General features: G+C 43.1%; 9 protein-coding genes, 1 long non-coding RNA gene and 1 pseudogene across 14 annotated transcripts in view; 4 read left to right on the plus strand and 7 right to left on the minus strand.

The window, feature by feature from the left end:
- Positions 1-248, minus strand: part of LOC8067185 (non-specific lipid-transfer protein 3) — a 1048-nt gene extending 800 nt beyond the window's left edge. Inside the window, exon 1 of the mRNA XM_002442732.2 lies at positions 1-248. This exon is cut by the window's left edge and continues 216 nt beyond it. Coding sequence (XP_002442777.1) covers positions 1-155 — 155 coding nt within the window. The 5' untranslated portion in view covers positions 156-248.
- On the minus strand, positions 7123-9703 carry LOC8067187 (pentatricopeptide repeat-containing protein At4g18840). Of its 2 annotated transcripts, XM_021445877.1 has the most exons (3): positions 7940-9703; positions 7680-7824; positions 7123-7419 (listed from the first exon to the last, which is right to left on the minus strand). In XM_021445877.1, exon 1 carries the CDS (start codon positions 9649-9651, stop codon positions 8059-8061), a length of 1593 nt encoding a protein of 530 aa, XP_021301552.1. In that variant the 5' UTR covers positions 9652-9703; the 3' UTR covers positions 7123-7419; positions 7680-7824; positions 7940-8058. The 2 variants fall into 2 exon arrangements, with proteins under 2 accessions (XP_021301552.1, XP_002442779.2); XM_002442734.2 differs by lacking the exon at positions 7123-7419 and having other exon boundaries at positions 7442-7824.
- On the plus strand, positions 17274-24413 carry LOC8067188 (protein HESO1). Of its 4 annotated transcripts, none has more exons than XM_021445741.1 (10): positions 17274-18076; positions 19918-20103; positions 20485-20550; positions 20810-20992; positions 21105-21207; positions 21294-21485; positions 21590-22107; positions 22428-22646; positions 22751-22906; positions 23814-24413. In XM_021445741.1, the coding sequence occupies exons 1-8, from the start codon at positions 17849-17851 to the stop codon at positions 22488-22490; spliced, it is 1539 nt and encodes a 512-aa protein (XP_021301416.1). In that variant the 5' UTR covers positions 17274-17848; the 3' UTR covers positions 22491-22646; positions 22751-22906; positions 23814-24413. The 4 variants fall into 4 exon arrangements, with proteins under 4 accessions (XP_021301416.1, XP_021301414.1, XP_021301415.1 ...); XM_021445739.1 differs by having other exon boundaries at positions 17275-18076; positions 20458-20550; positions 22724-22906; XM_021445740.1 differs by having other exon boundaries at positions 17275-18076; positions 20458-20550; positions 22751-22910.
- Positions 30788-33647, minus strand: LOC8074865 (putative disease resistance protein RGA3). The gene has a single exon (XM_002442735.2). It carries the CDS (start codon positions 33437-33439, stop codon positions 30788-30790), a length of 2652 nt encoding a protein of 883 aa, XP_002442780.1. The 5' UTR covers positions 33440-33647.
- Positions 40967-43354, plus strand: LOC8067189 (subtilisin-like protease SBT1.2). The gene has a single exon (XM_002441768.2). It carries the CDS (start codon positions 40989-40991, stop codon positions 43173-43175), a length of 2187 nt encoding a protein of 728 aa, XP_002441813.1. The 5' UTR covers positions 40967-40988; the 3' UTR covers positions 43176-43354.
- LOC110429804 lies at positions 48690-49720 on the minus strand. The gene has a single exon (XM_021446432.1). The coding sequence runs from the start codon at positions 49446-49448 to the stop codon at positions 49059-49061; it is 390 nt and encodes a 129-aa protein (XP_021302107.1). The 5' UTR covers positions 49449-49720; the 3' UTR covers positions 48690-49058.
- Positions 53974-56484, minus strand: LOC8074866. The gene is made up of 2 exons (XM_002442736.2): positions 56193-56484; positions 53974-55586 (listed from the first exon to the last, which is right to left on the minus strand). Exon 2 carries the CDS (start codon positions 55546-55548, stop codon positions 54163-54165), a length of 1386 nt encoding a protein of 461 aa, XP_002442781.1. The 5' UTR covers positions 55549-55586; positions 56193-56484; the 3' UTR covers positions 53974-54162.
- LOC8067190 (probable E3 ubiquitin-protein ligase ATL45) lies at positions 58521-59015 on the minus strand. Its single transcript, XM_002442737.2, has one exon. The coding sequence runs from the start codon at positions 59013-59015 to the stop codon at positions 58521-58523; it is 495 nt and encodes a 164-aa protein (XP_002442782.2).
- On the minus strand, positions 60364-60898 carry LOC8066943 (annotated as a pseudogene).
- LOC8066944 (E3 ubiquitin-protein ligase EL5) lies at positions 61406-61873 on the plus strand. Its single transcript, XM_002441769.2, has one exon. It carries the CDS (start codon positions 61406-61408, stop codon positions 61871-61873), a length of 468 nt encoding a protein of 155 aa, XP_002441814.2.
- LOC110429852 overlaps positions 69591-70613 on the plus strand; it is a 1991-nt gene continuing 968 nt past the window's right edge. The window contains exon 1 of the long non-coding RNA XR_002447039.1: positions 69591-69649. This is a non-coding gene — a long non-coding RNA (uncharacterized LOC110429852). The remainder of the gene's footprint in view (positions 69650-70613) is intronic.

The raw sequence follows: 70613 nt of genomic DNA on the forward strand, positions 1-70613 counted from the left end.
GTGGTGCCCATCGCGTACCCGAGGCACGGCGCCACCGAGGATGTCACGTCGCTGCAGCTCACCGCCGCCGATGCCGGCTCCGAGGACGCCAGCAGCAGCGCCGCCAGGACCGCCACCGTCGTCGCGACCACCAGGGCGAGGCGTGGAGCAGCCATTGCAGGACAGAAGAGCAGTGGGGGGTGGTGAGCTGTTGATGGTGTAGTGGTGTTAAGTGAAGCTGTGATGGATGGAGCAATGGTGGTGCCAGGGGTAGGGTATAAATAGGGAGCTTTTTACCTATATGTCATTATGAAAGATTGACCAAACCAGGAAGCCACTAAAAAGTGGTTTCGCACCGCTGTGCCCAACTTCATCTTCGGCTATACCTGTATGCCATTCCGTCCATTTTGAAGTCTAACGGCAGTTAAGTGGTCTGACATTTGACTTGAATGCCCCTGGGCCAATTGGTCTAGACAACAAAATCTTCTTGTCCCCAGTGCCACTGACTACCAATTCACTGACTACCAATTTCTACGGTGAGCGCCAAAAGGGCTGGACAGAACTGCAAAAGTGGCATCTTTCAGAAGTTCTAAATTCCCATATTACTTGAAAAATTCTTTCATGGTTTTTAGCATCATCCAACAGTAAATCCCGTAGATGAACAGATTGAAGAACCCGATTAAAGCCATGCCACAAGCGAAAGAAATGGAACATGTTTCACAACAATCTATGAACTATGAAAATAAGGAACATAAAAAAAAACCGCCAATGTTTATCTCAGCTACCTCTCATTCATTAGGTAACATAAACAAATACATAGGCTTCCGTTCCATTAATGGTCCTTTGTTCCAAGAACACCACGCCATACATACTACGGGCGAACGCGACGAGGACCTGGAACTGGACGAGCTTCTGTCCGAGCACCGGATGGACGAGGCGCTCCAGCTCCTGGAGCTGCGAGGCCAAGCGCTGCAGACGATGCAGGAGCAGGCCGACGACGACGACGACGGAGCGATCGCGTTCGCGTCGAGCGTGCGCGCGCTGTCCGCCACGAAGGCGAGGGTCGCCGCCCGCTTGGCCTCCCTGGCGGAGAACCCGCGGACGCCGCGGCCCGAGCTCCTAAAGGCGCTCTCGGGCCTCTGCAGGCTCGGCGACTCGGAGCAGGCGAACCACCTGCTCTTCCAGGTGCACCGCGCGAGCGTCGTCCGCGCGTGGAGGAGCTGCGCGCGTCGCGAGGCCACCACCAGAGCATCGCCGGCGCCGGCGGCAACTACATCAAGGACCTGGCGCCAGCGGACGCCGATGCTGGCGGAGCCACCGAGAGCGCCGGGCCGGCCCTGGCGACCCCGCTTCCTCCTCGTCCCCTCTCCGCCTCATGCTGCTGCTGCGGAGGCGGCGCGAGGGAGCCGGTGAGGAGCTGCGTGAAGGTCGTCGCGGCCCCGGAGGAGGAGTTGGCGCCTCCGCCTCCGCCGTCGTCGCTGTCAGAGGAGGGGAAGAGCGCTGAGGCGAGCGTGAGCGGGCCCGGGCTGGCGTCACCGGCGCCCGTAAAGAGCGACTCCGCCGCCGAGCGCGGTGGCAGCGCCAGGCGCCGGCGTTGACTTTGGTTTTGGAAGAGGCCGAGCGCGGCCTCGAACGCGGGCTGGAGGACCGCGTGAGGGGCGATGGACTGGAAGGGCAAGAAGGACATTTTCCTACCAAGGACCCACGTGCCAGACCACTTAAACGTCACAAAACAAACGGAATGGGGACGGAATGGCATACGGGTATAGTTGAAGATGAAGTTGGGCACAGCGGTGCGAAACAATTTTTTAGTGGCTTCCTGGTTTGGTCAATATTTTATAATGGCATACAGGTAAAAAGCTCATAAATAGGACCTTGGTAACTCATCACTTATTCACTTTTTTTTTTGGAATTCATCACGTAATTATTTTTTTTTGAGACTGGAACTTCACCCGTTTTTCATTAATTAAGAGGGAATTCAATCACGTATTCACTTGGAGAGTGTACGTGTGTGTGTGTGTTAGCTGGAAATCTGATGATGTGGGGCGCGCGGCCCGGCTGGGGAGCTGATGAGTGAGGCTTTTTGATATTGTATCATTTTCATTTTTATTTAACACATAGTGTTCAATCATAAAGTAATTAGATCTAAAAGATTCGTTTCACGATTTATAGATGATAATCTGTACAATTAGTTTTTGTTTTTATCTATAATTAATGCTTCGTGTATGTGCCGTAAGATTCGATATGATAAAAAAATTTGAAAAGTTTTTAGATTTTTGGGTGAATAAACAAGGCCCGAGTGAGTGCAGGTGAAGTGTTACTGCAGTGGTGGTTGAGCACGCACCAACCAGGGGGATCGTACGTTTGATGAGATGTGAGATGAGATGCGATGCGACGAGGAGATGAATGCATGCACGTGAACCTGCTTCTCGTTTGTATTCGGACTTTTGGTACGTACAAACAAAGCCTGTGCAAACGTTCATCATTGTGCTGCTTGTGCATATTGATATACACGACATATGCACGCTGCATATACCCTGTGTACTGTGGTGCCCGTGACTGCCGCCGGGCACATAACATAGGAGTAGTATGAAGTCTTCAAAGTCACGACTGAAAGTCTTTTTTTTGCTAATATGTTGTAAAAAAACATTTCTAAATAATTATTAGTAGATTCGGTAGATGATCTTAATTAATAAGTGAACAAGCTAATGGTTTTAATTTGTGCTGTGGACACAGCTACATAGTACGATGGGATGGACAGTGTTTCCCACCAGCCTTACCGAGTTTACCGTGCAACGAATACGCGCCCGTGACACACACACGCTGCATATGCATGAGCCTTGGGCTATATATACCAGTACGCGTACGTACGTACGTAAACGTACGGTCGTATATTGTACTCGCGCGCCTACATATATCATTCTCGGAATCGTAACATCCTCCCTCGCTCGGTCTGTCACGATCATGAACGTAAGACGTGTTCATCAACTTTGGAACTGGTGCACATAGTACTGCTAGGCTAGCTGAACGTACGTCCCAGCAAACACGTACGGATAGATAGATGATCCAGGACTATTAGCAATTAACTGCCTTCAATTCTTATGTCGCCGGCCGATCGTACTGCAGCGCATGCATGCAAATGCAATAGTAGTAGATAGATAGAATTGCAGTTGTTGATAGAGCTAAGCAAAAGCACGCAATTAAGTTCACCTTTAGCTTTTCTTTGCATTGAACGTGTAACATGCATGTTCACATCTTGATGATGGTAGCCTGAAAATTCTGGTGAGGTAGTTGCCACCTAGCCAAGCATTGCATGAACCAACTACTACTGTACGTCCTCTCCGTTCTACAAAGAGAAAGGAGTACATTTTTAACATTCTAAACTTGTCTATAAACCTGTTCTCTCTCTCTCTCTCTCTCTCTCTCTCTTCCACACCACCCAATCCCTTGACCTCCCTCCCTCCCACAACCACTTTTAGCGTCTTGCATTTGATGGCATAGGTTACGAGGACTCATAGCATTTTCAACATTTTGTTCTAAACTTAGGATACATTCTAACAGGAAATCAGCTCTAAGTATTTCTCTTCTTCAACAGTTACCATATATATCATCTTAAATAATATATAGGATGGACAATATATAGTCCACCATCAATATATCCATCCACCCACATAACCCCTCTCTCTCTCTCTCTCCCCCACACCACCCAATCCCTTGACCAACCTTCATCCCCACAACCGCATTAGCATATTGCATTGATTGCCTCGGTTACATTCTAAATCCTTATATAGGATACATTCTAATAAAAAAACGTCTCTTCATATTTATTTTTTCTTCAATGGCTACTGCGTGTCAAATACTCCATACAACATCTTGAATTTGTAAAGAAGAGAGGATAATTTAGGATACCACTAAATATCTGATATTGAATAAGAGGGCCACTGAAGGATGATTTTTGTAACATAAATCTTTATTTAAGCTCTAGGGAGACAAATAACAGGAACTCTTCTAGATATCCTTAGTTACCGAGAGCAGTGAGGTTATTTCTCTTTATAATTATTATATTTATTGAAATAAGCTACAAATCGTGTCTTTGCGTGGGACAGGGATAACATTAAAGATATTAAAAAGTTTTGTCATTCCATCATATATATATATATATATATATATATATATATATATATATATATATATATATATATATATATATATATCCCCACTTTCTTGGTGTGGTGGTACACAAGGGAGGATACCATGTTACCTACTAGTACTAGGTTTAATTAATTTAAATTCTGGCACGTGCTAACGGCGTTTAAGAGCATCCCCAAAGAGTCTTTTTAGAATTTACTCCATAGATTATCATTTAGAAAGTCATTTAAGTGGAACATCGTTTTCTATATATTTGCATCCTTCAACAGTTTTTACTATATCTTGCGCGCATTTAGAGACTCATTCTTGCTTTAATTTTCATCTTTGGCTAGTGAGAAATCTAGAGTAGAGGATGTCTATATTGAAGATCTAGTTAATTGAAGAGGTTTGGAGAGTTTTTTTTACCAAAATCTCTATTCCTACAAAGTATAAAAGATATAAAAATTCTTTTGGAGTTGTTCTAACCAGTTTTGTATGTGTGGGTCATCTTGAAATTAAAAAAAATACAGGCTTCGAAACTAGGGTGTCATTTGAGAGGCAGCATACAAAACAATTATAATAAAAAATCATTTATTTTCAGCCATTATTTCTTTTTACATTTTTGAGAAATATTAATTCTTGTACTGTACATTTTATGGGAATTAATTATTTTTACATTTTGTTTTGAGCAACATTAATTATTTTTACATTGAATTTGGTATAAACAGTGTCGAGTTGAGCGATGAAGGCCTCAGTTGGGCTGTTGTTGTCCATGGAGTTATTGGAGTAGTGGGCCTAGCTGGTCCTACTTTTTTTTTCCTGTGTGTGTTGCTGCTTACCCGTTACCACGTTTACTATTGGGCCTCCATTAAACTAATTCCGGAATGATCCATCAGCTTCGCGCCGTGCACACGTGTGTATACATGTACACGGCAGCGCTATTTTATATCCTACTGTTAAGTTGACCAGAAAAAAAATACTTCCCTCCGTTTGTGTTTACTTGTCACCAACTTTTTACTGTAGCAAATTTGACTATCTATTTTTTTTCTTCTAAAAAATCTTAGATACTTCAATATATATAACACTAATGAAGTATATTCAATAAAGAATCATATATGTGAAAACTTGATGTATCTAAAAATCTTTTGCAGAAAAAAACATATAGTCAAAATTGCTACAGTAAAAGTTTGGTGACAAGTAAACGCAAACGGAGGTAGTACTAAGCAGTACTCAGTTTCACGAGTACGAACGATATTGAATTTTGTTTAGGCCGTGTTTAGTTCCTACAGCGAAAAAAATCACGACACTGTAGCATTTTTGTTTGTTTGTGGTAATTATTGTCCAACTATGGACTAACTAGGCTCAAAAGATTCGACTCATAAATTTCAACAAAACTGTACAGTTAGTTTTTATTTTCCTCTATATTTAATACTCCATGCATACGTCTAAAGATGCATGCGTCTAAAGATTCGATGTGATGGGGAATCTTGAAAAATTTTGGATTTTGAGGTGGAAGTAAACAAGGCCTTAGTATAACAGTTCGGTGTAGAATAGCACTATACACTCTAAGAGTAAAATACTATTCTACACCAAACTATGTGTGAATTATGGTAAAAGATCTGTACTTCTACACCAAACTAGAGTGGCCGGCCGGGGTGCTTCTGATCGATGATGAGTGAGCTAAGTAGGGTTTATATAGGGAGAAGTGGAAGGCCTTTAATTTTTCCATATCTTTTCCTTAACTTCGGATCGAAAGAAAAGAACGCATCCTTAATATCATGCATGTCATCATCATTTCTTTAGCAACAAAACCCTTAATCTCATGCGTAACGTCGGCATATGATTAGAGAGCGTTTTATTTGTAACTTGTGATCTCCCTTTTTACCGGCCTCTGCCTTGGACTGAGGATGGAAATCTGCCATGGCGGCCAAGGTCGATTCATCTGATCAGCACGCAGTAGATATGTGAGTTGGGAGAGAGTAGTACTGTAGTGGTGGTGGGTTTCGTGTGGGATTCTGCTTATGCTGAGTGAGGTTATTAAGGCAGTGATTGCTGATTAGTGAGGCGCGCCATAAGTTAACAACGAAAACCTACTTAGGACCTTGGATCCACAGAGCTAATATTTAGTTGCTAAAGATAAAAATATTCAGATGCTAATAATTAGCTTGTTTGGATCCAAACGGGCCGGTCTAGCTAATTATATTAGACAACTACCTCACTACTTGATCAAAACTAGCTAATAATTAACTATAGCTAATATTAGCTATGAGCTATTAGCTAGCTAACTATTAGCAGCTAATGAATCCAAATAGGGATTTAATTTATCACTAAGCCCCAATTTTCTGTGAAACCTTTGGATGATTCAAGTAGTGTGAGATTAGAGGGAGCGTTTCAGAACTAAAGTTGGTGGCCATGGCTTAGGATCTGAGTGGTTTTTTTTCCTTGCCTTTTTTCTAAAATAAAAGAAAAACAGGCAGGAGTTCTGCCCTGGATTAAGGATGGATCCAGTTTCAGTTTCAGTCAGGTTACGCGAGACTGTGAGAGTTAGTCCATGGTGCATGGTAACAGCTTGATGCTAAACTCATCCACGTTTCATTTCATCTCTGCTGATCATCATCATTCATCCACTAACTAGCTAGCTACCACGATAAATAAACTGAAGAAGAATATTGCACCAACATTTTATTGCGGGTTTTCATCATGGCCTGGATGATCTGCAAATTTCAGGGCCATGCTTCTCCATTGCTTCAGATTCGACGGTGCTACAAGCCGGAGTGCAACCTCCGATCCGTCAGTCAGTGTAGGACATGCACGTCCATACATGTCCTGTCCATCAGCAAGAGAATGCCACAGGCCGCGGTAGCAAAAGCCAGTGGCTGGACGCTGCTTGTTTTGGTTGAGTTGGTGCCTGACATTTCAGACCTCCCTAGCTAGCTTAAATACATGGAAGGGTACCACGTACACCACACATGCATATAGTATAGTATATGCACGAACTAGTAGCACGTATCTTCATAGCTTTCGGAGTATGTTCTCAGGACAAACCTTTCTGTACATGGCTCCAACAAGCAGATGTTTCTTTCGCTCGTCCTCTCTTTGCGTGCAGATGTGCAGTAACAATACGCATCTATCTATTACTTTCATACAAAAATGCAGCCTACTTCACTGAATTATTGAGCACTTTTCTTTTCTTTTTTTTTTACAACGATGAACTGTGATTTTCGATCAGTATGGGAACCGTCGACGGCCAATGACTTCTGTTGCTTGACTTGTTTGTTGCACTTTCAAGTTCCAAGCGAGGCTACTCTTGATCTGATAGCAAGCAGAACAGAGGGATAAAAATGTATATGACATTGTGGTGTCTGGTGGGAGCAGAATTTGCCCTGTTTTGAGCACTTTCATTTCAGAGATAGACACAGAGTTTGCTCTACAGACTACAGAGAATAATCCAACGATAACTAAGTACACATTGAGTGCAAGAGATTGCATCACTAGAGCTAATGTATAGGGTAGCCTTTGGGCAATCTGTTGCAGCCGAATTTGTTGAGGATAATCCAAAAAGAAACACTTACCACATTGTCTTGTAAAACAGTGCTGCCAGATCAATAAAGTTTCAGGACTTCAGACAATCCTTTGGGAATAGAAACGATCTGTCATCAATCACTACCTTTTGAATCACAGATAGGAGTATGAAACAAGTATGCACTCCATAGTGGCCTACAACATAAAAGAAAGTTTGCTTTAGAACATTTTCTCAAACTCGAGTTTGCTTTTGAACATAAAAAGTATTATTCTGATCTGCAACAAAGTTGAGTAAGGAATGGAGAATTACCAACAACACGGCCAATGGAGCTACGATCCCTCAGCGATAAGACCCAGCACACAAGAGGGGCTCCTGCAGTTCAGACCGTTCATTGCTCCATGCAGTTTGTGACAACTGTATTTGGTTCTCTATTTTACATGAACTTGACTGTGCGCAGCATGCTTTGAACCGCTGCATCCAATCACCTTTGTTCTCAGATGTTCAACATCATCCCACCGTTCTGCTTCTGCATACGCATTTGATACTGTGATAACATCCCCATCATCCATTGGCATCAACTCATGCATTCTATGAACAGCTCTGTCAGCAATGTCAAAATGCCCATGCACTCTGCATGCAGCCATAACCATCTTCCACAGCACAGAGTTTGCCTTGACGGGCATATCATTGATCATTTGATAAGCCTCGTGAACTTTACCATAGCGGCAGAGCATGTTGATTATACAGCCATAGTGCTTCATGCTTGGCACAATTTTGTAGTCTTCGATCATGCTCTTGAAATACACTCTCCCCTCATTCAATAGGCCGCTGTGGCTGCAAGCAGTCAAAACACCCAAAAACGTGACATGATCAGGCTCAATATTCATAAGATCAAACAGCTTAAGGGCATCATGCGAGTGGCCATGGACTGACAACCCAACAATCATCGTGTTCCAGCATGTAACATCCTTGATTGACATGCTGTCGAAGACTTGTCTGGCGAGCTTCAAGTTACCACATTTTGCATACATATCAACCAGAGCGTTGCCAACATACCCATCAGCTTCAATTCCTTTGCTCTTAAGGTAATCATGGATTCCCCTCCCCAGCTCTAGCTCACCCACCTCCGCACAAGCCCCAAGAGCCGACACGACTGTTAGCTCCGTGGGTTCGATGTCATTCTTCCACATATCTCGGAAAACGTCTAGTGCTCGGCTATACATCCCGAGCTTTGCATATCCACTAATCAATGAGTTCCAAGATATGACATCCCTCTCAGGCATGTCTCTGAAAATTCTCGCTGCCTCGACCAAATCCCCGAGCCTCACATTTCGCATGATCTCAGAGTTCCACCATGATATGTTCCTTTCTGGAGTTGCCTGAGAGACACGCTCTGCACCCTGCAAGTCTCCAGAGACACCATGAGCCACGACAAGTGCATTCCAGGAGACGGCATTCTTCACAGGCATTTCATCGAACGCCTTCCTCGCCTCCCCCAGACGACCGAACTGGCCGTACATGGACACGAGCGCGTTCTGCACGTACCGATCCTGCCCGCATCCCAGCTTCAAGACGCGGCAATGCAGCTCGGCGCCCTTGGCAGCAAACACGGCGGCGCGAGCGCGACGGCTGAGCCTGAACGCGCGGGCACAGGATTTGAGGAGGGCCGGGAAGGCGGGGAGCGGGGTGGGGATGGAGAGGGAGGAGACGTGGTTGAAGAGTGTCAGCGAGGCGGACGGAGCCGGCGACGAGGAGAAGGCGGAGATCACGGGGCAGAAGAGGGACGGGGAGAGCACGCACGGAGGCGCGGCGAGGAGGAGGGAGAGGGATGACGGGGAGGCGGGCGGGAGGTGAGAGAGGAGACCGGCGAGGCAGGCAGGGTGGTGGAGGAGGTCGAGCTTGGCGAGCAGTGCGTGGAGTTGGTGGCCAGTGGCGGCGGCGGAGCTCCGGCGGGGGAGGCGCCGGAGGAGGCGGAGGACGGCGGCCGGAGTGTACGGGTCGGGTGGCGCCGGTGATCGCATGGGCTGGCTGTTCGCATTGCTGGTGGGCTGATGGGCCGCAGGGTCCACTACAGCTCTGCTTGTCCCGACAAGTGGGCCCAGAAGATTTTGCTAGGAGTACATTAGGTGCTGTGTGCTTCCATGCCATTTTACATGCTGCCATGCTCCCATTTCAAAAAAGACCATCAAAATGTGCATGTTTTTTTTTAAAAAAAAGTACGGATACATGATGAAAAAAATGCATGCTCATGCAAAATTTGAGATCTACCGGAATGAGGTCTAGTTGAAGAACTTAAGTTTATGTGTAGTTCTAATTTCGTTGAATTTTCTTGTAATTTCGTAGGTAGGGCCAGAAACTGAGCTGCCCATGTGTGTTGGCTGCTTTGGTTATGAGTGTATTGAGGGAAAGCGCTTAAAAGCTCTATCCCAGATGATGTTAAGCCGCCAAATTAAAAAAAATAGATATAACAGAGTTTTATTTGAGGAGGAAAAAACAGAAAACTAGCCTGAAATAGAAACATATCGCGGGACTGAATGAACATTTCGCTCTAACCCAATTGCAGGTTCATTATCTTATTTTCTCCTAGCACAAAACTTTGTTGAACCTAAAACTTTGCATGAACATGTACCTTTGCATCATGTACCCAATACATTTTTGGTTGATTTTTCATGCTCATTTTGATGATTTTTTTAAAAATAGGAGCATGGGTGCATAGGATACAAACTCCTGTCAGCATACAACGGTGAGCGGGGGCAGTAAGCTCTTGCTACTAGCAAGATAAAATGTGAAGGGTAAAGAAAAAGTAGGTAATAGCAGCATACAACAATCCAATACCAGCATAAGCACATGCAGCAACAACAAGGCATGCAACACCACCACCACCACCACCAGTATCCGGACCAGACAGTGTTGGTGGCAGCCATCCTCTAGGCCCACCACGGTGAGCGGGGGGACCACCATGGCCACACTCAATAACATTGATAGTATGTCGTCGGCTCATTCCAAGCCTACCATGACAATGGTGGTTGGCGAGGCGAGGGCAGCCCAAAGGCGACATTGGTGTGGTGAGGCCCAGTGGCGGAGCCTCTTGGAGGTGAAACTAGACAGTTGCCCCCCTGTCTCCGATGGAAAATGATGAGTAGTATGTGCAGTTCACAGGAAAAGGAGAAAAGGAATACCTACAGTCTACAATAAGAGAAGAAAAGACAGAGAGCAAGGAAAGTGATGCCTGAGAACATATGGCTCATGGGAATGTGTGCTTTGTGTGTTTAGATTCTTGCTTATTTTTAGCTGAAGTTTAATAGCTACAGTAGTCTATTTTGAAATTAGCCCCTCCTTGATTTTCATTCACCCTCCGCCGCTGGTGAGGCCATCACCGGTGGAGGTCATGTAGGTCAGAGGTGAGATCTATGGGGGTGAAGGCGAAACACGGAGAGAGATGGGTGATTTAGTGGAAAAAGAGAAGGAATATTTTCTAGCATTTTTTTCATGTGGACCCCACTTGTTGACAAGTGCACTATAAAGAATCTACAACAACTTACTAGCGGCTGGCACATGGCTCAGTAGCTCACAACTCTATAATCCACACATAGGTAAGATACATTGTCTACCCTTATATACCTATATTAATTGAAGAGAAGCTCAACTTTTAAATTAAAAAAAATCAAATGCACTATGTAAGTGTGCACGTGTGTGCAATCGTGTTATTGAGCACAAAGATATGAGTACTAGAAAACTCCATTGGTGGATGGCAATGCGACTTCTGTAACCAACTTAAAAGCACATCAGTACCGAGTTCAAATGTGATCGATGATGACAATTAGAGGTGTTGAGGGTTCTAGGATTTATGAGGTATGGACAGAGGAAGAGCAAGAGCAAAATATAGGGGTTTCATTTATTTGCCATATGGATATATATAATTATATTTATATTGTAGAGGTATATATACAGTGAAAATTCGATCATAATTATTATTTTTAAGTTTTGATTTGCCCCCCTTCCCCCATCCTCCCTCTTCTCCATGCTAAAGATAGCATCATCCTCTAGTCACCAAGTAGCTTAGGCAAAGAGAGGGGGTGGGGTTGTAACAAGGGGTGTCATTGAGAAGATCATTAGCGAGGATGTGGTAGCAGAAATATGAACAACAAGCGGCGTGGATGTTTGAGGAGTCTAAGAAAACCTAGTTGTTGGTACAGAATAGAGATATGGTGATGTGGCAGGGTAACTGAGAAAACGCAGGAATATCCAAGGTGAGAGAGGGTGGAAGGGGGCATTCAATAAGTGATGTGTTTCCCAGATTTGCTCTTATAAATTTGTACGAATTTCTCTCCTATTGTGAGCTATGTTGTAGTTATTTTTCACCCACTGTACATCTTTATTATTTGGTGTTCAGAACAAATAAAATTACTAATGGCAACATTTTTAGCAAAGATAATAATGCCAAGACATAGTTTCTGCTTGCTATGTTGATGCAATAATTTATAGGAGTCTTAATTCTTTAACATAATTGACCAGTCTTAAAATGACATATCCTATGGTTTTAAGTACCAGCCTTCCAAAACAAGTGGGAAACTAAAAAGATAGGTAAATAAATCTTTTATATATACAATTGGAAAACTAAGAAGCTAACAAATATATCATATATACATTGGCACAACTGATATATCATTTATAAACACCTATATACATGGAAAACTTATTACAACCACAAGTGTGCTCTTGTTTTTTCAAACCTCGAAGAAGCTTCAATATATTATGGTAGATATCCTTAGTTTTGATACATGTTCTGGCATTTAAATATGGTATCCTTATTTTTAATACATGTTATGACATTTAAACATGGTGCAAGTCTTTGTCATCTACCTATATTGTAAGATTACCTAATCATAATATATTAATATATTATTATACACAACAAACTTGTAAAAGAATAAAAGGTAGCAAAAGGAAATTTATATGTCTAACAATTTTATCCATATTAACAATAGCTAACCTCATGTAGTCATGTGTCTACAACTCTAGCTTCTATGATGGAATGACAAACCCCCCCCCCCCAAAAAAAGATTCTTGGGGCTAGATGCAGCAAACATGCCCTATGCACCCTCATCTTCTTGTCATACTATCATCCAAGGTTGAACTAGACTTGATTATGGGCCACACAACATGACCAATCTGTTTTGACCCGCCCAAAAGAAACCTAACCCGGTAGTGCATCAGGTCAAGTTGGGGTCATAATATTTGACTCAAGATTGGATCCAACCTAAAAACCTAAAGCAAAGTAGAAAAACCTGAGAAATAGCTTGACATGACCCTACCTGTCGTGCATCAGGTCTAGCTTGGGCCAAAAATTTTGAAAACCAACATTTTTTCAACCTGACCCGACTTTGAAGGGAAATTGGGCAAGACACAAAGTATAGCTTGTGTATCAATGATTTTATTATCTTTTCATTTAACCAATATGCTTTTCTTTAATGGCTACACAAGACATTGATTTTACCAACCGTGTTCATCAAATAACACATATCATATTCTAGACTCTCCATGTAGTTGGTGGTTGGTGGCAACAGTGCAGGGCTCTAGTTTTTAATGATGAGTGGGTGTAGAAGATGACCCAACACAAATAAAAAATAATGGGAGTTTATCAATGTGAATGAAAAAAAAGAAATTACAACTTGTTGTTTGGAAAATAACACAGAGAGGAGAGATACATTTGACATAGGATTTTTGACTCATAGTGGATCATTAACGATGAAGAGAGTTAGAAATAATCAATTCATTTTCTTTTAAATAAATTAATATTTGATGATATGGACCCTCATTCTACCCTAGGGCTTGATGGCATGCATGTGGTATTTTACAAAGAGTATTGGGACTAGGTAAAAGAGGTGATGTTATAAATATTCAAACTACATATATACAAATGTACCCAACTTGGGGAGACTTAAATAAGATCAAATCTCTCTAATTCCAAACTTAAGGGAGACCAGTACTATAAAACGATATAGGCCAATATACTTACTCAATGTGGATCACAAGTGGTTTACTAAAGTATTATTCGCAAACTCGCACTAGTAGTAGAGAAGATCAACACATACATTCAAAGGGAGTGCTCATATACATGAACTTTCATACCTTTGGGGTGCATAAATTATTCCCATTTCATGTGTTTTTCTCTATGAAAAAACACTGATTCATGTGACATTACTATGTGATTCCCATGAAATTCCTGCATTCCAAAGGGACCGAGTGAAAAATGCTATTATTTAAAGTTGGATTTTGATAAATCTTACGATAAGATAGAGTGGAAATTTATATGGGAGATCTAGAGAGTAAAAACTTTGCTAGGGAATGAATGGAGAGTTTGGATGAGACAACTTATTTAAGGAAGAAGAGTGGGTATCACCAGTGGCGTTCATGGAAATTCTTTTTAAGGGATTGAGACATGGTGATCCACTCTCTCCATTGATGTTCTACCTTGTGCGAGATGCTCTATAAACTGTTGTGGGATGCTAGGGATTGTGTACATATTATTAGAGGACTAATTCCCCATCATATAGATGGATGTATTACACTTATATCCTGCATATGATGCATTCATTTTTTATTGAAAATGATGGAAGGTATTGCTAACATCAAATTTCTGTAATGTTGTTTTGAGACTATATTTGGCCTAGAAATCAACTATCAAATGAATGAGGTGTTTATAGTAGGAATTAATGAACTCGAGTAGGAAAAATTATAGATGTTTTTAACCATAAAACAAGGCACTTATGAAATACCTAGGCATTCTAGTTGATGTGTATTATACGAATATGGAGAAGTTTGGGTATGTCTACCAAAAAATAGAGAAGAGAGACCAACATAGCATAGTTGTATGCTATCCTATATGGACGAAAAATAATTTTGTGCGAATCATGCCTAAGTTCAATCCCTAACTATGTGATGGGTATGTTCATTTTTATGAGTGCACAAATGGAAACTTCTAGAGAAACCTTTTTATAACATGGGCAAGGAATAAAAAAGGCATCATATAGTGAAATGACGTATTTCATACACCAAAAGAGAGATGGGTTGACTTGCTTTTACTTACACCAGAGTGATGAATAAGCGTCTTCTAGCGAAATGGACATACAAATTGGAATAGGGAGACAATAGTCCATATTGTGAGTTGCTCATAAACAAGTATTTTGGAGAAAAAGTTTCTTTAGTTCTAACGACTAACGTACAATAGAGGTGGTTCATAGTTTTGATTTGGGCTACAAGAAGCTAAAAATGAGTTTCTAAGATGATTAAATCACATAGTTCATAATGGGAAAAGACAAGATTTTGGCTAGATGTTTGGTAACTAGTAGGATTGGACTATGGTAAAAGTAATGAGGGGAGATAAGATGAAGTTAAGTTTTAGGAGGAATATTGGCACAATTGAATGCTCAGAATGGGATGAGAGCAGATCTAATAGACTCAGTTATACTTAGTGATGAGGCAAATACACTATCTTGGGCGCTTGATAAATCTAGAGAAGTGTAAGCTATGTGGACTAAGAGAAACATGCGATCATATTATTATTAAGTGTATTGTTGCACATTTTGTTTGGTGGTGTTATATAGAAGTGCTTCTGGAATACTATGCCAATGTTCACACAAAGATTTTCTAGTTGGATATCATGTATGCTCAAAATAAAAGGAAGAGAGAGATTTTGATTTACTTGCTGGAGTGTATATGTTGGAGTCTCTGGTTATTAAAAATGGTAAAGTAATAGAAATGTAGTTGTGACTTCACCTCACCATTCATTGTTCTCTCTGATTTTTATGTAGACATGGAACATTCTCCTAAAGGCACAATATCGATGATGGGTGTGTTCCATGTAGTTTTATGTAGACATGGAACATTCTCTAGCACCTTCAACAAGCGATGATCCTGCGCCTTCAGGAGAATGTTCAATGTAGTTTTAATGTAGAGGGAGTTTCCGTATGGTTGTGATAACATTTGCTTCATAAGTTTGTGTGACAAACCCTATAAGCTAGTGTCCCAACCTAAATTGCTTTCTATATAAAGTTGGGCTGATCTGTCTATGGTCTAAAAAAAATAAAGGATATGAGAACTGGAAAACCTCATCAATGGATTTCATGGGACTTTGTGAGCAAATGATTGGATAACCCATGACACCACGTAGATTCAAATATGATGGCGATGATGGAGGTGGTCAGGGTTAGGGTGCTTAAGGGGTTTTCCATGTACGGTTCTAATCGCTAATACCAAACTTTGAAGTTGCAACTAAGAAATTAACGGCGGTGGTCTAGGAAGCAATATAAATGGGTGGTGCCAATTGTCAAGAGACCATTATACAACAAATGCATGGTGATAAAAATATTTGTGGCAACCTAGTGGTGCAGGAACAAGAGGTGGCAATGGTTTGCTTGGATGTTGCCGGAGTTACTAGCTTGTTGGTGGACGAAGAGGAGATTGAGATGCGATAGGGCAGCCATGATATTACTAGAGTAGCCAAAGGCATCAGTAGTAGCATGCTATGCTTAGCTTGCATCGTTACAAAATATATATATGATGTTGTTAGTTTGGATAGCTACCTTGCAATCGTAATATATTTTTGAGTGTTCACAACTAATAAATGACTAATGGCAATAGTCTTAACAAAGTGAATAATACCGACAACATGATTTTTCGAGTGCATATTACTTATTACACATGATTTTAGGTTTCGTAAGCTAAATATTGCAGAGGATAAGCTTATTATCTTTCATACAAAGAAAAGAAACTTCAATATATCTCCTTATTAGTCATGATATAAATCCACGATGTGCATCATTTCATAAGATATAAAACGGTGTGGAAGTCTTTGCCATATACCACTATCGCAATTATGACCAATAATTATCCCATGACAATTTGTAGAAAAAGGATAGCATAAGAAAATTTAGATGGTATATTTCCTATATATATATATATTTTAAATTAAAGATGTTTTGGCTTTTCTCCTAGATACATATATTTGTTTTATTACTATGTATTTAGACACAGTGTATGTCTAAGTATATAGCAAAAGATACATATCTAGAAATATTAAAATATCTTATAGTTTAGAACAGAAGGAGCAGTAGACTTAGCCATATCTACATACTATTGCTAACCTTGTGTGTCTAGAGGCTACAACTCGGCTCTAAGATATTTTACAATAAGCTCGCATGTAATCTAGAATTTTTTAGATAGTGATTTTGAAGAGACGACGAACTCCAAAAGATTCTTTAGAGCAAAATTTACAGGACCAAACCGTTAATCTTCTGGCCACATGAACTAATCCGGCTGTGTGAAGGGGAGAAATATTGACACACCGTGTATTTTTTTTTTGAGTCACCGTGTTAGTTCTTTCGAAAATTATGATTTTTAGCGTCACAATTTTGACCATCGGCTGTAACGTCTCTCAATGGGTTAGGTAGTGGGGTACATACGACATATTTTACCAACTCTGTAAACATCGTCAAAATTAAATAACTAGTAGCATCATCATCATTACTCTGATGCGTTTCAAGGATGCCGCCAAATTTAGGCGGCGAAATGCCATTTTGAATTTCAATTTCAAATTCCCCGTGGGCGCAGCCGCGGCCTGCACACCAGGATACCCTCCCAAGCCGCCGCCGCCGCCGCCGCCTCCTCCTCATCTTCTTCCTCCTCGTGTTCGTCTTGTTCCCCTCCGGCCGCGCAGGTTGATTTGAGCGGCCGGCGTCGAACCGAATCCCATCCCAGGAGGACCATCAAAAGCCGCCGCGCGCAGACATCCATCCATCATCCCATCCCGCCCGTGGTCGCCATTGCTCGCCGCACAGGGCAGACGTGTGCACACCGCACACGCCAACTCACTCGCCAAGAACAGAAGAGGGAACAGGAAACTGACGAGCTGACGAGAGGGCGAGAGCGACAAAAAAAACTGACCCTTTCTCTCACGTTAAAATCCCCCCCGCTCCCCGTCTGCGCTCTCCACACCCCCCAGCAATCCCTACCCTAATCCCTCCCCCGCCGCCGGCGCCCAGATCGCATCTGCGCCCTCGCCGATCGCCTCCCGTAACCCCCACACAGCGCAAGCTCCTCGCGCCGTTCGTCGATCGCCGGCTGAAGCGCCCGCCGCCTGTAAGCGGTTGGCCGCCGGGAGGAAGAGAGGCTCTCCGCTCTCGTAGCGTGTTTCGGATCGGGCTCCCGCGATCGACCATGGTGGACGTCGCTGAGTGCTCGGCGGCGCCCGTGCCCGTGCCCGAGGACGAGGTCGAGCCGGCGCACCCGGACCCCTCGTCGATCCCGCCCGACGCCTGGCGGCGCTTCGAGAGCGCCGCGCTTGGTGTGGTGAACAAGATCCAGCCCACCGTCGCCTCCGAGAACTTCCGCTCCGCCGTCATCGACTACCTCAAGCGCCTCCTTGGATCCCGCGCAGGGGTTCAGGTACTCTACTTGCTCTGCTCTGGATCTACCTTCCCTGCGGCTACAGTTTTGTTTTGCAGTCCTAGTGTTCTAGTATAGCTTAGAGCTCTCGGGCTTTACGCATCAGTGTCTAGATGTTTGCTCAGTCTCTGCTGCGATATGAGCAGCCATATCTGGGTGCTTTGGGAGGAATTTAGTCACTACTGTCTCAGTGCCCTTGTTCATGTTTTAGGTCATGGAATTGAATAGTTAGGGTTAACATGCTGGCTGTGTGTTCCTGCTGTAGAGTTGGTTGTTGCCATTCTTGCCATTTCATTTTTATGTGTTTTTTGGCGCGAAACCGGTATATATAAGAGCTTGTGTTTTTAAATTCTTGTCGTTTGTTGCGTGTCAAGGTGCGTGATTATGAGTATAAATGTGTAACGGTATGGATATACTTTGTCGGTTGCGCACTTGAGTCTCTATGTGATTTGGTGAGTAGGACTACAGGACCTTTTATGGCATACAAAACCTAGATGTTTCATCAGTCTCTGCTATGCTGAAAGCTTGTCATATCCTTCAGATCACTCCAATGGCTGTTTGGGTGCTTTAGGAGGAATGAGTGCTTTAGGATGAATCAGTCATTACTGTCTCAGTGTCCCTGTTCATGTTTTAGGTCATGGAATTGAAGTTAGGGTAAACATGTTGGGTGTGTTCCTGCTGTGGAGTTGGTTGTTGCGATGCTTGCTATTTAATAATTGCTGGCATGTGATTTTTGGTGCGAAACTGGTAATATAGCGAGCTCTTGTTTTTAAACCCTTTTCATTTGTTGCTGGGGTCCTTTAGGTGTCAAGTGATTATTGGTGATGAGAGTATAAATGTGTAACGGTATGGATATACTTTGTCGGTTGTGCACTTGAGTATCCACGTGATTTGGCGGGCATGACCTTTAATGGGAGGGTGAACTATGTGTTGGCATGTGTTTTTGAGTACCGCATTAAACGCAGCAAAATTGTTGATAGTGTATTGGAGGTCTGGGCATGCCATTTATCTTAGTGTCTGTTTTAGTGACGTGTCCCTTCAAACATTGCTCATGTTATTTGGAAGGAGCAGCTTTGGCCTTTTGTTATGCCTCTGTCAAGGTGTCAGGACATCTTAAACTGATTTATTCTAGCAACCTGACTCTATCTAAGATACATTATTTGAATATATAACATGTATATCATTAATTGTACATTCTTAAGATGTGCTCTAGAAGCATCATAAATTATGGTACAAATGAATGATCTTTGTGTTTGTACATGTACAAATATTGAATATGTAACTGAGTAAAACATGGAACTTTGTGATTGAGTGGCGTTTCTGCATTTATATACTTAATTACTCATAGATAGTTGCTAGGATTGATTGTATCGTGAAAGGATTATATGTAAATAGCCATGATAGTTTTACCAAATTTATGCTACAATTGTTGTAGTGTGATGATTGTACCAAACTATGATCCTATTCCTATCTATGAGTGAATCGGTAGATAAATCTAGGAGTATATGGTGTAAGGGTTTAAAATTTTACTCATGTTTTTGACTTGGCTGTCGTTGTTAAGGTTGTTTTGGATTGCTGTTCATATGAGTGGACACATAGATCTGGCAGACATGTGTCACAATTTGAGAGGTAAATTGGCTACAAGGCTTACAGGGATAAATTCAGTTGTTTAATAATAAGCCACTAAGGCATGTTTTAGTGGATTACTTGTTTGCTTCCTCTGCATGTGCCTGAGTGAGATATCGCAATTTTACCAAGGTTTGGTGCTGTCTTAATGCTATATTAATGCCATTTCAGAGGGATTGTACTGCAAACTTAACCTTTACGTTTGTAAAACATAGGTCTTCCCATTTGGGTCTGTTCCACTGAAAACATATCTTCCTGATGGAGATATCGACTTGACTGCATTCAGCCCTGCGATTTCTGATGAGAATCTAGCAAATCAAGTCTATGCTATTCTAAGTTCAGAACAGCATAGGAAGGATTCTGAATTTGATGTCAAGGATGTCCAGTATATCCATGCTGAGGTATTTCAATTTACCATATTGCTCTGTGTTTCGAATGCATATATATGCAATTTGAGGTCAAACATTGATATATCATCTTTTGGATTTTTCACTTTACTGGAGGTGTTTGTTTCATATGACCACTTGTCTAATTAACATACTTCGAAATCCCTGCACTCGTACATATGAACATCGATTTATGTGCATTATGTAAAAAAAATGGAATTTCCCATTTCTCTATACTTGAATGCAACTCTTTGTCTTGTTTAATTATGACATCGGTGGAGCATATGAATGTGCCGCTATTTCTATAGGTGAGAATGTTATTTCATGTATTGTTATCCTATGATAAATCTTCCTTATGGGCTATGGCAGGTTAAACTGGTAAAATGTCTTGTACAGAATATTGTTGTAGATATATCTGTGAATCAAATTGGTGGACTCTCTACGCTCTGTTTTCTGGAGAAGGTAATATTTCAATGTTGTTTGGTTCTTGCTGTTGTCTTTCCTTAAACCTCAGATCTGGTACTTGTATAATCCTCCTTTCCAAATTATAAGACGCTTTAACTTTTATATTATAGACGCTTTAACTTTCCAAATTATAAACTACATATCTAGAAAAGCCAAAACATCTTATAATTTGAAATGGAGGGGACAGTTAATAACATAAAAAGCATTTTACAAGGACTACTGCCTTCTTCGGAGTTGCTTATGCCTTCATTTACAGGTCGATGAAAATTTTGGAAAAAAACACCTGCTCAAACGAAGCATAGTGCTTATTAAAGACTGGTGTTACTACGAAAGTCGCATCCTTGGTGCTCAGAATGGATTGCTATCTACGTATGCCTTGGAGGTTTTAGTTCTGTACGTTTTCCTTATCTTCCACAGGTCCTTGGGTGGTCCCTTAGCTGTAAGTTTTGGCCTGAACTTTGCTGTTGCATCTATCAGTTTTTTGTGACCTTATCAAAGTTCTTCAAGATAGAGTACTTCCCAGGGGTGAATGACTATCTGCCCTTCTGCAGGTCCTCTATAGGTTTCTCGATTTCTATAGTAAATTTGATTGGGATAGCAAGGGAATCAGCTTGTTTGGTCCTGTTTCCTTATCTTCACTACCTAATCTAGTTAGTAAGTAAATGAACTCTCAATAATGCAGTATGTTGGCTTGATGCAACGTAAATTTATTGATCATTGACATGACTTTTATTCAACAGCTGACCCTCATCTACCAGCTATTGATGATGATTTTTTTGTTCCACGGGAAAAGATTCTTAGAAAATATGCAGAAGATTTTAGTGCCCCTCCTAGAAACTCTGAGAGAGACGCACAAGTATTTTCTCGGAAGTTTCTAAATATTGTTGATCCACTGAAACAGAGTAATAATCTTGGACGCAGTGTCAACAAAGGTATTGTTCTGCCTCTTGATGTGAATTGTGGTAGTAGGGACTAATCAGGTACTATGGTGATTTCCTAAAAAGATTCAAGCTTAATTGTATTATTCCATGTGCAGGGAACTTTTACCGAATACGTAGCGCATTTGATTTTGGTGCTCGTAAGCTTGGGAAGATTCTTCAAATGCCTGTCTGTTATACTGTCAATGAAGTGAATCAGTTCTTCTCGAACACATTAAAGAGAAATCATACTGGGTTCAGACCAGACGACGGCAGTTCACCTTTATACAGCAATCCCTATGGTGATCTGTCTTATCAGTTTAATAACATCTTGAATGATCTCACTGGAGATTTCGAGATAAACTTCCGTAATCTTCAGTATGCGCAAGGGTTCCAGCAAGTTAATCCAGCAAACTCATTTTACTATGGAAGGCTTGCTCCACCACCCCTGCAATATCAGAACACGCACCCTTCAGATAGTCAGGGAAGAAAAAATCCACATGCATATGCTAGCATGAATGGAGCAATCCCTTGTCCTCCTTACCCATCTGGTTGTCTTGCGTGGAGGCCATTTATTCAACCAGATGATCCTATGGCTATGAGGGCCCGTGGAATAGGCACCTACTTTCCTGACCCAGTATGTTCCCTCCATGGACATTCTAGATATGCTTGTAGAACTTAAAGTAACATTTCTGAATAATCTGTATCTGTCACTTGCCATGTGTTCTTTTTGTTTCAAATGATGTACATGTGCGCACATATTAATGTTCTTCTAATCTGTTTATCATTTTATTAGAGTTACTATCCTTTTTCATATGCAATAATCTTGAAGATGTCTCCATTATGCTTATGAGTTTACTACATAGTAGAATTACTTTAGGTTGGTTAGGCATCAAATTTGTATTTGGACAGCTTTGTCTTGTATTCGTGATAATTTTGTCTTGTTGGATGCTGTAGAGATTGTGCAAGGATAGACCACCCGCTGGGCGTGGGGAGAGAGAAAAAAATCAGTTCACCTAAAATAATTATCATCACTATGTCAGAACAGATATGCCTGCAGTATGGGATCTGGTCAGGAATTTGGGCATGAGCTACCACAGATACATATTACTGGTGCAACTGATCATGGAATGCCGGCCATCTCCATCTCCCAACTCTCCAAGAGATCAATTGAAGGTACGAGTTCATTCTCCATCTTTCCAGGTTCGAAGGGATAATTTTCATGGCAATGGTTTCATGCTCCCGCAAGACAGTAAACTTGAGTCTGGTACTTTTGACAGTAAACTTGAGGCTGGGACCTCTGGGGCGTTGCCTTTGGAAGTTACCTCCAAGGACCATGCTAGCAGATCAGAATCTGCTTCCAGCAATCAAGTTTTTGGACCTGTGAGTATTGTTTCTATTCTCTGAAACACTACGACAGGTTCCAACCGAATGAGGTAGGTATGGCATATTATTTTCATTGCCAGCACTAACAATAATTGTATGACAGAAGTGATGTTTAATTTAGTGGACATTTCCATGCATGTTACAACAATTAGATGTTTTACTCTCCGTTAGTTTAGTGTTTCTGCAAAGTTATTTAGATGGTTGTGATGTTCACTGTTGGGCATTAAGGCCAGTCTCAATGTGATTTCATCAGAGTTTCATGGGCATTAAATATGCTGATGTGGCACTGTATTAATGAAGTGAGAGATGACAAGAGTTTCATAGGAGCAGAGAGAGTTTCATCCCCATGAAACTCTTCCGCACTGTTTCCAAAATCAGATGTGTTGCAAAGTGGGACATGAAACTCCCCATTGAGACTGGCCTAATACATGGAGTAAATTGTATCGTAACCCCCTAAAACTTTTGAGTATATCTTACTGGGGTCCTTGGTCTTGACTCTTGAGAACCACAAATGCATACCCACTAACCTTATATAATTGAGGACAGGGGAGGTTCAATCCTTTGTGATTGATAATTACTAACAATGGGAGACCATTCAAGTTGCCGTTGGTCACACTATTATTACCATGTAAATCAACAAAGAATTGATGTCCTTGGATTTCGATGTCTTTTCAAATTTGTTAATGCAGATTTTACTAACTTACCATTTTAAGCTTACTGATGTATATACGTCTAGATATGTTTGGGGCTATTAATGTGCATATTCTCAAACCTATGGGATATGGACCTACCCACACTTATTTTTGATTTACTCTAGCCACACTTGTTTTCAAGGCAGAAAACATGCTAGTTCAGCTTAAAAATGCACTCCTTTTCCCTCGTACCATCCATCTTGTAGGTTTTGTACTCAGTTTACAGAGTTTACAATGTCTGACCCCGCACTGTACAATTTTACAGGATTGCGGAATCATATCTCCTCAAGGACAACATGGACTTCCCACCATATCCAGTTGAATGTTGGTGGTGATACACTGTATGAACTGGGAGGTAACAGGCAACGCCGCACTAAACCACTAAGAGAAAAATACCAATGAATGGTGTGTGCTTACTGCAGCAATGGCATGGAGTTGCTTCGTCGAATTAGACACCATGTTGTACATCCTGCCACTTCCTTCCTGTACTCCAGTTGTCAGATTCACCAGGTCGCTGCAATCAGCCTATGCTTCTTTCATGTGCGAAAGGAGAAAAAAAGGGGGCCAACAAGAAAAGGAAGAAAGGAAGAAAGATGGGGTGCTTGGACTTGATGTGTAGATACTTTTTACTGGTCATGGCAGGGAAGAGATATGTTGGAGCGCTTGTTGGTTGTGTTGTTTTGAGCTAGGGATGAGGGGAGCTGGAGCTTGCTATGCCCATGTGTAAAATGTAATGAGAATAGTGTTGTAACCTCTGCTTGCATTTGGATGGAGGTCTTGTGTTGAAAAGCCCTGCTGTTTGAAGTAACTTTAGGTGTTTTAAAAATGGCTAGGTAGACAGAATATATTGGATTAATAGTGAAAATTGAAGTATTTAGTCTTTGCCATAAGAAAAATGGCTAGGTGGAGAGAATGTTCACATTCCAGTAATCTATGGAATCTGTTTCAATTTTATGCTAGGTAATGGTGTCTTAAGTGAGAAAAAATTGTTGCTCAAATCATCTAAACGCATATATGTGATAACTATATGTATCAGAAGATAGAGAAGTAGTATGCTAGCTAATCTATAAAATTGTTGTTCCCTAGCAGAAAAGAAAGAAAAAAAAGGTTTTCTTCACAAACACAAACAAGGATTCTGTTTGTCTTGTGAACCTAACAATATGTAAGGCAAAGTCCGTACTTCAGTGCACTGCACTGCAAGATTACAGGTCTGTGCTGCTGAGTTGTTTTATCTTTGTTTCCACTCGGTGAAATGCGTGTATTAGGGAAGGTCTATGTCCTTTCGATCAGTCTTGACCTGGTTTGCTTAGCAGCAAAACAGACATACAATCCACAGTAGTTTAGGGCAATATTTTCATTTCATGTCATTTTCAAGACCCCAATAATTATGTTTATTCATTCTCTATATGAGATATCACATTATAGCAAACAATAATTATTTCTACTCAGATTGAAGCCATGCTAACCCGTGGTATGTATGTACTTCAATTATGCTCACTTCTGTAATTTTGATGTGGGACTGAGTCATGTTCAATGGTTCATTTGGTTTACATACCGCAGTGGAAGAAAAATAATCAACCAGACCAATATACATTGTTGGCGTAAATAGTAGTTTGTAAGAGGGCTTATATGTAATATTGAGAAGAAAAGGATAAACAGACTCTAGTCTAGGAGTGAGCCAGCCAGAAAACTTCCCTCAAATTTCAATATGCTATCCAGAGCTAGGGTTAGGTTTACCTCAGGTGGTGGCACGGGCGAGTTGCTGTGACGGTGCGCCGGCAGGGGCTGCGCGGCCAGGCGAAGTGGAGGTGTGGTCGCGCGGGCCTGGCTCGGTGTGTGCAGGCGTGAACAGGAGCGATGCGCGGGCATAAGGACGTGCGTGCGGACCAGGTGGCACGTGTGTACGGGCGCGAGCTGCAAGTGCAGGCTGGGGCGCGAGGCTTGTGCTCGGCTGCTCGTGCAGGTGTGGGCGGCAGGCTTGTGCTCAGGCTATGCGTGGCTGTGGTCAAGAGCAGAGAAAGAGGAGGCTAACAGGCTCCTGGTGTCTGCTTTGTTTAGATAATGAATAGTTCATATCCGGCTTCATCTACAAAGGTAGACTCTGCTGGAGAGGAAGAAGGCGTTGCTCTGCTGCAGCTTAAGATGAGGGAGAAGGAGCTTGCGAGAGAACTAGGCTTGCGGGAGAACTGCTGCTGTGTTGGTGTGCTGCTGCTCAAGAGAACTGCTGCTGCGTTGGTGCGCTGCTGCTCAAGATAGAGAGAGAAGGGGCTTGCACTGAGAAGAGGAAGGAGATGCTGGTGCTCTGTACTATTGTGTGAGGAAGAAGGTGTCACTGCTTGTTCAGATAATGGATCCTGAAGGGGAAGCAAGGAAGAAAGCAGAAGGAGAAGCGAATATGGCATCAGACAACGATAGTAGTGGTGGAGGTGATCCTCTAATTACCAAGAGTGAGATGAAGAGTGAGATGAGGTTTATGATTTTGGAGCTCCTGGAGATGGGCATGATTGGTTCCAAGCCACACGAGTTGAAGTTGGAACTGATGCCAAATGATGTGAAGCTAGAGGAAAGTAAAAATTATTTGAGTTGAGCTAGAAGAGTAAAGGTGCTTCTAGGAGCAAAAAGGGCAGAGCACTATCTAGCGGAGGATTGTGTTGAGCCGGCTAACAAGCTTAGCCCCGAGTGGAAAGTTCAGTGTACGACTAACTCTACCATAGTGGCGCGGTTATTGGCATTTATGTCACCATCTGTTAGTAAAATGGTGGAAGCTATGCCTACTGCAACACAGATATGGAAAACCCTGAGTAACATGTATTCCAGGCGAGGGAATGTGATGGTGATTATGGAGATTCAAAACAAGGTTGATGTAGTGAAATAAGCGGGACGGTCAGTGGAGCAATATGATAGTGAGTTGCAGTACTTGTGGGAAGAGCTAGACCACTATGCTCCAATTCATATGAGGGATCCATAGGATACCTAGGATGTCCAGAAGTGGGTAGAGGACAGGAGGGTGACTCATTTCTTAAGAAACTTGGATCTTGAGTTTGAGAGCAGGAGGGTTGCCTTTTGTCACTAGGATAGTCTTCCTACTATGGAGGAAGCTGTGTTAGCCATGGTTATTAAGGAGAGCAGACTACGCATGATGAGTGGTAATAACCCTGTAAAGTCAGCCTACACCTTAGTGGCAGAGAGAAAGTGCTACAATTGTGGAGAGGAGGGACACTTGAGTTATAATTGTCCCCTTCCAAAAAGCTATGGTGGTAGAAGTAGAACTCGTGGAGGTCATGGTGATCAAGGAGGTCATGGTGGTCGTGGTGGAGGATGTGTAGAAGTATGTGGCAGAGGCCATGGTGGTCCTCAGGCCAATGTTGCTACCTCGGAGAGTGGTTCTCATGTCACTATTGCTACCATAGGGGGATATTCCATCTGTCACATTGACCGAGGAGCAAGTCAAGCAGTGAGAACAATGGCAGAAGATGAAAGGACCAGAGAGTTCTAAAACCACTTCAGATGGTCCTGTGATTGCCAGAGGTGATTGTTGGGAGAACCCACCATGTTTAGCGAAGAATAGGGAAATAGTTGCAAAAGAGCCAATGGTGTACCGAAGGAGGCGGTTTAGAAGTCAGGGGGAGCAAGTTGGTACATCACAGCCACAATAGTCTGTTTCATCAGTCTCAAACCTCTCCTCAAACCTCTCTCCATTGAGCTCCTCGACCCAATCTGGGCCAAGTGGTAATGCCTCTTCTACTCCTGAGCATGTAGAGTTACCTCTTGCATATCGTAGAGATACTAGATCTAATTTTGGAAACCTCCTGCTCGCTATGGATTTGAGCATCCTAGTACAGATCATGACATTGCTAAGTTTCTCTCATACTCCCATCTCTCACCTGCATATAGAGTATTTGTTGCATCATTACAAACAGTGCCTATTCCAAGGGACTGGAAGTGTGCAAAGTAGGACCCTAAGTGGAACACAGCAATAGCAGAAGAGATGAATGCTCTTCAAAAGAATAATACATAGGAATTGGTCCCACTCCCAAAGGGGAAGAGAGCGGTGGGCTGTAAGTGGGTCTTCACTGTGAAGCAAAACCCAAAAGGAGAGGTGGATAGGTACAAGGCAATATTGGTTGCAAAAAGATATAGTCAAACGTATGGCATTGACTATGATGAGACCTTTGCTCCTGTGGCAAAGATGGGTACAGTTAGGACCTTGATCTCTTGCGCAGTTAACTTTGGTTGGCCACTTCATCAAATGGATGTAAAGAATGCATTCCTTCATGGTGACCTACAAGAGGAGGTCTATATGGAAATCCCACCAGGGATTGCAAATAGTCAAACTATGGGGAAGGTGTGTAGGCTTAGAAAGTCATTGTATGGATTAAAGCAGTCACCTCGGGCATGGTTTGACAGGTTTAGAAGGGCAGTTTGTGGTATGAAATACACTCAATGCAATGGTGACCATACGGTCTTCTATAAGCATAGAGGGGCGTTTATCACAATTATGGCAGTATATGTGGATGACATAGTGATTACTGGAGATGATGCAGAGGAGATTAAGTGTCTGAAAGAAAATCTTGGAAGGGCCTTTGAGGTGAAGAATTTAGGACCACATCGGTATTTCCTCGGAGTTGAGATCGCTAGGTCACCTAAAGGGATTGTTCTCTCTCAAAGGAAATATGTCCTTGATTTGTTGGCATAAACTGGAATGCTTGGATGTAGACCGTGCAATACTTCCATTAATAAAAATCATCAAATTAGCGCCCAGGCTGGAGATTCTGTCAACAGAGAAACATATCAAAGGTTGGTTGGGAGATTGATATACTTGTGTCATACAAGACCTAATATTTCTTATGCTGTGAGTGTGGTAAACAAGTATATGCATGACCCAAGAACAGAACATATGGAAATAGTCTACAGAATATGAACATGCACTTAGATCTGGAGGGATATTGTGATGTAGATTGGGTAAGTAGCACAGATGATAGAAGGTCTACTTCTAGTTATTGTGTGTTTGTGGGGGTAATCTTGTCTCATGGTGTAGCAAGAAGCAAGCGGTTGTGGCTCGATCTACAACAGAGGCCGAACATAGGGCAATGGCATGAGTTTGTGTGAGATGTTGTGGTTAAAAGGTTTGTTGAAAGAGCTACGAGTGTTGAGAAATGAGATCATGATACTTCACTGTGACAATGTAGCTGCAATCAATATTGCAAATAATCTTGTCCAGTTTGATCACACTAAACATGTTGAGATTGATAGATTCTTCATTAAGGAGAAGCTGGATAGTGGGATTCTAAAGTTGGGTTATGTAAAATCATGTAGTCAATTAGTGGATTGTTTCACAAAAGGTTTAGGACCTAATGAGAGTGAGTTGACTTGTAATAAGATGGGCATGTTAGATATCTTTAGCCCATCTTAAGGGGGAGTGTTGGTGTAAATAGTAGTTTGTAAGAGGGCTTATATGTAATATTGAGAAGAAAAGGATAAAGAGACTCTGGTCTAGGAGTGAGCCAGCCAGAAAACTTTCCCCAAATTTCAATATACATGTTTCCTCCTATATCACCTTTTCGATAGTATGGACAGTAAAAAAAACTTGCTTCATTTGAAATAAAAGAGTCAGATGTCAAATATTGCCAAATTCAATTTCTTAAAAGGTAATTCTTTATAGAAGCACCGGGCTCACAAGTCCCAAATGAAACATACGTGGACCCTTTGTGGCATTATGTATGTTATGTAGGCCAATTTGTAGTGCTTCTTTCTTTAAGGTGTCATTTTTCTCTTTGTTCCCATGATTATGCAATTTTTTCAGAAATAACATGAAACAATGTAACTTGGGGTAACTTATATAAAGAAGACATATAAGTGACACAAAATTCTAGTAGGAATGTGCATGCTTTTAGTAGTGGTGAAATATCTAAATTGACTCCATTCATGTCAAGATGATATGGGGCATTCTTGCATATTTATTGCTCCTTGTTAGGCAATATTGCATGAAGGATTCAGACGATAGAAATGCCATGGGAATTCAAAGTTAAGTGCGCAACGACAATGATTTTACGTGGAAAAAACTCCTCAACATGAGGAGTAAAAAACCACGGGACCAACATAGGCCTATTTCCATATCTTGCATTGTTAGTAATGGTAGGTACATCCGCACATATGTACAATGGAATTCTTTTGTGATCACACTTGGAAAATGGAAAGCATACTTGCATGACGACCATATAGCATAAAAGACGTCCGCAGGAGAATTAAATACCAAAACCATATAATCCTTCTGTTTTCAGACCCAATGAACACTGTCATCAGTCATCACCAAGTCGCACTGCCCTGAAGGCCTGAACCTGCCAACTGAGAAAATTCCTTGAACCACCGCAGTAACTGGAAACTTATATCACTCTCATTTGACTGCAGCTGCCAGACTGATCTGATGAATCTCTTCTCACTTGCCATTTTTCTTTGGTTGATTTATTTTGTGGCTGCTGATTGAACAGTTATGCCAAGCTCTTTTTGCTCCCCTAAGCCTGAGATTGGAAAGTAGCCAAACACTGATGCCTCAATGAGAAATGCAGGTGTGAATTATGTCTTGAAAGCTACTAGAGCATTAAATAAAGAAAGCTGTTTCTGCAGAAGAGACCAAAGTAAATGATAAATATTCCGTTGGGTAAAAAGAAGCAAACAAAGATAGAAATGACAGTAATATATAGTTATCAGAACTCATAGCGGAAAAAGGAAAAGTAAAACTGTATTTACTAATTTTCTGGAATGAAATGCTGGATAAGTTAAGCAGTTGCTAAAGCTATGTATTTATTCTGAATTCATAGGAAAATCTTACTATTATGAACATTGTTGAAACATTGAGCATGTTCTTGTACAACAAAAAGCTTAAGCTATAGTTTATTTTCTGTCTCGATCCAGTAAGCTTGCAGGATCAAAAAATCAACTCACAAATATAGTCATGTCGCACATCAAATTCCAACTGAAGAGAAAAGCACTTTTATGGTGATTCGGAGCATATATCCTTACATTAATCTAAGTGGAAGGACCGAAGCCACAAGTTGGAAAAGCAATCATTTATAGATGCATAAATGTGAGGACATTTAACTGCACGAGAAGTAGATTATTTAATTTGTCGTACTTACCGACTTTTCTTCCAGAAGAGGAGGACACCAGCCACAGCCATGATGTAGTTTGCAAATGTGCAAGTACGTAGATGCAGAATGATATGGACAAGTAAAATGGGAATTACCATAAATTCCTTATCTTGTGCCATTCCCGTATTTTGTATAACGTATTATCTTCTAAGAATTGTAGCTTGATCCCAGGATGATCACGGGTGTAATTTTTGCACGCCGTGTTTAGCTCCTCAATACATCTTTTATGGAAACAGTCCTCTCTGGAAATGAACTCCTGGAGTGAACTAGGCAGACCATTCTCAGGCAGCGACCTGAGAGAACTACAACAAGAGATTTCCAAAGTCTTGAGGTTGCCGAGTTTATGCAGACCAGCAGGGAGGCACAGCAGACTGGGAAAATAATCCAATTTGAGGTACTGGAGAGAGGTGAGGAGCACAAGGACATCCTCTTGCTGCTCGGTGAAGCTCTTGACCCCTTCGCTTCCAGAAAGGATTAGCCTGCTGAGGGAGGATGAGAGGATGCTGCAGGTGGGCACAGCAAGGGCTCCAGTTAAGTCATCTGTCACTAAGTGACTCAGGATTGGGGAATGTTGAATGAAGAGGCTCACAAGAGGGTATCCTGACACGAGAGGAGAGCATTCGGTAATTTGCAACTTTTCCAGTGAAGACAACAAATGACCATGGTCCCCTGGAACCCAGCTCTCCAGTCCTGTCAAGCCAATTAGTGTTAGGCTTTTTAGTGTCTTGGCAAAATATCCTGGACCAAGTTCCTTTAAGCTGCGCATATAACACAGTTCGATGTCACGAAGCCTCTCCAAGTGCACCAATGATGGAAACAGTTCCCAATTGACGCCTTTTAGATAAAGAAGCTGTAGAGCTTTGGGAGAGTGCTGCTTACTACCCAACCATGTTGGACCAGAGTGACTTCCATGGCCAACAATGCGCAAGCTTTGAAGATTTCTTGGAGTTCGAAGCCCTTCAAGAACTAGTCCTTCTCCATCGCACAGGAATCCTGGCACGCTCCTACTCCAGACCAGTTCTAACTTTTGCAACCATTGTTTTTCTATCAGTTTTGCTTCAGCTGCTTCTTCTTTTGTGTTTATTCTCTCAAGGGCATAAATTCCAAGCTCTCTTAGCTTATTTAATTTTCCTAGTTCCTTTAGTTCAAACCCAGTGCTTTCATTTCTGACTTCAAATTTGTTTAATTCTTGCAATAAGTGTAGCTTTCCCACATTACAAATGTCAGGGTGAAAATCATGGTGCCAGACATCAAAATGGCTTAGTTTTGTGAGGTTGCTCACGTCTCTGGGTAAATGAGATTTAAACCCATTCCATTCTTGCAGATCAAGAATCCTCAAATGATAAAACCTAGAAAGCATGCTTGGTAGATGAATCTCAAGTTGAGGTTCCAACCCAAGCCATAGGTCACGTTTACACCCAAGCCTTAAGTAACGTAGATGGCATAGTGTTGGAAACTCCATGCGAGACTGCATATTTTCCAAGTTCACAACACGAAGACTGCTTGCTTTTTTAATCAAATATCCCAAAAAATCAGTGAAGTTTTCATCCAATTTCCCAAACACCATCAAAGTTTGTAAGTTATCAATCTTCAATCTTCTCCCAAATACTAGTTCTCTTAGCCCACTTATAAAATCGGCAATTTTTCCATCATCTACAGAATCTAAGATGATAGATAAGTGACGTACAGATGGCCAAATTTCTGCTGGTGGGACCACATTAGAGGAATTTAAGCTAAGACATTCACGTGATGCAACCTTGAGTCCTAAATCATGTAGGAGGTCATGGATACTATACTCAGTATCTGTACTGCTTATAGTATCTTTTTTGATAAATCCATGGTTAATCAAATCATCCAAATAGGTCTGCCCGATTTCTTCGAGGCTTCTATTTTGAGGACCAGGCTGTAGAATACCTAGACCTGTCCACCAGTGAATGAGCTGTTGGCTAGTAAACCTGTAGTCTTCCGGAAACAAGGCACAGTAGGAAAAACAATGCTGCAGGTGAAAAGGAAGAAAATCATAGCTGAGCTTCAATGCAGGCATAATGTCAGTATCACCAGTTTGTAGTTCCCATTCTTTACTATCTAGGACTCTTTTCCAGTGATTTTGATCCAGGTTATTCCTCAGTAGTCTACCTACAGTTTTTGCTGCTAGAGGGGAGCCTTTAAGTTTTTTCATTATCTCTTCTCCAATGTCGTCTAATTCTTTGTGATCATCTTTTGACTTATTATCATCACCGAATACACATGACTGGAAAAACTCACGAAATGCCACTTGATCCAAACCTTCCAACTCTATTGTGCTATCAGTTGTTTTTACTTTAACAATTTGCGCTACTGATGGAGACCGAGTTGTGACCAGTATCATGTTACCCTTCGTTTGCCCTTTTCTAAATGGTGCCAGCAGCCTGTCCCATCCATCATTATTAACAGTATCCCACATATCATCAAGGACAAGCAAAAATCTTTTAGATGTCAATATTTGTTCAATCTGTTTCTCTGGTGTTCCCGTTAACCCCTTACTGAGTTCATGTAAAGACTTAGATTCCAAAATATCCTTCAACAATCTGGGCACACTAAAATCAGTTGATACACATGCCCATATCCTCACGTCAAAGTATGTTTCAGCTTCTTTATTATAAATATGTTGTGCAAGGGTTGTTTTCCCCATACCCCCTAGACCAACAATTGGGAGAACAGTAAGGTCATAGTGAGAGGACCAGTCTCCGGTGATGATGTCCATAATTTTGGCTTTCTCGACATGCCGCCCACAGAAAATAGTAGGTTCTGAAGTATCTGAGGTGCTTTTGAGTCTGGTCTTAACATCACTTTTGGGGAGAATGGGTATATCATTGCCCTCTTCCTTCAAGTTAGCAGCACGTAGTTCTGCAGCAATGACATGGACTATGCTACGGTTGGAATGCAGCAACTCTAGGTTAAGAATGACAGAAACCTTAATCGAGTCTCAACTAACTTTTAGCAGCCTGCACGAGTCCATAAGTAGAGAAAATTGCACACACCCACACCCACACAGATGGAATTGCTAAGTGGAAGGAAGAATTTAGAAAAGAACAGCAAGAAATGAGGAAGAGAACAGAGATAGCATTCAGAGCATACTCAAGTTTATGATTATGTTCTTCGTTAGTTGCCGCCTAAAGATGGTTCTCAACTTATATGCCGTTATACAGAACCGAGGCCCAAATCCAGGCACGCAGGCGCGCTAAACAAGCCCATCAAGTGAACTCCTGACATTCTCCACTAAATGAGCCGGTAGCTTCCAAGGCGAGAAGCAGGTGCCACGTCACTCCAAAATCCCCTGTCCATTAGATCTTCAATCGTACGGCTGCGATCGTCTGGAGCGGCTTCGGCCAGAAGCAACTTCTTCTAATTCTTATTATCTTCTATAGCTTCTTTAGCTTCTTATTAGAATCCAGGCAAACAAATATATACACAACCGCTGCTTCTACTTTGAGTCGCTTCTCCTTCCCGATGCTTCTTCAGCTCTCCTTGCGACCCCTGACGCTTTTCCTGTCGTTGCTCCTCTCCCTCCGTGCTCTCCCCCTCTCGCTCGCTCCCTCTCTCCCAACGCGCCCAGGGCGACAGCAACCAGCGCGCGAGCGGGGCGATGCAGCTACGTAGGGATGAAAACGGTACGGATATTTTCCGACCGTATTCGAGACGTTCAGATCTGTCCGTATCCGAATCCGAATATTCAACATCCGATACCGTATACGTATCCGAATACTTAAATCGTATATTTATGATGTCGACATCCAATTATATGTTATCCGACATGATTGACATTATCCGTATTCGAATCCGAATCCGACCAGAAATATGAAAACAAATATGATATGAGTGATATCCGTCCGTATCCGATCCGTTTTCATCCCTACAGCTACGGCCACCCTCGTTCTCCCCAGGCATGCTGGCTGGGCAAGCGCCGCCATTATATTAGACACTGGGATACTCAGCTCCTTCCCTTGTTGGACACGCAACAACACTCCTCCGCCACACCCTCCTCTTCTCCCTTCTACAACTGACATTCTCCCCTCCTTGAAAGCTAACTTGTCCCCCAAGATATGGACTTGTTGGGAAGCACCTCCACAAATCATGCATTCATCTCTTTTCCAAGTGTACAATGGTGAAATAGCCAAAGCCCCTTTGCAAATGACTCTTTTGTCCAAAAACTGAACAATGTATAGAACACACCCACAATTTCATTGAAATCCTAATTAATTTGTACTGCTTTTATCTCTTAGGGCATGTCTGGAACATTTCATTTTCCAAGAAAAAAAAGAAAATATGTTAGGGCATGTACAACCTAGAATTAGAAAATGGTCACTTTAGAAGAATGCAACTAACTCAGGCTTAGCAAAACAGGAGAATGCAGTGATTTCCCCATGTTAATTCCTTGGTCCTCTTCATTTTTTCCCGTGTGTTTCTTTAATACAAATGTATTTAAACTGTAAATAGGAACACAACAAAATCATGACTACCGGGTAGCTGGAAGTAAGAAGCAGAGCATGTACAGACTGCAGAGGCATACCCGACCAAGACCCGAGTGCCTAGCGTGCGGCGGCACTGCCTTCACCACTGTTAGAAGTTTAACATGAAGTCTTTATTTAACACGCGTTGTTACATACATACTCCCTCTATCCTAAAATAGAGTGTATTATGACTTCTAAAATTTATATTGAAATACAATGCGTTCTATATAATGACTATGTTTCGATTAACTACAGAAGGCTCTAGTTGTTACAAAAATGCAACAATTCAGTCACCAACGAAAGCCTTTGGTACCGCATCACAAGCATCTTTAGCTGGAGGCATCAAAACTCTATCCCCACCACCAGTAAAGGGCACAGCAGAAGCTGAAATGGAGGCTGAAGCAGGGACCCATTAAGCAGAAACCTCTGCAGCAACGGGCAACTTCAGCTTCCTGGGAACAACCCTTCTAGTCCCACCCCCTTCCTCTTCCTAGCCTCTGCCGCTGCTGCGATGTTCTTTGCGGCAGCATCTTTCTTCTTCTCCAACGTTGCCAGCACATCAATAGGGATTTTGTATTCATCATGATGAATACCATACTCTTGCAAAACACGGTTGAGCCAGGGCATCTTTCTTCTGTGCAAGATACTCCTTGTCGATCATCTTGCCGATAATCCGTCGAGCGCAGGTCTCAACATCTTTAAGAAAGGCCTCCTTGGCTTGGGCACCTTTGATGACCTTGTCAAATCAAGGAAAAGGAAGCCCTCTTGTGAGGGCTGAAGACCGAAACCTGGACCATCTCGAGGAGAAATGCTTTGTTTCTCCTTCCAAGAGGCCAAAGGTTAGAAGCAACCATCTCCTCCACTAGATCCTGACCTCTTGAGTAGCGATCAGCCAGAACGAAGGCAGGCCTCTCTCAGGTGTGACAACTGCAGGTGGGTCAACCTTTGTTAGAGGCCTCATCTCCAACATTTTGGACGCATAAGGCCAAAGAGTCACCATCATGCCATCTTCAAGTCTGCGGGTCAAGTTGGGAGTCTTTGCATAAAACCAAAGCTTCATCAACTCTCGATCCCATTTGTTCTTCTAGTAGTAGGAAATCTCAAGACGAGCACCCGTTTGAAGCCTCGTTGGAATAAATGTGCAACTGCTATACCAAGCAATCTTGTCAACTTTGCCAGCCGTCACCTTCTCAGTTGCTTCTATAACTCATAGTAGGTGTAGAAGGTATCAATATGAGGAACAACACCATACGACCCACATGCCCAACAAAACTTGCTAAGGGTCAAGATGATGTTGGGAGTGAGATGATGTAGTTGAAGCCTGAAGGTCTCCAACACTTGGCAAAGGAAACCGTACGGAGGTAAGCGAAGGCCGTAGGTAAAGAAGTCATGGAAAACAACCACATAGCCCTCCTCTAGATCTGTAAAAGTTTGCCCAGCGGGGGAAATCTTTTCTCGCCCCTCCTTAAAGAAACCTGCTTCAACCATCTCAGCAATGTCCTCTGTCGTAACCAGAGATTCACCAAAATCCCAAGTTGGGTCAGCCATCACCTTAAACTTGTCTGCACAGATAAGATCACTAATGGAGGCTTCAACTTTGGCCAGATCCTCTTCCAGCTTTTGAGCCATGATGAGATCAACCATACACTGTTCAAAGTACGAAGGTCAGCCACTAGCCTTAGCACAAAGTAAGTGGTGGTAGGTGGCTGACAAAGGCAGCAAAGCCAGGGTGCAAAAAGGAAGGAGAAGCCACCACAAAATCTAGAAGAAAGCAAGAAGCAAGCAAACACATAGAATGTCTAACGCATGAAAGGAAAGGCTAGACGGCGATAGAGGTATGGTATGGTATGGTATGGTATGGTAAGGCAACCCTTCGCCACCCCCTTTATATGGGAAGCACGATGGCGGTTCAGCTCCCACGTCATAATAGTCGACTAACAAGACAAGACCTTCCACCTACCTGATGCCAAACGATCACTTCACAAACAGTACAAAAGCCAATGGTCTAATCCCACACAACAGGGGGAGAAGTGGAACCTTCAGCTAGAAGTAGTGGAGGCAACAAGCAAATGGAGCTCAGTGAGAGGAGAAACAAAGCTCAAGCATTACAACCATTTGCACGCCACCACACGCCTCTAGAGTAGAGTTTTTGAGTTCATGGTCCGTAAGATCGGACCTTGGCCTCAAAAGGGGGAAATTATTGGGACATAAGCCCCTACACGAGTGGAGGCCACAATGGCGTCCAGACACCAGCACAAAAAACCCTACCCTCCGGCTATATCGATGGCTCATTTGCGTGTGAAAGGTGAAGGTCCTACTAGGTGGATTGCTAGTATGTTTTAGCTAATGGATAGTACCAAAGGTTCTAGGGACTTTGTGAAGGGTTTAATATGTGCGAGCCATTAAGAGCCTTCGGACCAGAGAAGGACCAAGGCCTAGACTATGAGTTAAAATTAACATCACTAACCTAAAGTGAATCATGTGTGAAGTGCAGGTGAGGACAAGTGAAGGTGGCAATGGTATCGCCTGACACCTTAACCATGAGGCCAGACTAGAGGCTCTGTGTGCTTACCGATTTGGAGGCCGGAAGCACAGGTGCTGGATGGGCCGACTCGATGTGGAGGCCTCGTCGCAGGCTTAACATGGACCTATGCCACAACCCATGGAGCTAAAGGCGGTTCGCAAAGAGAGTTACACTTATAACCTTGACAGGGCTAGTACATTAGGGGAATATGCTAGGATATATTGCCACCATCACAGGGCGTTTATGTAAGTTGGCAATGGGGGAGTTGTACCCTATAAAAAGGGGGATGTAAATACCTATGAAGTTAGTTGGTGGATGAATTAATCCTGGTTATTCACCAATCTCCTACATAGGACCTCCTCCACAACGAGCGAAGGCCCTGTCTCCCCCCTCCCTCCCCCGCTGGAATACAGTTTCCATCGTCCCACTGTTCAACCTAATAGCACCAAGGACTGAACCGCTGCATCCCATTCCATCCAACACACCAACCAAACACACCGCAAGTGTCTCTCAACTTCAATCAACACTTAGAACTAGTCTACCCATAGCCTTGTTCTCATCTTTTGAAAATGAAATGAAATCCATCAATGAGAACATGAAAACCATGATTTCCCATCAATCAATCATCATTATTTGTTGTAAAAAACACATTTTAGTCACAATGATTGTTCCATCATTAATAGCCAAACCAAAATAGGGGCCTAGATGCTTCCATCATGTATGATGTCTGCTGCATGTTGACGATAGATAAGTATCATTTTTATATCAACAAGAGAATAGAGAAAGGGCTTAAAAGCAATCACCAACATAGAAGGTACACTGACAGAATTCCACGAGTTTTGGTGAATGTCTATTTCTGCAGGGGGTGATCAGAACAGAACCAAGGGAGACCCATATGTCAGGTTTACATAGAGAGAAACGAGCCAACACGTGAAAAGATATGATCTAGAAGGTTCAGGAAGGCACCAGAACAAAGGAGAACAAAACTTGACACTGGGCCAAGGCGGCCAAGCAGAGCGGGCGCCCTGGCGGGTCCACCTGTCAGCCTCAGCTTTGACATCGGTGCTAAACCGCATTTAATGATTAATCTCCTCTGTTAACAAAGGTCAGTTTGATCCGAGGGCTGCGGTTCATCCCACCTCCCTATATAAGGAGGGGTAGACCCTAGGGTTTGAGGCACCCATTATTCAGATTATTCATTCTTCATCCTCTAGAGAAAAGCTAGGGTTTGGGCTTGAGAGGTGTCCCTCGAATGGATAACCTTTCGCCCTTAGAGTAGATCTAGTCTTCTAGATAGTAGAGAGATGGAGAGCGAGGGAGGAGTTCAGAGGAGGCGCCGGCCTGTCGGTGCCTCTTCATCAACTTGTACTTCGACAGGATCGGGCTCTGTCCGGTCCTGAGATGGCTCAGGCTCGGGTCATCAACTTCTTATTCAAGTAAGATTCTTGTTTATATTATTCTTCTAGTTTACGAGTCTCTTTTGAGTGCTTTAATCTAGTGCACTAGGTTAGAGTGTAATCATAGTGTAAGCGTGGCGCTTAGACTAGGGTTACTCATAGATGCAACCTATATTCCGGATCGGTGGTAGATCACGAACGTGACATTCATTGAGTCCTTTGTAGTCCACCTCCCGTCTGTAGGTCTAGCAGGAAGGTCTTTCAGACCTTATTACATGGTAGATTCGTACTCTGTTTGCGGTCTTCCATAGTAATTTCCCCAGTTGAGTAGTAGAAGACACGGACTACCCAAGTTAGAAGTAGAAACCCATGATTGAGTTATCCTCTCTATACTCCTATTATCGACCCCATACTAGATTGATCTTCCTTTACCTTTTATCTTGTTACCACTTAGATTTTATCCCTAGTATAGTTTATATCTTTTTCACTCACCCTTTTTGGTTAAGTTAGAAATCATAGTTGACTCACACGTTTCCCTGTGGATACGATATTTAAAACCCTCCGGGTGAAAGCTACAACGGTATCCATGCGCTTGCGGATCTTATCTGTGCGCGTCTTTAAAATACCAACACTGCATCAATGATGTAAATCCATGAGTTACAGAAATTTACAGTCTAAACAATTCTTGTTCCTCCATTTCAATGATGTATGTGTGCCCAATATGCATGTCCACTAGTTCAAAGTAATGTCACAATGATCTATTGCAAACCAAAACAACAAACTCTATTATGTGATAAATAAGAACATAAATTGTAACTTCAGAACAGTTGCCAATGTACCAAACGATCATATATTAGTTTCCATATAATGTTACCAGTTATGTAGCATCAAGAAATTATTTCTTTTCATAAATGCATACAACTTTCAAGGGATTTTAGGGACCAAGAGCCAAATTTTATATAGTTATAAATACCAATAGTGATGTTGAATCTATTAAAAAGGAAAGTTGACCTATAATTGTAAGTACTAGTTAGTTATAAGAACAAATAAAACAAAATAGTCATATTACACTATTTCTTAATTAGATATTTGTAGTGATGATAATACATGTTTTGTTGTGTCTAATAACTATGCATTCATTTTCATATAGTTATACTTTTAATTGCCATGTTAATTTCAAGAGCATTTAGTAAAAATAGCTTGAATGATAAAAGAATGCAAAATAATCCAATTATGTTTATCTTTTCTAAGAAATACTCAAACTAAATACACAGTAATCCAATGCACCAATGCATAGTTTGTGTTAAGTGATAAATCTATTTTAACATCAATTTAGTTCTAGAAGCTGATTACATTATTAATGAAACTATATCCTGTGATAAATATTATTACAACTTTCAAGGATACCAAATAGTCAATGCTGAAATGCATATATAGTTATAGATGCTATCAGTAATGTCAAATCTACTAAAAGTCTTCCCGTAGTAATAAATATGAGAATGACTACTTTTAAGTAGAAACAAAAGAAAATAAATCTTTCTAGTAGCCATTGTATTAGTAGAGGATATCCAAATATATATTTCTCTAATACAAAACACTATAATACATCAAGAGTATCCATATATTACAAGAATATATATCTCTTGCAATAAATGGCCAGATTATGTTAGAAGCTATGGAATAAAAATAAGTTCCAACTATATCCATAACCATCATTCTTAATAGAAAATATCTGCAACCATTATTGTTAAGAAAAAAACTCAAAGATACTAAAATAGTTGAAATCATTAAGTGGAACACATATTGATGCTTTAAATTTTCTATAAATAGGTCAGTAGCAAAGATCTATGGACACATTTCTCACATCTAGTTTGACCAGGCATGGATCTTAATCTAAGACTCCTATTGGCAATGCTTGTTCTTGCAAGCCTTCTAATCTACACCACACCGACCCATCATGTCAATTCTGAAATTTCTAACCGTCAGAAATATATTGTGCGTGTGCGCCCTCCACCAAACTTTTCCCCAGATATGAGCTCTTCTAACCTTGAGACATGGTATAGATCATTCCTCCCACCATCATCGATGGGTGCATCTAGGCCTCATACACCATTCATCTATACCTATAGAGAAGCCATTCTCGGCTTTGCTGTGAACCTCACGAAAGTTGAGGTAGAGTACGTTACAAAAAGAGATGGTGTCCTTAATGTATACGAGGATTACCTTATACCACTCTTGACAACCCATACACCTGAATTCCTAGGGCTAAGGTCCAATGGAGGAGCTTGGAATAGCATAGGAATGGGTGAGGGAACCATCATAGGCTTGCTAGATACAGGGATAGACATGTCACACCCCTCATTCCATGATGATGGAATGAAGCCACCACCAGCAAAGTGGCGTGGGTCTTGTGACTTTGGAGATGCCAAATGCAACAAAAAGTTGATTGGTGGCAGATCATTTTCTAGAGGTCATGTGCCTCCAGTGGATAATGTTGGCCATGGCACACACACTGCAAGCACAGCTGCCGGACAATTCGTAGAAGGTGCAAGTGTGCTTGGAAATGGAAATGGTACCGCTGCTGGCATGGCCCCACATGCACACCTTGCTATGTATCGAGTGTGCAGCGTATGGGGATGTTGGAACTCAGATGTAGTGGCTGGACTAGATGCAGCCATTTCTGATGGTGTTGACATACTGTCTATATCACTTGGTGGTCGGTCACGACGATTCCATCAAGAATTACTGGCAATTGGCACATTTTCTGCCATGCGGAAAGGGATATTTGTCAGTTGTTCTGCAGGAAATTCAGGTCCATCATCTGGCACACTAAGCAACGAGGCACCTTGGGTCCTGACGGTTGGTGCAAGTACAATGGACCGACAGATGAAAGCTATTGTCAAGCTAGGTGATGGCCGCTCATTTGTCGGTGAGTCAGCCTACCAACCATCTAACCTTGTTTCTTTGCCATTAGCGTACAAGCTAGATTCTGGGAATGTTAAAGGGAAGGTTGTTGCTTGTGATCTTGATGGTTCTGGTAGCTCTGGTATCCGAATTGGAAAAACTGTCAAGCAAGCTGGCGGAGCTGGGATGATAGTGTTTGGAAAACAAGTGAGTGGGCACAATACTTTTGCTGAACCACATGTCCTCCCAGCATCTTATGTGAATCCCATAGATGCTGCTATGATTAGAGAGTATGCTAAGAACTCTAGCAACAAGCCAACAGCCTCAATTGTCTACGAGGGAACATCATTGGGAACTACTCCAGCTCCTGTAGTTGCTTTCTTCTCTTCACGTGGTCCAAGCACAGCAAGCCCTGGTGTTCTTAAGCCTGACATCATTGGACCAGGAGTGAATGTCATTGCAGCTTGGCCATTCAAAGTTGGACCACCAACAAGTGCAAATTTTGTGAAGTTTAATTCCATTTCTGGAACATCAATGTCTGCACCTCACCTCAGTGGAATCGCAGCTGTTATCAAGAGTGTTCATCCAGATTGGTCACCTGCAGCAATCAAATCGGCAATCATGACAACAGCCTATGCAGTAGATGGTAACAAGAAGCCAATCCTAGATGAAAAATTCAATCCAGCTGGTCATTTCAGTATAGGTGCTGGACATGTTAACCCTTCTCGAGCTATCAATCCAGGTCTAATCTATGACACCGATGAGGAGCAATATATTTTGTACCTATGCGGACTTGGCTACACAGATTCTGAAGTTGAGATAGTTACACATCAGAAGGATGCCTGTAGGAAAGGAAGGAAAATCACTGAAGCTGAGCTGAATTATCCTTCGATTGCGGTGAATGCGAAACTTGGCAAACTTGTGGTGAATAGGACGGTCACCAATGTAGGCGAGGCAAGTTCAACCTACACTGTGGACATTGATATGCCGAAGGGAGTAACGGCATCAATTTCACCAAACAAGCTAGAATTTACCAAGGCAAAAGAGGTGAAAACATTTGTTGTGAGTTTAAGTTGGGATGCCAATAAAATTAAGCATGCGGAGGGAAGCTTCACTTGGGTGTTTGGGAAACAAGTTGTGAGGAGCCCCATTGTAATATTCTAATGTAAACTTAGTGAGTTTAGGACTTGCTTGCAAGCCTGCTACTAATATTAAATAATAAGTTTATCAATATTGGTATCTCTGCAACTATTAATAGAGTTTCTGTAGCTTCCATATCACTAAGAAGCTCCATAGAAATTGTATCCGTCAATCTCAAAAAAAATATATATCTGATTTCTTTACATATGCCTATATTAATTTTTTGTATCTCTCCATTGTCTTCTCTCCCCTCTTATTTTTCTCACCCGTCTCTCTCTCCCCCCTTGTTTCTGGATGATACAAGAGGCAAGCTTGGTGCGGCGACGGTGGTGTGGGCATGGCTGGCCGATCTGGGAGTAGACTTGAGCACCGCTTGGTTTTTGTCCGCCATGGACCCCAAGAGTGTCCCATATTTCATCCCTATCTATTTTTTTAGGAAAAAAGAGAATAAATCATTTCCAAGAGTTCTCCATATCTTTTCTCTATCTTTTCGCACTTGGCAAACCACCGCCACCTGCGCGCAATATACGCATGGTTTGGGAGCGTGCATCCGGAGAAGTAGAAGGAGGTGGGAAAGGAAAAGGAGGAAAGACGGGTTTCAGGTGAGAAAAGCGCAAAAGAAAGATTAGTGGGAGGGCTTAAACACGTATAGAAAGGAAAAATGTGGTTTCAGGTGAGAAAAACGCAAGAGAAAGATTAGTGGGAGGGCTTAAACACATACATAAACAAATTTCTGGTTCTTGATGCAAAACATGAGACGAAGTCGTGGGGAAAAAGGTACCGAGAAAAAAACTTTTCGGATAAAAATATAGAAAACTTTTGGAGATGTTGACCTCTTTTCCTTCCTATACTAATATAATCTGTGAGTTGGCAAACACCGTATTTTGAGAAACAAAATATAGAAAACTCTTGAAGATGATAGGACCTAAGAACTGATCTTGTTACTCAAAAAGAAATTATCGATCTAAGCCTGGCTAGAAATGCTTAATTCAGCTATTTTACACTATAAACTCTTTGGACAACCCGCCTATAGGCCCAAGCCTGACTCAAAAAAAAAATGCTCAGTGAGACAGGATTATTTCAGCCCGAAATAACCAAACTCTTTTTCCACCCGGCCCAAACCCATCCTGGCCCAAAAATTGGTCTGGTGTGGAGCTGGGTGCGGCCTGCACAAAGTGCAGTGCTAAGCATGCGGCCTGCGAGGCCATGGGCGGGGCTACTAGGGAATGTGCAACTGCAAGTGGAGGAGGGGTGGTGCTACAGGATCCAAAAAAAAAAAAATTGAGCCATCACATCAAATGCACATACATAGAGTATTAACTAATTATGTGTGCAATTTGTAAGACGAATCTTTTAAGTCTGGTTAGTCCATGGTTAGACAATAATTATCAGATACTCCTTCCATCGACGTTTGACTTTTTTATCTCAAGTTTGATCACTTATTTTATTTAAAAAATTTATGCAAACAGAGTCAATTTTAAGTCATTCTTGTAAAACTTTTATTAATAAACCAAGTCATGACAAAAAAAAGTGAAATTTTACACAAATTTTTGAATAAGACGAATGGTCAAATCTGGTGTCAAAAAAGTCAAACGTCTTATAATTTGATATGGATTGAGTACAAACGAAAATGTGTCTCAAAAAAAACAAAAATGCTACAGCGTCAAAATATAAAAAAGATTTCGGATCTAAACAAGGCCTTAATTCCAAAAAATTTTAAGATTCCCTATCACATCGAATCTTTGGACACATACATAAAGCATTAAATATAGATAAAAGAAATAACTAATTGCACGGTTTACCTATAATTTACGAGATGAATCTTTTGAGCCTAGTTAGTCTATGATTGGACAATAATTACCAAATACAAACAAAAGTGCTACAAAAACCAAAAAATTTTCGCGAACTAAACCAGACCTTTCGAGAGTGCATTCTAACTCGCTTAGATTTGTGACCATTTTGTTCCGTGTCGCACAACTGCAACATGGTTTGTAGAAAGTTTTCTTAAGTAAAAGTTGTATATCTATATATCTACAAGGATAGAGTGAGTTCCATTTTAGAATAGATGGAGTATTTTTGTTTTTGAAGAGCTACCAGCAAGAGCTTCATTGGGCATGTATTGATAAAGAAGAAGGTTACAAAGACACAACACTACAAACTCACACAACGACAATCACCAAAGAAACCTAAGCACTAACGATGAAGAATCACCCTAGGCGAGTGAGGCGAGCTTTTGTTGGGGGGAGAGGGTTCTCAATAACCATGCCTCCAAGGAGGTTGTGATGTCCTTAGACACTGCCACCGTCAACCGAAAGACTGGCTCTAGGTTTTTCAACCAAGAGAAACCTAGAAGATGGGGGACCTCACGACAATGCCTCCAACGAGGAACATTGATGCATAAAGCAACACCATTGCCAGATCGATAGAATCGAGCAAGGCTTTTGCCCGAAAGCAACCCCAAAACAAAAGGCCCTCCACTGCCGCACAAAACTAGTCACACCATGCAATGCTAGCCACCAAGGCAATGTACGTAGAAAGCCGTCGTTAGTGGGAAGATGTTGCTATGTTGAACAAGTCATAGACCTACGTGACTTGTCAGCATGACGCCAGCTACAAAGCCGCCACTATCCCACCAAACGCTGGACAACCACGAATGGCCACATGAAAGCTGTTGCAGACAAATCAACAACGATGTCAATTCCCCATGCCCGCAGCCAACCACAAAGAGCCGCCTACAACTGATTGTCACAACTGCAGAAGACTGGTCGCAGACATGCTCGACCACCCACCATGGCACCAATCCAAAAAGGGCCGCAGCTAACTGAGTTGTCACCAACTCCTCGCAGATCACCAAAGAAGAGAACAGTCGACCATGTTGCCTGTTGAGGAGTTCGCCATGGCTGTAGCGGCGAACCCACCCCTCGTCGCCAAACACCGTCGAATGGCCAGAACTGGCTGTCCGACTAGGCCCACACTGCACGCCACCCACCGACATGGCTGAGCAGCAGCCAACCATGGGGAGTGGGGGACGATAGCGATGGCTTGGCTTCATGCCACCACGCCCACTGCCAGCAGCAGCAACAACTCGCAAACACATGCCGCGAGAACCGCATCCCTTGTGTCGTCAACGAGCATCCTCTATCCTCTAGTGCAACCACTACCGATGTGGCCAAAAAGGGTAGATCAGAGCGTCAGATCACCAGACCAGCCTACCTCGACAAGAATCTGCGCTCCCGACCACCGAAACTTCACCTCGACCAGTGGAATCGAGGGTGGCAACCAACCTCAAAAGCGCGCGCAAGGAGGGAAAGGATGTGAGAAGAGAAGGGGGCTCGCTGCCGCCGTCCTTGTATCGTCGCGGGCAACACAAGCCGCGTGCTTGAGCGGCGGCAAGGATGGGGAGACGTAGTGGGGAGCCGGCCCTGTCGCCCTAGGGAGGAGCGTCGCGGGGGCGTGGCATGCAATACTTTTGAGTGCTAACTCTCTATGCGGAATATAATTGCAAGCTCCAAGGGGGGTGTGTGTTCTCAACTATGATCAGACCTTCCAATTTATACATCATATTCGTATTTCTACATTAACAACTTTTATCATGTATTTAGACTTTGTTTAGTTCCCAAAAAATTTTAAAATTCTTCGTCACATTGAATCTTTGGACGCATGCATGAAGTATTAAATATAGACAAAAATAAAAACTAATTGCTAGTTTAATTATAATTTACGAGATGAATATTTTAAGCCTAGTTAGTATGTGATTGGACAATAATTATCAAATACAAATAAAAGTGCTACAGTAGCCAAAGCCAAAAAATTCGTGAACTAAACCAGACCTTAGACTCATTGCATATCTAGATGCATAGTAGAGAATTATGTGCCTGAAAACAAAAACAAAATTAACTATAATTCATGACGGAGGGTGGTACAATATTTCACTCTTTTCTCGCAGAGAAAAAGGTATCTTTGTTAAGAAGCAAAGACAAATAAATAAACATGCACACAGCGCACACACACACGGCAGGATAAATGATCGACAACTCGACGACATATGCCCGTGGACGCAAAAGGGAAAGCGCGTAAAATGCGCCGCATTGACGCCCACGCACCGTCGACCCTGCCCTGTCCCCGCCGGCGTGGACCCGGCCCCTTTCCGGCGGCACGGCTGCTGCCTGCTGGAGGTGGAAGGGGCTTTGCGTGCCAGTCATATATGCAGAGGTCAAAAAATGGTTGACGGAATGCCCTCCCCCTCCCCTACTTGCCGGTCTCTCCCTCGCTTTGATCCAAGAACAAGAACATGCATGTATCTTTAGGTCTATCTAGAAGATCTATTCTAATCAATTTTTAAGTAATAAGGTCACAGCTCTCAACAACACATTATAAAAAAAATGTATGGTCTTAAAAATAGTTCATAACTTTTTTAATAATGAATGTAATTGACATACCAGTCTTATATTAGCAAACTATACTTAGTAGAAGAAGGGAAAAAATGGATGCAGATATCAGAGTTATATACAAGTTATAGCATAAATACATTACGTTTGTCTCCAACAGCCTAGGCATACCACTACCCATACCCAAAATGCATCATGCATAGGGGAAAAAATGGCCTCCAAAAGGGCAACGGATCTAGTGCAAACTCATCTCATGTGCAAACTCTAATCTGGACCGCAGGATGTTGATCCAAGGGGACGAGAGGTGGAAGGAGGGAATTGTAAAAGTGTGATTAAGAGCGGGCGGTTAAGTGCAAAATTACCCAATCTCTCCATGCCCTTGGATCAACATCATGTGGTCCAGATTAGAGTTTGCACAGTTTACACGGGAGATGAGTTTGCACTAAATCCGTTGCCCTCCAAAAGAGTAGGTAAAAGAGGCACCACCTTGACCCAAATCTGGAGGCTTTCATCCATGGTGGCGCCACCGTGGTTGAAGGGCGATGGGCGCTGCCACCAGATCTGCCCCTAGAAGCCACAACCCACCGTCCCCGGTCCCTACCGGTGGCCGCACCTTGCCGTGGATCCACGAGGGAGGGTGGAGGAGCGACCGCCGTCACTGCTAGGAAGGTGTACGGGCCAACGCCTCGATGGGAAGGACTGCGAGCTAGAGGCAACGGGTCGAGGAGGCGCTCTGCCAAAGACGTGGGATCATCGGCGCAAGGGTAGAGGTGGGTGTGAGGGTGGATGCCGGCGCGGGGTCGGGGAGAGGACCGACTGAGGCTGGGGTGCCCACGGTGGCAGACTCGTTAGAGATTATGATCGGGGTGATTAAGTCGGGCTCGAGATGGAGTATGCCTCGGCTGCTGGAAAAGAGGAATTTTGGGTCATGCATTCTTTTGTTGTACACTACCGAAACCACCCAATACGTCTCAGATATGGGTTCGGACTGTTGGAGCCAGTCTAAGCATGTTTTGATTGAAGTATAAATTTGCAGCCGTGGGCTAGCTAGGTTAGGAGGAAAGAGTTTACCGGACAAGACTAAATAAAAGTTAATCTCGCGCTAGCTAGAACTAGAATTGAAGGACGCAATATAAGATTAATAATTACATGGTAGTTCAAAGACAGGGTTCCTTAACGATGAAAGATGCGATCCTCTGTAAGGTGAACACAGTCGCAACCATTTCCACGTCTCCATAAGAGAACATGTACAAGAGCAGAAAAACTTTGAACCTGTATATACTAAACTTATATCATATATATGTATGTATCTATATTTACATCCTGCAGACTGTAGCCAGCCAAGCCGCAAAAAAAATTAAAAAAAAATGAATAGAATGGGAAAACTACTATCAGTCTGTTGTGTCATCTAATACGGAGTAACAAAGAAAAAGAAGGAAAAAAGAGAGAGGATTTTTTTTTTTTTGCCTCGCTGTCGCTGGCGGAAAGCACGCTCAAGATTGAAGATGAGCTGAAACCATCAGTTGGTGCGTTTGCTGGGGGCGGATGGCGGTGGTTTCCCCCGGGGCTTCTTGTTGAGCAGCCACTGGTGGCGGCCGGCGGCGAGCCGATGCCGCCGACGATCCTGATCCTCGGTGGACACGGCCGGTGGTGCCGCGCCCGCGACGACCATCGTCTGGGTGTCGGCGGGTAGAGGCAGCAGTATGACGTCGCCGTTATTGGTGCTGGTGGTGGTGGTGTGGTGGTCGTCGCCGAGACCGAGAGGCCTGCAGCTGGAAGGCTGCGCGAAGACGGCGAAGAAGAGGCAGAGGATGAGGAGGAGGAGCGTGGGCGCGGTGAGGACGAAGCTGCGGCTGCCTCGCGGCGGCCGGAGCCGGAGTCGCTGCTGCTGGGTTCTCGTGCAGGCCATGGTCAATGCAAGAAAGAGAGAGAGAGAGAGAGAGAGAGAGACGTGTGGTCGTCGTTGGGTGGAAAGTGGAATGTGTGAAGAAGAAGAAGAAGAAGAAGAAGAAGAAGAAGAAGAAGAAGGAGGTAAGGTAGGATGGGAGACAGGAGAGGAGATTTATATAGGCGGCGACCGGCGGTGGAGGGAAACAACTGTGACTGGCGGTGGCGGACTGGCGGTGGCCGGTGGCTTGGAGACCAAGGAGCCAGCCGATCAAAATGAAGGGGACGAAACCGCGTATCACTGACTGTGAACGCCGTGTGGCTTTTGTATATCCAACGGCTCGCGTTTCCATTGGTCCTCTGCTTTTTATTCTTTTTTGCTAGCGTAAGCTTGCGTCGTGATTGTAGTATAGGGCCTTGTTTAGTTTCCAAAAAATTTTGTAAAATTTTTCAAATTCCTCGTCACATCGAATCTTTAGACACATGCATGAAGTATTAAATATAGACAAAAATAAAAACTAATTGCACAGTTTAGTCGAAATTGACGAGACGAATCTTTTGAGCCTAGTTAGTCCATGATTGGACAATATTTATCAAATACAAACGAAAAAACTATAGTGTCGATTTTGCAAAATATTTTAGAACTAGATTTAGGCCTCGTTTAGTTCACTCGAAAAACCAAAAAGTTTTCAAGATTCATCGTTACATTAAATTTTTCGGCACACATGTATAAAGCATTAAATATAGAAAAAAGTAAAATATAATTGCACAGTTTACTTGTAAATCGTGAGACGAATCTTTTGATCCTAGTTAGTCCATGATTGGACAATATTTAACACAAACAAACGAAAGTGATACAGTAGCGAAATTCAAAATCTTTTCGCATCTAAACAAGGCCTTATTTTTTTGGATTTTGACACTGTAGCACTTTCGTTTTTATTTGACATACATTGTCCAATCTTGAAGTAACTAGGCTTAAAAAATTTATCTCGCGATTTACAGGTAAATTGTGCAATTAGTTTTTGTTTTCATTTATATTTAATGCTCTATGCATGTGTCGCAAGATTCGATGTGATGGAGAATCTTGAAAAGTTTTTAGTTTTTGGGGTATTAGGCCTTGTTTAGTTCCGAAAAAAATTCGGATTTTGGCACTGTAGCATTTCCGTTTTTATTTGATAAATATTATCCAATCATAGACTAATTAGGCTCAAAAGATTCATCTCGTGATTTACAGGCAAACTGTGCAATTAGTTTTTATTATCGTTTATATCAAATGCTTCATACATGTGCTCTAAAATTTGATGTGACGGAAAATCTTGAAAAGATTTTGGTTTTCAGGGTGAACTAAACAAGGCCTTAGTATCTCCATGGATGGAAGGGAAGGGATCGAAGCAGGCATCGGATCAAAGACGTTTGAGGCCTTGTTTTTAGTTCTATTTTTTTGATTCGGTACTATAGCATTTTTGTTTTTATTTGACAAATATTATCCAATCATGGATTAATTAGGCTCAAAAGATTAATCCCGTGATTTACATGCAAACTATATAATTAGTTTTTGTTTTTGTCTATATTTAATACTCTATGCATGTCCCGCAAGATTCGATGTGACATGAAATCTTGAAAAGTTTTTTTTGTTTTTGGGTAAACTAAATAAGGTCTGAAGTAAATGCAATATGGAAGCTGGTGGGAAGAGACAGATAGCGTGGTGGACTTCTTCTCCCTAGTCTTAAAATTTGCACGAGAGATTTTCAACAAAAAAAAAAGAAAAAGAAAAGAAATTTGCACGAGAGATTTTCATCAAAAAAACAAAATTGCACGAGAGATTTTCATCGACCAAAAAAATTGCGCCAGAGATTTTTATCAAAAAAAGAAATTTGCACGAGAGATGGAGACAAGGGGAAGGAAGGAAGGAAGGAAGACGAGCAATGGAGTCGTCGCTGCCGCGTCGTCACCGTATCGTGGCGCCCCTACCACGTGTCCGTGTGTGCTCAGTCAACGCCACAAAATGACCAGCGCACCCGCCAACTAACGAACGACGCGTTTAATTTTGCCCTGCCTAACTCTCGATCGAGCTGACACGTACCGGCCGATTCGGCGTACGTAATAACCAATGGCATGCATGGTGCATGAAAATTAGCTATGGTTGGCTGGTTTCCTTTTTTTCAAATGTTTTTATTTATCATCATGAGACATTCTTCTCTTTCAATTTTCTATATTACTTGGCCAGCAAACTGTGGGACTTCAAATATACTCTCTCCTCGAAAGTCATAGGCCTTGTTTAGTTCCCAAAAAATTTTGCAAAATTTTTCAGATTTCCCGTCACATCGAATCTTTAGACGCATGCATAGAGTATTAAATATAGATGAAAATAAAAACTAATTGCACAGTTTGGTCGAAATTGACGAGACGAATCTTTTGAGCCTAGTTAGTCCATGATTGGACAATTTTTGTCAAATACAAACGAAAGTGCTACAGTGTCGATTTTGCAAAATTTTTTGGAACTAAACAAGGCCATAGTGTACCGGCCGGGCCGTGTGGTGACGAGAGGACAGAGGAGTTGTTGAGTGGAAAAAAGGAAATGAAATTTCCATAGCGATATGTTGCATAGGTTGTACAAAAAGTTGAGTTGCATATGATATGTTGCCATCAATCAAACAATATAAAAACTTGTGGTTTTCCTATCTTTGTTTTTTTTTATCAAACTATAAAAACTAGTGGGTGTAGTGGACCATCTTGGAATAGGCTGAATTCAGTTCGGGACGGACAGTAATGCTGGGCTGAAGTATGGATGGCCATTGGGCCTCCCGTCCATGGGCCGTGCTGACGGGGCTCAGGCCTTATGGGCAACGCATTGTTTAGTTCACTTTAAAACTCAAAAACTTTTCAACATTCTCTATCCCATCAAATTTTACGGCACATGTATAAAGTATTAAATATAGATAAAAATAAAATCTAATTACATAGTTTATCTATAAATTACAATATTAATCTTTTGAGTCTAGTTACTACATAATTAAACAATGTTTGTTAAATAAAAACGAAAGCGATACAGTACCTCAACCTAAAAAAATTTGGGAACTAAACAAGGCCATAGTTAGGCTGAAGAAGTCTTAGTCCCCTTTGCCGCCACTCCCCTAATGGCCCAAAACTCCTGTGCTGCACGCCGAGAGGCGGCTTGATGCTGCATGGGAGCGGGGCACCGCCGACGCCACTAGCAGGAGGGATGCTAAGGCCATTTTCAATGGAGGTTTCATGATCCAGTTTCTAATATATCAATATTTTAGAAACAATTCACAAAAATTTCATAGGGATGAAAACTTTCTATACTTCTATGAAATTCTTATCATCTCTCTTTATTAATACAGTACCACATTAGCATATTTAATATGTATGAAACTCTAATAAACCTCATTAAGACTGGCTTAAGCCTTGGGGACCCAGTGAGTAGCCGCAGGCGCCCAGGCCATTCAACGCTGCCCAAGTAACATCACCTGGTACATTGGGAAATTCTTAATGTTACATATCATGGTTCATTTATTATATTCCTAATTTGTTTTTGAAGTATTTCATGTCTCTCTCTCTCTAATTTTTAGATCCCCTTAGTTATACACTATATCTAGATACATCATAAAGTTATAGATGGCCATCAGCCATGCCTGTATCGTGCCGTGCCATCACCGTGCCTCGTGCTGGGGGTACAGCCCGTGGGCCGTCAGGGTCGGCCCGAAGGCACGGCGTGCCACCCCGCCAAACTCGTGTCTAATGCTGTAGCAGATCAACAAGATGGCTGGATGGGCCAGCAGTAGGCCTACATTTCCTTTTTTAAAATTAGCATGCTACATTTCTTACCAGGTCACTCAGGATGACTTGATGGGCCAATAGGTCTATATTGTTTTTTGAGAATTAGTAGGCTATGTTTTTTACTAGACCATTAAGCACTGGACCGTCGGGCCCTGCCACAAGCCACGGTGGCGGCCCAGGCACTCTCTGGTGCCTCGGGCCATGCTGGCCCGAGCCCGGTAGCCGTCGGGCCGTGCCGTGCCCGTGCCGGGCCAAAATGCCGGGCTAACGGGTCACGGACTGCATGGCCAGGCCTTGTTTAGTCACCCCAAGACCCTAAAACTTTTCAATATTTACTGCCACATCGAATCTTGCGGCACATGCATGAAGCATTAAATATAAATGAAAATAAAAATTAATTACACAATTTACCTGTAAATCGCAAGACGAATCTTCTAAGTCTAGTTACTCTATTATTGAACAATGTTTGTCAAATAAAAACGAAAATGCTACAGTGTTAAAATCCAAAACAAAATTAGATCTAAACAAAGCCTTAGTAATATACTACATATCTAGATGAGTCAAAACGTTTTATAGTTTGAAAAGGCTAGAGTACCAAATTTACAAGTTACCCTTTGTGGTCCTCGTGATATAAAATAAAACTTTTGATACTCTTAAGTAATCTGGCATCGACTGAACGACTTTTCTAAATTCTCTTTCTTTTTTTTTTTTGAAATGGAGTTTTCTACATTTTAGGAGTTCATTCATCCACCAAACTTCAGGTTCTGTCCAGTTTAATAATCTTATCAACGTCACATATAACTCTTGTACATTTGGGGTACTAATATCAACATGCATTATAACTCTTGCATATTTGGGCTGTCGATATAAAAGATACAGAACGTAAAGAAAAAGCAAAATGCACTAAAAAGAAGCTATCTTGCTGATAAGAGTCGTCAACGTATCCCGACGAATCCCTCCCGGCGACGACAAAGAAGCACCCTGCACCGCACCACCGTGTCGCCGACCTTAACACCGGGCGTCACGGTCAAGGCGACGCTGAGCTTCTCCTCCCTGTCCCCCGCCTCCACGCGGCGAGCTTCTTCTTCCGCGCCAAGCACCACAGCCACGCTCTCCATGAACTCCGCCGCGTACATGCTCCCCCTGCCCGCGTAGAACATCCTGACACCACCACCACCACCCTGCCCCGACTCCGGCTCCGAGCAGCGCGCCACCGCCGTCATCAGCACCCGGAGCGCCCACACGGACCTCGCGGCGGCCGCGAACGCGCGGTAGACCGGCGTCCTCGGGTGGCCGCCCCGGGACACGAAGGCCCTATGGTCCAGGTTCCCGCACGCGGCCGCCTCCGCCTCCGCCGGCACGGCGGCAATGTAGGCCGCGCGGCAGAACGCCGAGAGCCCCGACCGCGGGAACTGCATCAGCGCGTCGAGAGCGTCCCGGGGCTTCATGATCCGGCGGAAGCTGCTACCAGCGTCGCCGCCGCCGCTGCAGCACTCCTCGTCGCCGGCACCAGCGCCGCCGACCAGCAGCATTGCTCGCCACAGGTGCGCTTCCAGCGAGTACCTCCTCCACCACCGCGCCTGCTCTGCTCCCGCTGCATCTGTGCCGCTGCTGTCACTGGACTCAGTCGACGAAGCCGCCGCCGTCAAGCTGCACGCACCACCAAGCAGCAGCTCGGCGAAGTTGCCGACCGACCTCGACGCCGCCACGAACTGTCTCACGAGCGCCGCGGGCGTCGCGAGCTCTTTCGGCACGGAGAGCATCCCCGCCCTGCGACGGTCGTCGTTCCTGCTCCTGACGACCTGCCTGCTCAGCCTGGCGTTGTCCCGCTGCAGCCGCCGGAGCTCCCTCGCGAGCGCGGCGATGTGGGCGTCCCTCCGCCTCGCCTCGGCCTCCAGGCGCTGCACCTGGGCCCACCGGTCGTCGACGAGCGGGCCAATCCCGCGGCGGGAGGTGCAGAGGCACTGCAGCGCGGCGACCGAGTCGAGCTCGGACGCCACGGCCTCGTCGGCGGCGGCGACCTTGTCCTGGTCGTAGGGGAAGTGCGCTCGCTGCAGCTTGACGTAGCCGGACTTGAGCGCCGACACCGCGTCGAACAGCCTCATGAGAACAAGCCTCGGGTCCGGGCCGGGGTCGGGGTCGGGCCCGCATTTTGTCGCTGCTGCTGCCTCGCCGTTGCTGTCGTCGGCCGCCGGCGATGGTGCTGCGCAGACCTTGGTGAGGTTGAAGAGCTTGGTGAGGCCGACCAGGAGCCCCGGGACGGTGCAGGTTGGAGTTGGTGGAGCCCTCGCGCTTCTTGCTGGCCCTGGTGACGACTCCATTGCTTGTCTTGGCGATGGTAATGGCGACTGCTTGCAGGCTGCATCCAGAAAGGGAATGATCAGATCTTCTTCTTCTGTGAATGAACGTGATGAGAATCAAAATTCTTGTTTAAACGAACTGAATCCACGGGGGGAAATGAAATCAAAACTGTACGATGTAATTTAACAGAAAATATCTTGGGGGCAATGTAAACTTTCTTTTCAGCACGAACATCCACGGTTTCCAGCAGGAGTATGCAGAGTATACGCATGAAAATAAATTAGTTCATGCAGATGCAGGACTACACATCTAGAAAAAGCATTGCAAGCAGGGATAATGACTGAACCATCAAAGATAGATCTGAAGAGCGCTGACTGCTGACATGAAAATTTTCAGAGGTAGGAGTAACTGAACAAGTGAAAGGATCTGAATGAACAACAAGCTGTATGGATGGAACTACGTGCAGGAACAGAGGAGACAGCAACGAAAACAAACCATTCATCAGGTTAGGCTTCACATTAGCCACTAAAATATACCAGTACAGCAGTGGTAGTATAACAAGTTAACAATAGTAATAAATTAAGCCAATCTACGAAGAATTATCGGTTAATCATGAGAAGAATAAAAAAAAAAAAAGAAGAGAAGGGGCGAGTAAAGTACTAACCTGCCTGCTGCCTGCAGCTGCCGGTGGAACTAACGAACTCTAGTCTGGACTGACGACGAAGATGAGATCAGAGTGACAGAGATGCCTTCGCCTGAACTCGAAACGTTCTGAGGTTCGCCGGCGGCGACGGCGAGTCGATGCAGGATTGGATTGGAGGTGAAAGCGGAAAGCAGGGCTGCAATGGCCAGTGGTGGTACAGTACTGTGGTGAAGACAAGCCGACATGGCATTGGGAACAACGAAAGTAAAAGGTATGGGAGCAACCTCCGGTCCGGTCGTCCGGGGCTGCAAAAGTAAAGAGGAGCGAAGGAATGAATCCGAATGATTGCTATCCTATCTATAGGAGTGTTCATTTGGAAAGGCAGGCCATCTGCTCCCAAAATCATGATTCATGAATACAAATTGCAATCACCGACTCCGTTGCCTTGCTACTTGAGCATCCAACCGTTTTGCATATGGTTTTGTATTTTTGTATTTGTAAAAAAAATCTAAAAAAACATATATCTAACAGTTTTGCAAATGAGCTTTGTATTTTTATTAACTTGACAAATACTTGAAAAGGGCTTACATATATGCAAGCCGAGCCGGCGCTTGGCATTGCGACCTTGTGCGATTTCTGTCCCCCGCGTGTGCTCCCGCACGCAATCCCTTCCCCCACAGCCATATTTTCCCGTAAAGCTTTGAGAGACTACTGCGACTCGGTTCTTGCAGCACTGCCTTCAATCATCATCAACACTGGTGTTGGTTGAGATGCGTTGTGATTTGTGAAAGCCGGCTAGATCCGGTCTCCGGTAGCCTGGAACCGTCGCTGCCTTCCAGGGATTCATAGCCAATCGACAGGGAGCAACGACAGGGACCAAGGCCGATGGCGCGACGACACTAGACGACGGCGCAAAGAAAACAAATTTGGCGCGAGGAATGGACGTCGCGCGTGAAGAAAATGCCGTGAAGAAAGACCCGCACGTTCGAGGAGAGGAAAAGCACTGGAAAAATTATGCGGGTCGACAAATTCTCTTTTTTTTTTGCAAAGTGAAAAATGCTAAATCATTGGAGATTGACTCTTTTTATCTTTGACATATTTATTTGGGACTTGGCAAACTTTTCCTCATTTGCCAAATGAAATATGCAAAACAGTTGGAGATGCTGGACACATTTGGGTGGTTATCTAGGGCTAAAAACTAGCTAACTTTGTTAGCAGGGGCGGATCTCCACTAAGGCCACTAGGGCCACTCTGGACCAAAATATCTCAATACTCATCTTCAATTTTTTGGCCTACATTTATCGTCATGGAGTTGTTTGTCTATATGTTGTTTGTCTATACATGGGCATAGAGGCTCCTCGGAGTTGGGTGCAGGAGCGCGGAGTGCCGGGACTATGTTGAGAGCAAGGCCGCGCCAGAGTGCCAGAGATTGGATTGCGACATTGCTGTCGCAGTGAAGGCGGACCATTGAGAGGTAGATGTGTCTTTTTTTGATAGGTATAACACTTTTAGCTATGTCAACTAGATCTTACTAACCAGTGGACTAATAATTAGTTATGATTTTTGTTAAACTTTAGTCTACACATTAACCTTTCTGTTTGGATTCTCAAGGGCTAAAGTTTAGTAACTAGTTGTTAGCCCATGAGATCCAAACTAGCCTTAAGCTATGAGGGTTAGTATCATAGTATTCTTCAGTCATAAAAATACTTCGACCTCTTAGTTTTCTTCTTATTTATTAAGACCCTATTTGGATCCACGGTTAAACTTTAGCCGCTTGGGATCCAAAAGGGGCTAGATAAACTCTAGTTGTAGGCCAAGATATACACAATCACTTTTGGTTGTACGAACCTAACTAAAACATTATTAAAGACGAAATTGCCTCTCTATTCTTTCGATCTACAACGGACTCAACGAAAGTAAGGGTAATATGGTAAAATAAACATCAATTAGCTAGAGGATCCAAGTGACCCTAGCTAAACTTTAATTATATTTCATAACTTAGACATATATACCTTTTAGTTATTTAATTTTTCTGGTTATACGTAAGCATAGGCATTTTTTCTGGTTATATCTTATCATACGATCCGTGTGTCATATGCTCCTTGATTTCGCTAACCATGCTTTATGAGGCGATATGCAGTCCAGATTCAGTTTCGAATGACCAGCCAATCGAAGAATTTATATTTCGTTGGTGTTGCCCTGCCTTTCTTTTACAAAATTGGCCAAAAAAAAAAAGAATTTGACCTATCACACACATACATTTCGAAAGAGGAGGATTCCACATCGAAACTGGAGAGATGAGCTGTTACTTAGCCTGTCTCAGGAAAACCATGGAGAAGAAGAGCTTCACTACACCATGTTCTCTGCTGCGTTAAGCAGGTTGCCAGCCAGCAGTACAGGGTGTGGCAATGGCAATGGCAATGGCAAGGCGACGGCTGCCCTGCAGAGCGGGCAGGTGCACCTCACCCGCAGCCACTTGGTGACGCAGGCCTTGTGGAACAAGTGCTTGCACGCCGGCAGAACGCTGCAGGCCTCGCCGGCCTCGTAGGGCGTCACGCAGATCACACACGACTCCCGGTCGCTGTCGCCGCCGCCGTCGCCGACGGGTAGGTACTCCACGTCCGGGATGCTCTCCAGCAGCTTTTCGACGACGGACGACGACGGCGGCGGCCGTGGCGGGACCGGCGTCGGCGCACGGCGTTGGCGTCGGCGGCGTCGCCTGATCTGATAGTCCACCTCGTTGATCGCGGCGAGGAGCAGCATGATGACCACAAGCACCGCCATGACGAAAGCGACGGCGAGGACGCCCCGTACGATGCACTCGTAGACATCGTCGATGTCCATGGCGCTCCGCGCGCGCGCGCAGCAGGTCGACGACGATGGATCTGTCGTCGGCGGTACTCCTCGATCGGATTAGTTAGCTGGTTGGATTATTGGATGTGGACATGGACGCCCCACCAAGACCTGCCGTACGTTGCGTAGATGTGTCTGCGTGCGTCGTCGACGTCGATTGCAGCTCCGGTCGACCGAGACGACGTCGGCGATTGGTAAGAAATTAATTAGTTGTTCGTGGTGTCGATCGGGTGACTGCGGCACGGCACAGTCTTCAGCTGGCGTCTGTTCAATCGGAATCCAGCTCGGACACCACCTGGATTCCGATTCAGAGAGCAGCAGCTTCATACGTCGTCACGTTGTTCGATGTATAATATGCAACCCTAAAACGAACTGGATTCATTCGTCCTTGACGTGAAAACTTGCTTTTTTAAAAGAGAAAAGTAACAAATCATGCTCCCTCCGTTCTAAACTATAAGACATTACAAGAATCTTTAGAGAGTTAAATCATTTCAAGTTTGACTAAAATTACAGAGAGAATTAAAAAAAATTATGATATCAAATAGATATACTATAAAATATATAGTTAATAAAAAATCTAATAATATTTATTTGACATTATAAATGTTATTACCTTATTATATATGTTTGGTCAAACTTAAGATGGTTTCACACTCTCTAAAATTCTTAAAATGACTTATAATCTTGGAGCAACACTGCCGCCGTGTTTTACTTTACATTGCCGTCGCCGGGCAACCGTCGCATTGCAAACCGGGCAGGTAGCATGGTGTCGCAGCCACTTGGCGATGCAGCACCTGTGGAAGACGTGCACGCACCCCGGCAGGACGCTGCAGCTCTCGCCGGCCTCGAACTCCGTCCTGCAGACGACGCACGGGTTCCGGACAAACCCGGCGGTTTTTATGACCACCTCAGTTAATAAAATTTAACCGTCTCAGTTCATCCAAAACATTAACTAAGGCGGTTGAAATTTTTACCTACCTCCGAGGAGGTTCTTTTTTTTACAAAACAAAACATACAACTATATGAATCCAATGCATCATCAGAGATTATACAAACTCCAAACATCCTACCTGATTTTTGGTCTGTCCATCTTCTTTTCCCTTCGCGAGTCATGAATATATCACTACATCGACTCCGTCTCCTATCAATGTAGTATACGTAACGGAGTCCATTCCGGATGCCTATTTACATATGTTCCAATTTATTTTTCTTTCAAGAGCAGGTTCTTTTTTTAAAAATAAAACATACAACTATATGAATCCAATGTAGCAGATTATACAAAACTCCAAACATCCTACTCCACCCATTGCATCAAATTAGCTGGGTCTTGGCAGCAAGTTCACATACCTAAAAATGTGACCCACTCCTCCTCGTCGACCCGGCCAGTAGCCGGAGCCGAATCTCTCGGCATCTCCGGCCACACCACCTCCCTGGGAGGCGGCAGCGTGATCCGCAACCTTCTGCTGTTGTGACTGCTGACTCGACGGGCGTCATCGGGGACTGCTGTGCTGCACTGCACGATGACATCCTTCGGTGACCCGTCCCTAGGCTTCTCCTCCCTCGAGTGGGTCAACCACGACGAGGGGCCCGGCGAGCCGTGGGACCATATTGGCAAAGAGAAGAGGCCGGCGCCATGTGAGGGCTGAGGCGATAGGGTTGCAGTCGCCTGTGGAGGCATGACTAGCTACGGGGAGAGGGATTGGTGGGAGAGGTCATTGAAGGAGAGCAGTGGCGAAGGCAGCGGCGGGGTGGAGTCCTACGTCTCGCACCACACCAAGACGAGTGGGAGACGAAACGACGAGGAGATCAGGGACGAGAGATCCCGTAGGAAAGGTCGGGTGGTGGCGCCGGTGGTCCGGCTTAGAGGCAATCATGACGGCGGCATATGGATATAATGATCATCATACAATAAAATATATCTTTAAAATTTCACAAAAAGAATATTACATAAATATTTAACATTAGAATCTTGTTTCTATCCATTTGTTTGTAATTGTTGTAGCAACCATTCACACCATTAAGTCACCTATTAAAATTAAGCTATCACGGCCACTGCAGCTATATATGCAACAAGCTAAAGCAAATAAATTAAATGTTTTTTTCTCCCGTCATAACGCACGGACATATTTACTAGTAATTAAAAAAATGAGAAAAAACAGCACGAAAATAAAAACAAGAAAAAAAGAACGAAAAAACACCATAAGAGAAAAAAACACGAAAAAAGAAGCACACACGGAACGGAAGACGAAGAAACTCTTCGTATATTAGGAACAAAGATAACATTTGGGAAAGAAAGATATACATCCTATAGGTTGCCATACGTACGTGTACAGGTCTGTTCTTTGGCCAAAGCTTATCGCAATTCAAAGGTAGCGGCGGCCATGGATTCAGACTGGGTGATTTTCCTCGTTTGGGGCAGCGGCTTACTTTTCTTCGTCGTCATACCAAGCGCGCGGGCCTGCTACAGAAATTGCATCCGGGAGGACGGCGGCGGCCCGCCGCCGGCGAACGAGGCGGCAGCCGTGCATCGGAGGATCCTACTACGTCTAGACAAGGTCACGTACCCTCGCCAGAACTCTTTACCGGCGTCTACTACCAGCGGCCTCGGCGGCGGCGGTCGTCCATCAACGACGACTGCAGCAGGGACGGCGGCGGCGGCGGCGGAGGAGGAGGATTGCGCGATTTGCTTGGGCCAGTTTGAGGACGGCGACCGGTGCAGCGTGATGCCCATCTGCCACCACGAGTTCCACAGGGATTGCATTGCTAATTGGTTGCTGGCGCAACACAATACGTGCCCCCTCTGTAGGGCTAAACTACAATGGTCACTTGCTGCTCAAGACATGGTATAGATGCACGCAGATGGCCCCACCTGCTAGCAAATTAAGATATCTGCTGATTCAGATGTTATTTAGGCCTTGTTTGATGTAGTCGGATTCACATCAATCTATATGTGTTGAGGTGGATCGGAGTGGAACTTGAACTAAATTCCACTTCAATCCACACCAACACATATAGATTGAAGTGAATCCGACAACATCCAAACAAAACCTTACGTGTAATCAGCTTCACATGTTGAGAGGGTAAAATGTTTTGAAGCCCTGCATCTCTCTTATAATGAGATCAACAGTTTTCCTTTTTTTTTTTGCCAAACTATCAGTTTCACATTAACATAGTCTTGGATACGTACTCTACGACTAATGGCAACTAATCCATCACTCTTCAATCCTATCGACAAGTGAGCAGCGTCTCCAGGCACAGCGCGTGGATCATGATTCATTGATTCTAAGTCGATCAATTGGAATTCAGAGTTTTTTTTTTCATGGTCAGTCACTCTCTCCTATGCTTGGACAAAGTTAGAGCGAAAAGGAATTGTATGCTAAGGATGGGGATGATGCTCTAAATAGGTATCCGCGGTTCTTCTCTAGTAATAGTATAACTTAATAAACTATAAACAGATAATTTTCTCTCATTTTTTGTTTAGTTCAGTAAATTAGACTAAAGAAAAACCATAGATATCTATTTAGAGCATCATCTCCATCCTTATTATATGCGATGGTGCCGCACCTGACTTGCGTGCAACACCGCCCCAATGGCCAATGTGTGGCATCCTGGCCTCAACACACATGTTCTGTAGCTGATCAACAACCAACCAAAAACTCAGGCCTTGTTAAGTTCCCAAAAAATTTTCTAGATTCCTCGTCACATTAATTAAATGTTGCGGCACATACATGGAACACTGAATATAGATTAAAAAAAATAACTAATTACATAGTTTGTCTGTAATTTACGAGATAAATTTTTGAACCTAATTAGCCTATGATTGGATAATAATTACCAAATATAAATGAAAGTGCTACAGTATGCAAAACCAAAAATTTTCACCAACTGAACAAAGCAAAGCCTCAGGGTTTATTTTCTTTGTACGGCCATAATCTACAATATGGGTAGAGTATGTTTTTTTCCAGCATGGACTGGTGGTTGCCATCGGAGCAGTTGTGAGTGGCATGCAAGTTGTGGTACAGCTGCATAGAATTTTATTCCAGTTAGGGCACCATGTGTCCAGACACGACGTGAGGCGTGATCCTAGATTAATTGGAACACATGATGAAATTTTATATTGGTTAAAATTCTAAGCCTGCCACCCATACAAGTAACTAGAGCAGTGTGTTAGATATGTGGATCCTAGCAAGGGTTTAGTGTTTTGGTAATTGGATGACAACATACGAAATGAGACTAACAATATTTCTATGGCTAGCATTTAGCAGAGGTGTCTGTGTCTCTTTAGCCTCTATAGGTCACTATTTAGTACTCTCTCCATACCTAAAAAGAAAGTCGTTTAGGACATGATTGTGCTTACCAAGAGTGAATAATTGGAGGTATTTTTCATTTTGCCCCTAGTAAATAGAGTTGTGGGTGCTCTTCATATAAGAAAGTTTCCAAACTCGTTTGGCAAGTGTGTGAAGGTGTAAGTTGTGAGGTCCCGTAGTCGATACTCAGCAGATGCAATTTTTTTTTTGATCCACACGTGCGGCGTTGTGTTGGTGTGGGCGCGTTTGCTCACGTTTGGGCCTAGTTGGTCCTTGTTTTTTATGGAGTGCCAACAAGCTAAGCGCACAAGTGTAAACGTGTCCAACTCGTGACCCCGGCACTCAGAACGTCTTCCTTCATGAAAATAGACAACAAACCTAGAACGACCTTTATTTTAGATATAGAGGGAGTACAAGCATGTTGTAGTGGCAACTAGCGAGAGCCGCTAGCCCGCTATATATATAGCTGCACTGCCACCGAGCCTCATGCATGGATATATGAAGTGATGGACAGGGATTAGTATTCTTCTGCTTCTCCTGCTCATAAAATCCAATCGAAACCAGAATCGTGCCAACTGGATCAAACCATGAAGGAACCAAGAAATTAAACTTGGTATGTAATAATACACTGTAATTTATATGCATACACACACGTACATTATTAGAAGCATATTTGAAATTACTAGAACAAGGAAAAACTCAAAACTCTAGCAATATATAGCAGTGGACAAGACAGTGGCTGCTAGCTAGCTTGGCTTGTCGCTCGTGTATAAATCTCCGGCCGATCGATGTTTGTCTCAGCATTTGCTTCTGCTCTACTTTGATTTGATTTCTTCGTCCACGCAAGACAAATAAGGCGGCCGGCCGGCTAATGATCATCATCATCGGCCTGATCAAGCCGGGGGGCGCAGCAGCTGAACTCAGTCGACGCAAACATGGCCGCGAACAACGCCATCACTAACCCGACATGGCCGATCGCAAACGGCAATGCGTTGCATCCGGTGTTGCCGGTCAGATCGGCACCTGGCCAACAGGAAGGCGGACCGGTCAGCGCCAAGCCGACGGCGAAGAGCACGACGCCGGCGAGCATGGTGACCAAGTAGGGCGCCGACCTGAGCAAGGTGAACGGCTGCTTCTCTATCGCCCGCGGGTCGTCCGGGTCCGGGGAACTTGAGACGACAGCGGCGTCGTCGTGGACGTCGTTGTTGCCGCCCCCGCCGCCGCCACCGTTCTCGAGGTCGATGTCCATCTATCGCCGACGCCGACGACGACCTCCTCCGATCCGATCGTTGCACGCGGCAGGGGAGATCGAGGGGTAGTACGACTAGCGTCAACTGGAACGTGCTTAAAGCCGTAAAGTACGTTTGTTAGTTGGACGCTGCGGCTTTATTTGTTGGAATTGGGTTGTAAACGTGACCTCCTGAAGAGTTTCCAAATAGATTTGTTTCGTTTTTCAACTCGTCCAAAATATTATTAAAGGAAACAAATAAAACATCTTCAATAATTTTACATCAAACACCATACATTATTTTAAATTATGCTAACCATTTTTATATATTATTTATTATATCTCTTGTATATTTGCATTAGGAATCTTTTTTTATTTTTTTTATTATTTTCTATGCCCTTCCACTTTAGATTGGTTAATGAATATATAGGCACGATCGGTCTACTTAAGTGCGGAAAGATTGAGAGGTGAGATTAGAAACGGTTAGAGATGAGAGGTTTTTTCATTCTTACCCAAAATAATAGATTGAGAGGTTTTATTAGAAACTCTTGAATATGCTCCGATAAATGGAGAATTTCATTCTTACCCAAAATCCTAGATTGAAAGGCTTTATTGAAAACTCATGGGAATGCTATGATAGATGAACAATCTCACTTGTATTTCACGCGTTGATTTCGAAGTCCGCGGTGATACTGGAAAAGGCAAAAAGAGTTCTCTAGATGACGTCTTGTAATATGTCGGTTGCCATCTTTAGTTCCATTTTAAAATGAGTCAGACCTTGTTTAATCTATAGGTGAAAAGTTTTTGAATGTCATAATGTGTGTTTTATGGAATGTCGGAAGGGATGAATGTGGGTGACCGACGGAAAGAGAACCATCCGGACACCCTATTCCAAGCACTACCATTGAATAAGTATCTGAACCACAACTCGTTTAGATGACGAGGCAACAAACTCTAGGTCTCAATGTCTCATTGTAAGGGCACTTCCAATGCTAGAAACTATATGTAGTTTCTATACCTATGAATTTTTATAGATAACATATATAGAAACTATAGTCACAATGGATAGTTTCTATAGAATAATTTTTTATCCAATCACATTCACCCTCTCTCCATTCTCAACCAATCATATCACTTCATGTCTTAGATCTCGTGTAGACATAGCTTCTAAGGGCACTCCAATGCATGAAACTATTAGTAGTTTCTATAGCATAGGACATCGTACCAAGAAACCATTCTTGCAAGTGGAAGACTTTCTATAGTACATGACATAAGTAGTGATAGAAACCATATTCGCTCTTCCAATGGGCTATGAGTGGTTTCTTGTCCATTGATAACCATGAAGAGTCAGTTTCTTAGGCAAGTCTCAATGGTGTTTCATTAGAGTTTCATACACATTAAATATGCTGATGTGACGCTATATTAATAAAGAGAGATGATAAGAGTTTGGAGTAGAGAGAGTTATTGACGAGGGGAGTACGTGCTGATATCGCAAACGCAAAAGTAGTTCTACTCGGAATTTGCACGATGCATGGTGTACGTAAAGAGTACAGGACTCTAGGAGTATGTACTTAGCCATCTATTTTTTTAGAAAAGAGAATATATTAATATCTCTCAGCATCTGTACCAACTAATGGCCTAATGCATATCAGCATATGGCGGTTGTTTATTATTCCAAGCAAGCGAAAAAAAATCCAGCAGCAATCTCAAAAACGTAATTTTGAGCCATAAAAACCACAATACTCTTAGCCACCCTTGGAAAATCGATCGAGGAACCTGGCCACTTAATTAATATTTGCTCTTGCAATCTCATCAAACACTCCTATCCCTTATGATTCTATTCTACGGATCCAGCAATATTGCATCCACTCAATATTTTCTCTATTTAATTTCTGCGTCGTCGTCGTCCACACAAGACAATCAAGACGGCCGGCTAATAATCATCATCATCGTCGGAATCGGTCTCATCAAAACGAGGGAGGAACCTTGGGTTGCACTCGCCCTGCTGCACCGCCACCGCGAACATGGCAGCGAACAGCAATATTGCCCCGCTGATGGCGATCCCAACCGCCAAGCGGCACGCGTTCGCGTCGATGCTAGTGGTCTCGCCGCCGGCGGCACCTGGCAGACAGGAACGGCGGTCCAGCGACAGGCCGGCGACGATGAGCGCGACGGAGCCGAGAATGGCGACCATGTATGGCGCCGCGCGGAGCCAGGTGCACGGCTGTTTCTCCGTCATCTGAGGGTCGGCCGGGTTCGGGGATCCTAATATGGCGGCGTCCTTGTCGCCGCCGCCGCCGCCGTTCTCGACGTCGACGTCGTGGTCCATCGCCGTTCTCTGTGTCCTTGCACACGGAGAGCCGGATGCATGGACGACGACGCACGTACGCTTGATATATATCGCTCCCCGGCCGGCTGATATTGAAAATACAGAAGGAGTTGTACTCGGAATTTGCAAACACTTAGACAACCAAACAAGATACTAGCAAATAAGGCTTTGTTTAGTTCACTCTAAAAACAAATTTTTTTTTAAAATTTTCTGTTATATCGAATCTTGCGGCACATGCACGGAGCATTAAATATAGATGAAAACAAAAACTAATTATTTGTCTGTAAATCGGGAGACGAATCTTTTAAGCTTAGTTACTCTATGATTTGACAATGTTTATCAAATTAAAATAAAAATGCTATAATATTAAAATCCAAAAAAATTGGATCTAAACAAGACCTAATTTGCATTCGTAATCACAACTGAAATAAGCCAACATCCGTGTACTGATGGATTTCCGAAAAGCCTACGCGTATTATGTACTGATGATGATGATGAATACATATACATGGTTATAGGCCGCCGTGTTGGGCCAGCTATTTATGGTGCCCATGGGAGAGAATGGGCCAGATATGGTTTATTTCAGTTGGGAGAGAATGGGCCAGATCCGTCTGTCGTTACACGTCCAAACTCGGTGCAATTTTTTTATCATCCTCCATTAGGAATAGGACTATATATATATAGGAGGCGATCGGATTATCCATGGCCTTGTTTAGTTCCAATTTTTTTAAAATAAATATTATAGCACTTTCATTTGTATTTAATAAACATTGTCCAATCATAGACTAACTAGGCTTAAAAGATTCGTCTCGAAAACTATAGACAAACTGTGCAATTAGTTATTATTTTTATCTATATTTAATACTCTATGCATGTGCCACAAGATTCGATGTGACAAGAAATCTGAACTTTTTTGCAAAATTTTTTAGAAACTAAACAAGGCCTAAATCTGACACTATATCAAAAAAACACTTCATATATGAGTCGGTGAAACTGAGCGGTGCCAAACATAACCCATATATTGTCCAAAACAAACGCAAACATATTAGTAATCACATTCCATAGGGGCCAGTCAGAGAGAATAAATGAGACTCTCTTGGCACGATTACCAACTTTCTATAAGTTTTAGAATTAAATGCCTATAAAACTATGAAATGAAACTCTCTATTGAGAGTGGGTGTTTTATCTAAATTTTATTTCATTTCATATGATATGACAGTCTTGAAAACAATGCCATGAAACTCTCTACCGAAACTGGCCTAATATCACTACCAGAATATGAGTGGATTCTCCTAGTACTTAGCTTTTAGCATTTAAGAAGAGTTGGTTCATGGTTTGTTTAGATCCAAAAAGTGGATTTTAACACTGTAGCACTTTTGTTTTTATTTGACAAATATTGTCTAATTATGGAGTAACTAAGTTTAAAAGATTCGTCTTGCAATTTACAGGCAAACTGTGCAATTAGTTTTTGTTTTTATCTATATTTAATGCTTAAGATTCGATGTGACAAGGAATCTTGAAAAGTTTAACACATGTAAAAGCCGCAAGATTCGATGTGACAACTTGTAGGTAATTACCAACTTTTTACATGTATGCCATTATAAAAGTTGGTAATTACCTACAAGCTATTAAAAAAGTTGAGCTCTCACATGTGCCACTGCTCCAAACTCTTTTACCCTCTATACCACTTCCGTCAGATTTGACTCTAACAGTGTTAACTACAGTATGAAAAGTCAAAAATACTCTCGTGGCTAAATATCCAATTAATTTTTTAGCATCTTAACGATCTCAAATAAAAAAACTTAAAACTAGAAAATCGTAAATCTCATCGATCTCTCTCTCTCTCTATCTATATATATATAATATATATATATATAATTTTTATTTGATTATCAAATCATATATTTTTTTATGAAATTCAATAAAAATAATTGTTATATAAAACTTATAGATATTGTCGAGATCTACAACTTTGTAGTTCTGAGTTTTTTCATTTGAGGTCATTAAGCTGCTCAAAATAATTAATTATGTATTTAGCTTTGAGGGTATTTTTGACTTTTCACACTCACGGTTTGATACCGTTAGAGACGGAAATGGTATCTCCTACAACTAAAAAGACTAAAGAGGGGACATCGTTTTGGTGCGACATTCTCCCCTCCCGCTTTCGTCCTGCCTCCTGCGAACGTCGTCCTGCGCGGCCCGCTCAATCCTCGCGCCCCGCGCTCTCCTTCCATCCTCTCCCCAGGCCAGGACGCGCGGATCCACGCCCTCGCCCGCCTCCTCCTCCACGCAGATCGCGCGTACCTCGCCCGCCTCCTCCCTCGGCGCGCCCTCGCCCGCCTCCTCCTCCACGCGGATCCGGTCGCGCGGACCTCGCCCGCCTCCTCCCTCGGCGCGCCGTCGCCCGCCTCCTCCTCCACGCGGAACCGCGCGGCGCGGACCTCGCCCGCCTCCTCCTCGCCGCGGAACCGCGTGGCGCGGACTCGCCCGCCTCCTCCTCGCCGCGCCGTCGCCCGCCTCCTCCTCCACGCGGATCCGCGCGGCGCGGACCTCGCCCGCCTCCTCCTCGCCGCGGATCCGCGCGGCGCGGACCTCGCCCGCCTCCTCCCTCAGCGCGATCCGCGCGGCGCGGACCTCGCCCGCCTCCTCCCTCGGCGCGCCGTCGCCCGCCTCCTCCTCCACGCGGATCCGCGCGGCGCGGACCTCGCCCGCCTCCTCCTCGCCGCGCCGTCGCCCGCCTCCTCCTCCACGCACCCAACAGGTATGCCCACCAGGCCACCCTTCTCTTTCGTTCGTGCTATGCGAAACCAAGCACACGAACCCTGAAGTTATCTGTATTCAGATCTAATTTTTTGCAGTCTTTGATTTCTAGCGATTCCATTATTAAAGGGATTCCCTCATCCAATTAGTATCATAGTTACTATAGTTTGAGATTTTAGTGTGGGAAGAAGAAGGGGCAGTAGTAGTTTCAAATTTCAGATGTGGTAATGAGTCATTTTACATTTTAGATATGTGAATTTCAGTTTACACATATATAACCTAGATATAATTTTGTATGGTTTGTCCAGAATTTTATTTGTTGCAGCCTTGCAAAAACTTAGAATCCAAAACTGGTCCAAATTGTTTACATAATTTAGATATGTGAATTTCAGTTTACATATATATAATCTAGATATAATCAAGTGGTTCCCTTTTGCAATAAGCACAAGTGAGCAACACTGTCAATTAGGAATTTTGAATTAGCAGTTCTATCAATGTAGGAATTTTGCATTAGGAGTTCTGTCAACTGAATAGGAGATCTGCTAACTGTTGTATTGTCAAGATCAATCAGGCAGCACAAAGTGGCAGCATGTTTTTTAGTAGGACTTTTAAGAAGTGGCCACTGTTTTTGGGATGTGTATCAGAGCGATTCTCAATCATCTCAGAGATCAATTTATTGTCCAATGACATGCTTGTCTCAATGGTTGTCCTAAGCAAGAGGTTAGCTGGTTTAGGAACACTTTTTGAATCCGAAAAGTCAGCTTCAAAACCCCTACGGTCTTTTGGATAGATTACTCTATACATGTCCTTGTGAACCAGTCTTTTGAATTCAGTCTTTGCAATTCTTTCTTTACATCTATGCTTCGTCTAAAATTTAAAAGTATCATAGACATTACAAAGTGATCCATTTTAGGGTATACCATTGAAGACCTCTGAAGGTTACAATACCTGAATCCACACAAGCA

Source organism: Sorghum bicolor, chromosome 8 (assembly GCF_000003195.3).
Source record: "Sorghum bicolor cultivar BTx623 chromosome 8, Sorghum_bicolor_NCBIv3, whole genome shotgun sequence".
NCBI lineage: Eukaryota > Viridiplantae > Streptophyta > Magnoliopsida > Poales > Poaceae > Sorghum > Sorghum bicolor.

Excerpts from the sequence above, each read along its gene's own strand:
- LOC8067189 (XM_002441768.2), top strand. The coding sequence starts at position 40,989 with ATGGATCTTAATCTAAGACTCCTATTGGCAATGCTTGTTCTTGCAAGC.
- LOC8074866 (XM_002442736.2), bottom strand. The coding sequence starts at position 55,548 with ATGGAGTCGTCACCAGGGCCAGCAAGAAGCGCGAGGGCTCCACCAACT.
- LOC8066944 (XM_002441769.2), top strand. The coding sequence starts at position 61,406 with ATGGATTCAGACTGGGTGATTTTCCTCGTTTGGGGCAGCGGCTTACTT.
- LOC8067188 (XM_021445739.1), top strand. The coding sequence starts at position 17,849 with ATGGTGGACGTCGCTGAGTGCTCGGCGGCGCCCGTGCCCGTGCCCGAG. Across the intron at positions 18,077-19,917 it reads GATCCCGCGCAGGGGTTCAG|GTCTTCCCATTTGGGTCTGT; the intron begins GTACTCTACTTG and ends TGTAAAACATAG. Across the intron at positions 20,551-20,809 it reads CGCTCTGTTTTCTGGAGAAG|GTCGATGAAAATTTTGGAAA; the intron begins GTAATATTTCAA and ends CTTCATTTACAG.
- LOC110429804 (XM_021446432.1), bottom strand. The coding sequence starts at position 49,448 with ATGGCCTGCACGAGAACCCAGCAGCAGCGACTCCGGCTCCGGCCGCCG.
- LOC8067190 (XM_002442737.2), bottom strand. The coding sequence starts at position 59,015 with ATGGACATCGACGATGTCTACGAGTGCATCGTACGGGGCGTCCTCGCC.
- LOC8067187 (XM_021445877.1), bottom strand. The coding sequence starts at position 9,651 with ATGCGATCACCGGCGCCACCCGACCCGTACACTCCGGCCGCCGTCCTC.
- LOC8074865 (XM_002442735.2), bottom strand. The coding sequence starts at position 33,439 with ATGGACATCATCACCGGAGACTGGTCCTCTCACTATGACCTTACTGTT.